This window comes from Antedon mediterranea, chromosome 5 (assembly GCF_964355755.1).
Source record: "Antedon mediterranea chromosome 5, ecAntMedi1.1, whole genome shotgun sequence".
Lineage (NCBI taxonomy): Eukaryota > Metazoa > Echinodermata > Crinoidea > Comatulida > Antedonidae > Antedon > Antedon mediterranea.
In genome coordinates this window covers 30,138,633-30,210,721 of record NC_092674.1, presented here as the reverse complement: position 1 = coordinate 30,210,721, position 72,089 = coordinate 30,138,633, and the positions used below count along the sequence as shown (strand labels likewise).

General features: G+C 33.5%; 2 protein-coding genes across 2 annotated transcripts; both read right to left on the bottom strand.

Annotated features, from left to right (window-relative positions):
• Positions 1-33,203: 33,203 nt before the first annotated feature.
• LOC140050408 (cysteine-rich hydrophobic domain-containing protein 2-like) lies at positions 33,204-43,081 on the bottom strand. The gene is made up of 5 exons (XM_072095581.1): positions 42,911-43,081; positions 38,329-38,383; positions 37,495-37,650; positions 36,592-36,708; positions 33,204-34,495 (listed from the first exon to the last, which is right to left on the bottom strand). The coding sequence occupies exons 1-5, from the start codon at positions 43,033-43,035 to the stop codon at positions 34,445-34,447; spliced, it is 504 nt and encodes a 167-aa protein (XP_071951682.1). The 5' UTR covers positions 43,036-43,081; the 3' UTR covers positions 33,204-34,444.
• Positions 43,082-43,663: 582 nt separating this feature from the next.
• Positions 43,664-71,882, bottom strand: LOC140050411 (proteasome maturation protein-like). Its single transcript, XM_072095585.1, has 6 exons — positions 71,807-71,882; positions 69,463-69,560; positions 51,834-51,894; positions 51,288-51,389; positions 50,913-51,006; positions 43,664-47,536 (listed from the first exon to the last, which is right to left on the bottom strand). Exons 1-6 carry the CDS (start codon positions 71,849-71,851, stop codon positions 47,469-47,471), a joined length of 468 nt encoding a protein of 155 aa, XP_071951686.1. The 5' UTR covers positions 71,852-71,882; the 3' UTR covers positions 43,664-47,468.
• Positions 71,883-72,089: the final 207 nt, after the last annotated feature.

Genomic DNA, 72,089 nt, shown 5'->3' with positions numbered 1-72,089 from the left:
AGAATTTATGAAAAAATAATTTAAAAAAAAACCATTTAAAAAAGAGTATGCTATTTTTTTGCACTTAACAGCTATTCACTTTGACCAAAAATTGGATTTTAAAAAAAATCCTGAAAAAAATGTAATTTGACACGAAAAACAGACAGGTTGTCTGTTTGTTTGGTTAAATGTAACAGTTTATTTTGTCTTGTCTTTAAGCTTGTTCAGTTAACTCAAGTTTGACTTATCTGTCGTTAACTCTGATAACAGGGGTAATAATGTGAAGTAGGCTACTTTATAAGCATTGTGCAATAAACGCTATATTATAATATTAGGCCAAATAAAAAAAAATACTTGTTAAGCGTCACACCCTCATAAATTTTCAGGGGCGGGGGGACGGTTTTTTTTTTTTTTTTTTTTACTTTTTATGGAGGTATATTTTTGCGCGATGGACGTTTTGGCCCACTTTTTTTTAGGACGAAACGTCAAACTTTTAAAATGCGAAACAGAACAAAATTGACTATGTATGAAAATTGAGTTTTGTATTGTTTATATTATCCAGACGTAATTAAAACATTAAATGTAATTGCCACCGAGCGAAATTGTAGGCCCTAGGCTAATCTGTCCAAGCTGCCACCCCCGCCTCACTCATCGGCCATGGTCCGCCGGCTCTCGCTCGACTCATCTATCCAGGAAATTCCCTATCGCGAGAAGCATGATGTTGGTCTCAATAATACTAAGTAGTGGGCTGATTTTGAAAACAGCTTACGATGATGTAATCCTCAGCGACGTACTAAATGCACATGATTTAATGTGTTGGGGAAAAAGCTTGCTGTTTACCACATTACATGATTCGCGGTGCTATTCGCGTTTCCTTGACGTAAATCGGCGGCGTGTAAATGAAACAATTGTTTTCACCAAATTGCCGTTTTCGACATAGAGCGATCGGTGGCTAGCTAGCGTGGCTAAGCTAAGAAGTACGTATTTTTCAAAAATTACACCAGCCTAGCAAACATTTGCTAGTTTTGAAATTTTCAACTAGCAATTATGAAGAATCTACTAGCAAAATGCTAGTTTGCTAGCGTGAATGTTGAGCCCTGCTCTGGAGCTGGGCCGGGCCGCTGAACTTTCCGTTGTATATGGGTAAAAAAAAAATAAAAATAAAAAGAGAGGCGGCTGGATAATCAGGAGCGGGCGCTGACGCTTAACAAGTATGTTTTTTTATTTGGCCTTATTATAACGTTGTTTCAATCTTTCTGATTGGTTTAAAAATCGTATAACACTTTCCATTAGGGATATACTGGATGTTTAACTTGTGTATTTCTGCAATTTAACTCTGATAGACCGCAATTTAACTCTGATAGATCTCAATTTAACTCCAATAGACCGCAATTTAACTCTGATAGACTGCAATTTAATTCTGATAGACCGCAATTTATCTCTGATAGATCGCAATTCTGATAGACCACAATTTACCTCCGATAGACTGCAATAGATAGAAAACAAGCTGAACTGGTCTATTCTTATTCCATATAGCACTAAATTCAAAATATAGCACCACAAAATATTAGACTCTTTGATGTCAATACAGGCTGCTGTTATCTTCAACCTTTAATATTATTGTTCTTGGCCAATCATCATATCATGTAGGCCAATGTTCTTGTTGCAACAAGCAGCCACAAGAACCATAAACAACAGTACGTATTAGATAACAGGAAGAGATTACAAAAACAACCTGCCATTTACCAATGTTATTGTAATCAATGCTCACCAGATGTGCTATATCGCAATACTTGTTTTCTTCTGTTATTGTGGGAACCTAACTACCTTCTCAACTTTTACACTTTTCAAGTCAAGCATGTAGTCAGGATTTTTACAGGGGGTTCATTTTCCACAAAGGGTCTTTTTTCCCCAAAAAAACTCTACTACTACTAGTTAAGCATAATTTATGTTCACTTTTGCTGTTGGTTTCTAGTTTAAAAATGGCACTGCTTCGAGGAAAAAGGGGTTAGTTTGAACTTTTGAACCCCGCTGGCTACACCAGGCTTAGATGTACTTATGTTATTATAATCAATAATTACTCGGAAACTACTACTGTCTATTCCATATTGTTTGTTTTTTTCATTTGGGGTAATGATTTGTATTTTACTGTTTGTGTTTTCTGCCAAATTGAACAAACCTCATTCTATGCTTATATAATATTTAATGAGGAATAAATCTTAAGTGAATTTTTAACAATAGACAGCTCTAGTTGTTTTACATAGGTGGACGACATTTGTCAACCTTTAGCAATCTGCTCTTAGGGCCTGTTTCTGCTGAGCAGAAATAATCGATTATTAACCGTTTATTTTTTTAATCGATTATTTTTGGGCAGCAGAAACGGCGCAAAATAAAATAACCGATTAAAAATAACCGATTAAAAACACTCAATCCATTGCGTGTTTTAATCGATTATTTCTTGTTTTAACCGATTATTGCGGAGCAGTTTTGAGCTGCAACACAAATAGCGATTATTGACCTCACTTTGACCTCTAGAGTATGACAAACTTATTCACGTCACAAAGCATGCTGTTTATTTGCGCGATATCGACGACGATCTGCAAAACCACGATCGCGATGTAGACCGAATAAAAATCAAATGTTAAACATTTGATTTTTATTATTTTGTGGGGGAGAATTATACCGAGAGACTCCGGGATTCTGTGTTACAAGTACACCCGTTACATACCACCAGTTCAGGCTAACGATGTTTTACATGTCATTTGTTAGTAGGCCTGTTGTCTGTTGACTTGTTTCGGTAGAAATATAATAGCCTCTAGGCCTAGCAGGCCGAAGGTAGAACCAACGAACGGCGAAACGAACCTTTTTCGCCGACGTGTCCTTATTAATATAACATCATCGGTAGTAGGCCTAGATGTTTATTTTAGAAATAATAAAGCTTTACGTAAGAGTAATTTTTAATCCTACATGTGAGAGTTTTAGGCAGCGATAGGATGTAAACAAACCAACTCTCATCGGCCTTTCATAACTTGAACTGCGCTGTGGGGGAATGATGACGTGATTTTAAAAACCGATTACCTGAATAACCGATTAAAGTCGTAGCAATTTTCAATTGCAACGCGATTATTTTTGTGGTTTGCGGTGACTGGAAAAAATCGATTATTTTGATTTTTTCAGCAGAAACAGACCCTTAGACGTCATCAGTTTTGTTTGTGTTCTATCATTTTGTTTTCTGTTAAACAGCATATAATGATTAATTGGTTCATTAATCAAGATATGAATATTGACTATCAAAAAAAGAGTGGAAGAAGAGGGAACAGGCTTCTCTTTGTTTTTTTCTTGGTAATAAAGAATGCAACAAATGGTGGAGATAACAATAAAAGAGCTAAATCTATTAATCATAAATAAATAAACAATATATACAACAACAAACCAAACTTAATATTAAACATAATAAATTCTAATGTAATTGGTCAGATGTTTTGCCTACTCTTAAAGCCCCCTTCCCTATGTTTTTGAGATCTAATTTAAGATTACAAACTATATTTAATGTAAAAATAATACTATATGGTCCTATTGCGATAACCTTTTTCGTCTTTAAACGGTTAAAAATGTGAAAAATAAGTCGATTCTAATAATTATAGCGGCCCGCTATAAATCCCAAAATGCATTGCGCGCGGATTGATATTTTTTTTCCCCCTGTAATTCGCCCACTTTTCGATCGATCGTGAGGCCAAAACAAATGGAAGACTCCTAACTATTCAGCGAAAATACCGGGTTTCCCCCAATTTGTATCAACGGAGTCTGGCAAAAATAGAAAGACAATTAATGCAGCAACTATACAACGTCAGGCTAGGTATATAGCTAGCGTACGATGTTCGTACGTTACCGATGTTTACCAGCTAGGCCTACAAAACTAAGCCTAGCTAGGCTAGGCCTAAGACCGTCCACGAGAGTTCGATCGCCGCAAGCTACTGTTGTGATTTTAGGTCGGTGCTGGAATGGCCTGATAATGAAAGCTACTAGGCTTACCTTAACAGTCCCGCTTGTCCTAAATCACACAAGTATCCGTAAGCAGTAAATCCAAATATCTTGGTCAATTCCGGTTGTGTCCGTTTCTCCTTGGTTCCTGCTTCGAATAGACCAGCTCGGGCGGCGTCGAGGTCCCACGTTAACATTTGCATACCCCCTGTATGCAAATCAGGCTATCGGGGCGACGCCCTCGTTCGGTCGGCGGGGTGGTCTGTTTACCCAACGGGCGCCGTTCACAACACTCCTCCCGTGTTTGAAAAGCGGGCACCCCGTCCTGGATCCACCTCGGGGGTAAACCGGGTGATTTTCGTACGTGAAAAAATACCCAATACCCGTAGCTATGTAGACCGCTTCCAACGATCCCTTCAGGTAGTCGCTAGCCGTGATGCGGTGGTGGCGGCCGTCCAAGCAACGACCCAACACCCTCTTTAGCAGCAGATCTTGTCTCGGCCAATCTGTAGGCGGGGCCGAATGGTCCAATCCCACTCTCCCGATTACTCGAACATCTCGAGTTCGGGCTAAGGCTAGGAGCCTATCGAATTGGACCGTTGTCGGCGAGTAGCCAGGAGCCACTCCCAAGCCCACCGCACAGCCGTTCCTCGCCAGTCCACCAATCTCCCGCTCGGTGGGGTAAGTGGCGATCTGGTCCACTGCCGGCTCCTCCTCCTCAGCCCGACGACCACACTCCTTCACCAACTCCTCACCAAAAGAGGCGATGAGAGCGATCACACAGCGCCAGTGTATGAGAGCCGACGGGTGACTGATAACCGGAGCTATCGTGAGAGGCGGGGGCCTCTTTCCCCCAATCACCCGTGTCAGCATAAGGATGGCACTACGAGTTTTCCTATCCGGAGGTAGGACATCAGTGCCATCCCCCATAAGGTGCTGGACGTTCAGGAGACATCTCAGGTCCTCTGGTGTTCTGCCTTTACCAAGGCCCTCCGCTGCCAAACTGGTGAGTGCCCGCCACTGCACTCGTGCCCTCCGCCAAGAACTCCGTTCCAGTGGCCGGAAACATGCCGGGGCATGCGTCTTCGTGACGTGGACCCGTATGTTGCTCACTGGACCACATCCCAGATGGCATTTTAGTTTCCGCTCGGCTGGGGTGCTCGCCACCGGGCAAGCCCCTCTCGTATCCCCAGCCGCTGCCTCTTCTTTCGGGGTCATCAGATGGCAGATTGGTTTCCCCTTGGCTGGGGTGCTCGCCGCCGGGCAAGCCCCTCCCGTATTCCCAGCCACCGTCAGTTCCTCCTGTACCCCCGGACTAGCCAAGAGCACATCCTCCTCCATCTCGGAAATCTCGGAAATCTCCGTATCACTTCCGTCAGCAAACGGTAACTGATCCATATCTGAGGAAGAAGAGAAGGTAAACGTGAGTACTTAATTGTTAACTGAGGACTTGCAGTCCGCACATCGATATAAGTCAATGTCCCAGGCCTCAGATAGTGCAATATTCACACATGCACCGTGGTACCACACCTCGCAATAGTCACATTGTATCATAAACGAGCCGGCCCAGGGCTGGCGACATAGACAATACAACGGTCCTGCATCCGGATCTGTAGGTGAAGAAAGAGGAGGTAAATTAAAATCAGCCAGCTTGTCATGATTTAAAACCACCGTCTTATTTCTCAGCTGCACCTGAAAAAAACAAGAACTAATAACCAGCCTATCCTGGTGGGGTCAACCCTGCATTTCAACCAGCTGATTTACATGCAAATGAGCAAACTGGACAGGATATTCAAGCGTGAGACCCCTTTCACAACACACCTCCCCATTCTAAAAGGGAAGCATTCCACCTTTCTCACACTAGCTTGAATACACCGGGGACACTCCCTGAAATGTGGGTTCTGTACGTCTTCTTCTACATCATCATGGTAAGTGTGAAGCTCAGGAGGCATACTGATGTACAGATATCAGCTCCTGCATCACTATACTTACCATCTGCAGCAACTTCCAAGATCAACCTGAGTTCAACAAATGTACATTACATTGCCACGAGCAAAAGTAATGCAACCATTTGGCAGGTTGATATTGATGTGAGTTAAGTTGAGGTTTCCAGTGGAAACGAGTCAACTCAACTGCTCCGTCGTCATGGGCACAATTCCAGTTTGATTCCGTCAAGATTCTTGTAGACTACACTCAGAAAGCGCAGTCAGAAGTGACAGCATCCATTAAGTTTCACCTCCTGGATCCCACGGAATCGTCCCAGCTAGCTTGGGGTCTACTTTCTCAGTCCTGCTGTGTAGAACCCCAGGTCTAGTCGGGGTGAGTACCCAAGAATGTAACCGTTGAGAGCTACGGGCTTGCTTTCTGATAGGAAAGGAAGATATCACCGTAAACTCTGTACCTGAAAGACAAAGCATACTTACCTTGTGTTCAGGGGGTACTTCAGTTACCATTCTAACCTGGGGTTGGTCTGTCAATCCGGTAGTAACCTCCACTGTGGTCGACCCCACATCTTTCGCAGCCGGTTTACAACTAGCCCGATCAGATCCAGTTGTGACCGAAATCACTGGAGTGTTACAGACTCCAATACTGGCCGATTGGATATCAGCAACAGAAAAAGCGGATACCACAGTTTGTCTTTCTTTCGGAACGGTAGGTAATCTCCGTCTTCGTCGAGGTAGTTCAGGCTTACCTACCAGATTGGTAGGTAGTTGCGGCCATCGTCTGTGTTGTTCTGGAGTTTGTGGACTCCATGTTGGTTCAGGCCACTCTACCGGAATGGTGGGTAGTTGCCGTCGTCTACGTGGTTCTTTGGTACCATCGGGTTTAGTTTTTCCTGGCTTCTCCCCTGGATTAAACACTGGGAAATCAGGCACTGGTACCTTAATCCTCTCTTCTAGGTCTTCAACAAGGGTGGCTAAACATGATTCAACCACTGTGAAGTCAAGAGCTGTGGTGTGTGCTGTATGTGTCCTTTCCTGACCCGAAATGCTAGCCAACCATGAGTCAACCACTGGGAAATCCAGATTAGCACGGGCAGATTTTGACACTGATTCTTGACTTTTCTTCTTTCTTGTCAATTCACTGGTTGGTGTGACAAGGTTAGGCATTTCACCAGTGGGTAAAATGGACCCTCGTTCTGTGGTCTCTGGTTGTTCCATGGTAATACATGGGTCTGCTACAGGAAGCATGTCCGATGTTGGTGAGGAGTAAGATGCCAAAAGTTGGAGTTCATCGGATGTGCCAGGAAGTCTGTTTTTACCTTGCCGCCCTGCAGCCTCCATCATGGTAAGAGATTTCCCGTTGGGCACGTCCTCTTCTCCAATTGATGACTCCGCTTTCGGCCTACTCCAGATTTCAGAAGCTTGATAATGGTTTTCGGCTTCATCTTCGTGTGAGGATATGTGATGATGGGTTGAGCTACAGAGAGTATAAGTCATAGACCTAGTACGGGGCATTAAATCATTTCTGACTTTTCTCCCATGCTCTCTGTACAACCCTTTGCGGCGACAGTCAAACCTCCTATATTTTTCAAGAGCTTCGGTGATAGTAGCACAATGTTTCCGTGAAACATACTCACCAGCATCCTTGTCGTGACACCCAGTGCAGAACCATTCCACCTGTAGCTTTTGCACTCTAGATCTAGGTAGATCACTACAGGCTTTCTCGGTTACAGTCATGACTCTACGTCCCCATTTTTCTATAGTTTCGTGTCGTTCCTGTTTTAGAGACCGCTCACCGTCTCCGAAACGTACACTGAGGACATCCATCATCTCTTTGAAGTCTAATGTTGGCTCCATCCTTAAAAGATTGGTTAAGAACTTCGCCGCAGGTCCCTCCATACACCAAAAAAGGGCATTTTTACTATCCCCGGTGGTAAGGTTCTGCGCCTTTGCGAAAGATCTAAACCGTTTCTTAAAAGGATACCAGTCATCATCCCAGCCATTAAAAGTTAGAGACTTGGGAATGTCTTTCTGTCTCAATAGTTTTTGTGATCGTTGGGAATGCCTATGCGAGTGTCGTCTTCTAGATTGAACACTCGTAGAATATTTACCATAAGCCCTATCCTGATCACTATCTTCGTCACTTGTACAACTCTCATCATTACTAGAGCTGGAGTCCATAAGACTAGAGCTACTAGAAGAGTCACTGAAACAATCCTCTGTCAGTAATCTACAAAGCTTAGACACAGATCTAGTTTTTGAGGTTTTACTACCTTTAGTGCAATGGTGACCCCGTACATTAAGACTAGAGTCTAAAGCTAACAGTTCAGATATTGGTTGACATTCTGCTTTGGTTGCATACCTATAGTGAGTATTCCTACAACCTGAATCTGTCTTTTCTCTGTGGTCAGAACTAGGTTGGTTGGTACTGGTGTGTCTCCATGAGAAACTACCACCAGGTAAATCACCGGAATAAGTTCCAAATGGAACTTGTGCTGCATGGAACAGTTGAGGAGTGCTAGTGTTCTGAACCCAACTACTCACTAATTGAGGATTCGGTGTGAAATCCCAGCGAGTCGTTTTGGATGACAAGCACTTGATTCCAGTTAAATATTCTAAGTCACAGGCTCTAATATTTCCAAATTTGGACCTCCAATCAGTAATTTTCCTAGCTCTTTTTCCTAGTAGATGGACGAGCTCCGGCTCTGTCCAGAAATTTATTGCAACATGAGGCATCCTTTAAAACATACGATATAAAAGTATTGCCAGAAGTCAAAGACTTTCATTAAAATGTATCTAAATGTATGTTCTGCCACTAGTACTTATCCGGTTTAAGATGAATACTGTGTATAAACTAGGAATGTAAAATGCCATAAAATACCAATGCCTGTACTATTAAAATGGGCATAAAACTATTAAAACATTTGTGATACATTCACCAATTGCACAGCATTCAAATGATGACGATACTTCAAATCCAGATCTTGGTAATGCTCAACGAACACTGATCACCAGACCACTCCCCTCCACAGAAAGGCAGTGATAATCAGCGTGTGAAGTTGAAGTCACAAATCACGTGAACAGTCTTCAAGCTTTCCAGAAGAAAACAGACTGGCACGGAGTAAAAGTTGTAAGTAACACTTTACGATCTTCAGTGTGGTAAAACTAGCTGCAGTGTGAGATAACAGATGTTATCAAGCAAAGAGTACGATACAAATTAAAATACCGCCAGACGTAATAAAAATTACAGGCCCAACAATAGAATAAAATATCGTCAATGCAATAACACGCACACAAATATTGCAAAATGGCAGCTGGCGATACAAATACAGTTAAAATATTGCACCAGCAAACCTGCAATAACAAGCAACTAGATTAATAAAAAGACGTCGATACAGTTTAACAACACTTACCACTAAACCTTCCCCCGATGCAAAGAAAGGAAAGCGGTAATGCCACTGTGAAGTTAACACAATATATTACACACAGCCAGTATAATTTCTCAAGATGAAAAACCTGACTGATGGACGAAAAAGATGTTATCAATAAAAAACAATCAAAGTTAAAATTAGTGGTGCCACTCAGTTCAACGGCCACGCCTAGTATCCCACCAGGTGATACGGCCTAGTAAACTGCCCACTAATCCTTCAACTATAGCAAAATATTAATACAACTCCCGGTACGCATTGACTACCCCGTCGATACGCTAATCAGCAAGTATCCAAATGCCACAATACTGCGTGATTAACTTTACCGGTATGTTGTAATCTTCAATAAATATACCAACTTCAATAAACTAACAAATGCACCGTAAGTACAATAAGTTAATAGTTTCAGCAGAGGACAAAATACCTCGCAATCAACCCGATCACGTTAAGAATGCCAGCTGGCAATCAAGGCACCCGCCTCCCCACCAAAAAAAAAAAAATTTCCGAGCTTTTGCTCGCAGCGCCAATGTTGTGATTTTAGGTCGGTGCTGGAATGGCCTGATAATGAAAGCTACTAGGCTTACCTTAACAGTCCCGCTTGTCCTAAATCACACAAGTATCCGTAAGCAGTAAATCCAAATATCTTGGTCAATTCCGGTTGTGTCCGTTTCTCCTTGGTTCCTGCTTCGAATAGACCAGCTCGGGCGGCGTCGAGGTCCCACGTTAACATTTGCATACCCCCTGTATGCAAATCAGGCTATCGGGGCGACGCCCTCGTTCGGTCGGCGGGGTGGTCTGTTTACCCAACGGGCGCCGTTCACAACACTACTTAGGTAGTGCATTGTTTCTCACTTTTTATCATAATTTACCATAAAACGTACATTTAAGACAAGGAATGACATGGTTTAATGTTTTTAAAGTGATATATATGTATTATTTTCCAAAAAACGTCCAAAATTGCAGGGAAGGGGTCTTTAAGCTCTGTCTACACTATCAAACTTTATGTGACAACAAATATGATGTGCCCATATATGGACACAATGATGTCACATCATACCTTTGTTTGATAGTGAAGACATTATTTTGTTTCTAAAACCAACAGTAAATAAAATTGCCTGCTTACAAAAACACGGTCCTATGTTCAAATCATTTAACAAGGCTAAGCTAGCAATTTGATAAGAGAAACATGAGTTTCATCTTTTTTTTAATCAGTAGATGCTGTATAATTATTTAAAGGTTTTAATTAATACCATCCTTATTGCTGTCTGTAGTTGTTTACTCCTCTTACTTTTGTTTACTCCTCTTACTTTTGTTTACTCCTCTTACTTTTGTTTACTCCTCTTACTTTTGTTTACTCCTCTTAATTTTGTTTACTCCTCTTAATTTTGTTTACTCCTCTTAATTTTGTTTACTCCTCTTACTTTTGTTTACTCCTCTTACTTTTGTTTACTCCTCTTACTTTTGTTTACTCCTCTTACTTTTGTTTACTCCTCTTACTTTTGTTTACTCCTCTTACTTTTGTTTACTCCTCTTACTTTTGTTTACTCCTCTTACTTTTGTTTACTCCTCTTACTTTTGTTTACTCCTCTTAATTTAAGGACATTTTGATTTCATGCTTGATGGATAAAATGGTGTCTGACTACAACATGCCCAAGCAAATGAGGCCTTCTCAAAGCTGATTAAACGCATGAGTTGTGAAGAGAGTAACAAGCGCCCTATAACATTTTCACTTTGGTATATCTCATATAGGTTTCTCCCATGTTGATATTTTTCCCTATTCCAATAAAAAACCAGGCTAAATTCACAAATCAGATTAATATGCTTGGCTAACTGACTTGCCTAGACTTTGAAAAAAACAACATAGTTTACTCTGCATCCAGCAGGGACTCAAATGTGTTGGTAATAAACGGTAAATTTTATTATGTACGCCTGTAACTGTCATCATAGCTATATTTCATAGCAACACACCTGCCTACCTCACTGTACAGGGCTTCAGGAGATCTGCATGCAGACTTGTTGGCTGCTGCCTAGCTCTTGTGCGTAGCTAGTCTATGGAGGCCCATGACAACCCTGTCATTTACCCTTCAGAGACTGATGATAAAAGTTGTCCCAGAAATGGGTATTGGAGTTTGTGTGAACTATATTGAAAGTACTATGTTTTTCTTTTCTAAATCTTGACCATTTTTTGTAATTTTTGTTAATTTTTTATCTTCTATCTTGGATTTATGATTTGGTATTGTTATGCTTTCTATGCCATTTTGTCTTTTTGGTGTTTGGTAATACAGTAGTTTAAATTTTGAAAATATAAAAGGCATCTTTTGATGACAGTTAATGATGAGAAGCAGATGCGGTAAATGACAATTCATGCCTAAAGAAAAAAATAATTTTAATTTATGGTAGGCCTACAGTATTATGTTGTGCTATTTGTAGTCAATTCCATCAATTCATTTCAATTCAATTCCATCCAATTCATTTCAGAAACAAATAGCAGAAATTGTTTTTAAAATATAGTTATTTTAAACAATTTGCAGCTTGTTTGTGTTGCTTTAAAATAGAAGATTTTTTTTTTTATTATTTAAACAATTTGCAAATATTTTGTGTTTATTTGAAATAGAAGATCTTTTTTTTTAATTTCATCATTATAATTTTGTTTGTTATGAAATTAAAAAAGATCTTCTATTGTAAACCAACACACCTATTAAATCGATGTTTTTACGATTTCCTGTATTTCTGGTAATTTCATAAAGTACAGGAAATTGACTTTAGTAATGACGTCCTCGACAGATCTATAATTTCCTTGTCAAATTCCATAATATCCTTTCCAGGTTCTTAGAAAATGTAAATACAGTTCATAAATGACAGCAGGAACACTCAGTTGGTAAAATTACAACCATTTTATGGTTTTGTCATAACAGTAGTATGTACGGTATATGTAATTAAAATTATTTTATGTCCTATTATAGGCCTACACCTATTTTAAAGATTTGATTTTATTTAGAAAATCATTTTAAGAAATACATATAGGGATAACATTAACTACTGACATTACTGAGAAATCAATTTATAGAAGATTTTCCAAGATAGCCCAAAAAGCTTAGTAAAACGTATTTATTTTCATTGGAGTCTTTTCAAAACAGTTTTAATTTAGACTCAAGACATTGCAACTGTCCATTTGTCCAGATAGTGTCCTATAGCTGGTAATAATATGTAGCTAATTATACCTTTTATTTTTTATTATAAATACTTTTTTTCCTTGTAGAACTAGCTTTAAGACCCCTGGGCTTATTCTGAGCCTCCAGCACATTAAAACAACTGTAATCTATAAATAATATATTGAATCTGAAATTGGAAAACTTAGGTATTTTTCAATTTAATGTTGCTTACATCTGTGACTCGATTCCAATTTTGGGAAAGTTTTATAAATTAACTTTTTTTACCAATAAAAAAAATCTTCTGATGGAATAATTCTTGATGCACTGCCATAATAAACTGTTGAAATTTTAGGCAACCAATTTCATACGTCAAATTACAGGAAAAGTCATTTCCGAATTTAGTTTGATTGATTACGAGTAAAATTGCTTCAAGAGAGCCACCTGGTGTCTGCCACAAAACCACTATTACCTGTCAACGAGGCAGGTCAAAGGTGAATTCTCCAGTCAATGTTGAAACAACATCATGCTACAACCACAACTTGCTACTAGAAATAATCATAATTCAAATGCAGAGTTAAAATCTAGATTTCTTACGTGCTACATTGTAGCAAAATTGTTGCAACAAACTAAAAGTTCTGTCTACACTATCAAACTTTATGTGACAAACAAATGTGATGTGCCCATATATGGACATGATGATGTCATATCACTAACATTTGGCCACATTACACTTTTTTGTCAAACTAATTTGATAGTGTAGACTGAAGCTATGATCACACTGATAGAGTTATGGTGTATTAGTGTACGGCGCTCATACCAATGTCATATTATTTTCGTTTCTTGTTATCATCATATGGAATATTTTAATTGGCTAAAAGGCTGAATAATAATATCAATGTGTTGCTCTCACAGCATTTATTTGGTCCAATAAAACATATCGGAAATTCGTTTTTTTGTACACTATTTTAAAAAAGAATAAATATATGAGAACAATAAACATACTATACAAATTACACAATAAATTACTTAAACCAAATAAGCGTCATATACGCTATACTGTGAACAGGGCCTAATTTAACATGCGCAATATTCATGTGTGAACAGAGCCTAGGTTCCAGAACCTGTCTATCATTTAAATCTTGTGCAATATTCATGTGTGAATTCAGAATTTCAGAATGTAACATTTAACGTGTATAACCTTTGATATTCAAATTGTTGTGCTATAAGGGGATCAAAACAGAATGGCTTCAACAAAAATGAAGAAGGAGATTACTTGGAAGTAGGTCACCTGAATTCTTAAAGAGGAAGTCGTCTTCATTGGCATGTTAATATATTAAAGGGCAAATAGCAGATTTATTAATATCACATTTTATTTATAACGAAGAAAATATTTTATTTATGACTGAAGGAAATAAGCTTATTTGTTCTTTATTCATATATTATATGCATAATGGATAATAATATTGAAACGAATGTGAGGTTGGGAGGCAGGCCTAGGGTGGATTACTCTGTGAATATGGTTGGAGCTGAATTTCAAAATATCAGATGTATATGCCCTAGGCCAAATCTTTTTTAAATCAATTTGTTTTAAACTTTTTTTGTATATATCTTTCAAAAATATGTATGCTTTTATTTTTTTGTCTATATGTTATAACTTTTCTTTACTTTTAAACCTTGTAACTGGACAATTTTTAAAAGCAGTACTACGTTACTGAAAATGCAATCCAGTCAAAAGAAGGAATAAATAATAAATAAATGTTTAAAAAAAAATCTAGGGTTGTTCTCACCCACCTTAACCCCTCTCTGTACAGCATCATTGTCAACCAGTGAAAAAGTATTTTTCAACACCAGGTAAAGCATGTTAACTGACTCAGGTGATCACAGGAGACATACAGGTATCGGCTTACAAATTACCAGAGCCAATGACAAGCTCTGACCCTAATCATAAAGGGGACAGGATAAACATTCTGTGACATTCTGAGCAAGCACATTCTGCCCATGGTTGGCCTAGATAATATTCACAAGTTAAATCACATTTTGGAATCAATTATTGGATACTCTACTACACTATCAACGTTTATGTGACAAAAAAAGTATGATGTGCCCAAATATGGTAGTGCTATGCACAAATATGGTAGTGCTATGCACAAATATGGTAGTGATATGCACAAATATGGTAGTGATATGTGCAAATATGGTAGTAATAAGACATCATCATGTCCATATATGGGCTCAACCCTTTTTTATGTCACATAAAGGTCGAGAGTGTAGATAGAGCTTAAGTTTGGTGTCAAATAACAAAAAAATCATATTTTATATATATTCTGTAAACAACAGACTGCATTCTGCAACAAATGTTAATAAATAAACTGGGTTTTTAACCATAGCCTTGTTTGAAATGTTTCCAGTTTCTGAATGTATAATTTATTCACAGGCTATTTATTTACTTGCACCAGAAACAGGCCATTTCATATGTCACATAAATACATAAACATGTGCTGAAATTGAACTATTTTAAAAGAACTATTTCTATGACTTCCTAAAATGTGTCATAAACGGTAACATTAAATGCTGACATTGAGACGGCCTAACCTAAACAGAGACAATGATGTCGGCCCCATCTAGCCTAATGATCTCAACTCCACTACTAAACAGCTGAGGGTAAAATAACACATTCCATATGATCTAACATAACATCTGTCCTTGCACCTAATTTTGACAGGCCCTGCATCTGTCAGTTCCTGGTAGCTTACTGCTTTTGATGGTAGGGTGCTTCAGTATTATCTAACAATTTGAGGATGTTTTTACTTAAATTTAAATTGAGGAGAAGGTCAACTCTTTGATATACTTAATATTACAATTATATCATACAACATATTCATTTCTGTAACAATACAATACCTTTAATTTCATGCTAAATGTTATTTTCTGTCACAAAATTAAAATTTAGATCCTATTTCATCACATATATTTTTATTATATCACCAGCATGTCAATCTATGTGTGCATAATTCACTGTATTTTCATTGCCTAGATGGCATTATAACACACAAATTTACACCATATAATCTAAATTTTGACTTTGAAATTGCCGGTCATTCATGAACCAACGAACCGTTAAACACCATTCATCAAGAATTCATATTATGTGTAGTTTCCTCACGGTTTCCTCAATGTCAAATTTTCAATTTTTTCGGAAATTGAGTTAATGTTAAGCATTGAGATTTAATCATGTTCTCATGGAATGAAGTATGTGACCTTTTAGTTTTTTAAGTCACACACAGACAGGTGTTTGGGTACAAAACACTGATGCAATTGGTCTTTTTGAATCTTAAGTAATTAGGAACTAACACGAATATCACCTGGGCCTAATCACTCTAAGCCATAACACATCTGTATACAAAATACTGTACAAAAAGACCGGAAACAGAGAAATTACTGCAAGTCCTCCATGGCTAAAATTCTTGATCTAATTTTTGTTTTGCCTTTCTGACATTGATAGAATAATCACAATTTGATTAAATCAGTTTAGGCATAATCATGCACGACTTTAGGTTCATGCTGCTTTGGCTAAAACTTTAATGGCATAAAAGACAAAACGGAACTGTGATGTTTAGACTCGGACTCAATCATAGGATTAGAACACATGCTACATAGAACCACCAAGTTATTCCTACAATAAGAAATATCAACTACACTGCAGTACTATATTGCATTTGTCAATCATGAATTAATTTTAAAATATATATTTGGTATATTTATTCATATTAAAAAAAACACATGAAAAAAAAAATTTGTAGCAATTTCTCAATTAGTGTATTTTTGTATAATAGAAAAATAAATTCATACAAATATACCACAAAGAAAAAAAACTACAAAACTACATCCATACCAACATATAAGGCAAAGCAAACTTGACTTATACAATTAAATTCAAATTTAAAACGTTAATAATTGAATATTTTTTGACAAATTTAGGAAGATTAAATTCCAAACAAATGTTAAGAAACCACTGATAAGAACCATTTCAGTATTTTTGTCTCGTTGCAATGTTGTTTTTTTAGTTGCATAAAAAACACATTTTGTCGGCATTTGTTAAATAAATTGGACTAACTTGTTTCTCACAGTTGGCGCTCTACTACAAGGCCATCTTGTTGTTGTAAATTTGAAAAGAAAAATACTATTTTAAAAGAAAAGGAAAAGTTCTTTACAATATAAATATTTTTCTTTAATCAAACATCAAGGACCTACTCAAATGATCTTAATATGATAACATTTTTTAAACTCATAATTTTCATTTTCTCTGTCTTTTTTAATAAGGATATTGGAATCTTTTAACAACTAACACTTACTTTAATACTGATTTTAAAATTAATGGATGTTAAGAAAGTGTTAACCATTACCATCTTATTTTAATTACAAAATTAATTAAATTTGAGTTTTATTTTAGGCATAATAATTCCTAATTATTCTTTAATTAAATAATTATTTTCATATAGCTGATTTATTATGCAAAACTATCTGTATTTTATATGATTTAAAGTTTCAAATTGAATTTTTTACTTTTATAATGCAGATGGAATTGATTTTATTTAATAAATGTTTATAATCATTCTTTAATTAAGATCATAATTTGCATAATTAAACATCACATGTGACTTATTATGCGAGACTATCTGTATAGCAACTTTTAATTATGCATCTTAAATATTCAAGATTTTAATATGCGTTTTTATTCTTAACGCAGGTGGAACTAATTTGCATACTTTATTAAGTTCAAGGGAAAATTAACAGCAAAACTAAATGTGTTTTATAAATCAATCAAAAGTGCGGTTAAAATTTGGAATAATTCAACACTTTGTCACGTTCAAATTTAGCACAAACTTTGATTTACGACATGAAAAGTTTTAACAAATTTTGCTTATCAAACAAATGAACCACACAACGCTGGGTTAGCGATCAAAAATTGATATTCATCCGAAGTGGAAACAGATTAATAGAGTACATGTACAAGAACATAATGACTGTACCTTGATGGAGTTAGGGTTAGCACACATCAACATAATGACTGTACCTTGATGGTGTTAGGGTTAGCACACATCAACATAATGACTGTACCTTGATGGTGTTAGGGTTAGCACACATCAACATAATGACTGTACCTTGATGGAGTTAGGGTTAGCACACATCAAACATAATGACTGTACCTTGATGGTGTTAGGGTTAGCACACATCAACATAATGACTGTACCTTGATGGTGTTAGGGTTAGCACACATCAACATAATGACTGTACCTTGATGGAGTTAGGGTTAGCACACATCAAACATAATGACTGTACCTTGATGGAGTTAGGGTTAGCACACATCAACATAATGACTGTACCTTGATGGAGTTAGGGTTAGCACACATCAACATAATGACTGTACCTTGATGGTGTTAGGGTTAGCACACATCAAACATAATGACTGTACCTTGATGGAGTTAGGGTTAGCACACATCAAACATAATGACTGTACCTTGATGGTGTTAGGGTTAGCACACATCAACATAATGACTGTACCTTGATGGAGTTAGGGTTAGCACACATCAAACATAATGACTGTACCTTGATGGAGTTAGGGTTAGCACACATCAACATAATGACTGTACCTTGATGGAGTTAGGGTTAGCACACATCAACATAATGACTGTACCTTGATGGAGTTAGGGTTAGCACACATCAACATTTCTCCTTCCACTTTTGCCAATTTCTCAATTTGCTGGTTTAGTGTTTTAATCGCTAAAACAAATATCTTTAAAAACAAAGTTTTAAATATTAATCCCGATTCAAAACAATGTACACTTGCAGTTATATTCTTAGTAAAATGAAATACTCAGATCACAATCTGCTAATCTTAACCTAACTACGACTTAACCAAAGGGTCTTTTTCCCAGGCAGATTAATAACAGCGCTTTAACCTGAGATCACCCTAAGCTGGTAAAACCATCAAAGTATTAAAAGCTACCTTTAAACAATCCTGATGAATTTAAGCTACAAATATCATCTGTTGACGGTTTAACCTACACAAGGCTGCTGCTGATGAAATAAAATGATCTTGTTTGTCAATTTTCATTCTGTAAAAACATAGATAGATGGATCCAGTGAGGGCAGCCAACCCGGGTTCTCCCCTCCCCCCACCCCTCCTAAATTTCGGGAATTACTTTGCATCAACATCAATAATTTCAAAATTGTTAAGCCCTTGGTTCATTCTGGATCTTCAATGATAAAGTTTACCATGCAGATGCTGCTGATATATGTTTTGCAATATTTTCCATATTTATAAACAGTGTATTTTTTACAAATTAATTTTTCTTTTTTTCAGTTTTTTTATATCTGTACTTCTAGATTTTAATGCACACCTTTGGGCATTAATCATAAGAGTATTATTACAAGCGTAGAGGAAATGCGTAAATGATTTTTATCAATGTTGTGTCTATGGAACATTAGAACTTAGATTATTAGTCTAGTCTTGGCAAATTAACCATAGGACCGATAATTAATGAACCATTGGATGAGATACAATTATCATAATGGATGTGACAGAGTCCTCTTTCTTATTCCAATTAACGTCAACTTCAGCCTCCTAAAGTATGTAACTATGCTCACTCCTTCATGTTGCTATACATACTCCATCAACGTGTGACAGACCGGAAGGCTCCGGAGCCCGATGTAATTTCACACCCGGCCTAACATGTCAATCACAAACGTAGAGGGGAACTATACTCAAGTTCATTTACCAGCCTCGTTCGTCGCTAATATTACTAACTCCATTGAACAGTGGTAGGCCAAGAGAGCTAAGTATGTGGAGCCAGCTAGACTAGCCTCAAATTAACTTAAGTATAAGAAAATATTAGATATAATTTTTTTCATAGGAAATTTAGAAAGTTATTCGGAAATGGTTAAGCTCATATTTTGTGTACATTGAATAAACACAGCATTTAGATAGCTTATTTCAAATATTAAACCATTTCAGTCAGTCAGTATTTCTGTCTCCAAGCTTTAAAATAAATTCCTTTTTAAATAAATTTCTATTTAAAAAGGACCTGAAATGGAATTTCGATTTTCAAGAAATTCACACATGTTATTTAAATGTATCAAATTAACACAAACCCATACAAATAAAAACAAAATGTATAGTATTTTGAGTAAAAACGAAATTTTAAGATACCATGGTAAATTAGCGAAAATTACTCACGCCATTGCAATATTCTATTTCAACGGCCGTCAGAAGCCTCTATATTCACGACGTCACATATACACACGATGATATCGAGAGCGTGTATGCCGCCCGATAGTCAGTGAATGATCGACGGCCTGGAAAGATACGCGAAGCGTTGACACTAATACTAATTTATTCAATATCTAATGTTGTTGAAATATAGGTCCCTAAAATGTACTTCGTTTGTTCTAAAACCCGAATTTAGAAGGCCTACCTCCCAAACCTTCTAGGCCTAGTGCGCGGAGTCGATCCACCACCCACATCATGCGGCGAGGCTCCGTTTCATGTGCATTTAAGGACCAAAGCGATATCAACAACTTGCTGCGCTCATTGTCAAGCCAAAGTAAAATATGAATAAAATTCGTTTTCGAACTGCCTGATTCGTGACAAATAAATTATCATCTCATATTACTAATTTAATTCTGCTAAACTAAAAACTGAAGAAACTAACACATTTTAGCAGTATAAATTACGAACGATACAAAATACACGAACGGATAATATGGATACGCATCATTGCGCACGGAGCTGTATCCCGGACAACGTTGCCAGGCCAACTTCGGTATTGCCAGAAAAAAACCGTTGATTTTAAGATTTTAAATCGTCATTTACTCGATGAATAACCATTTATACGGTAATAATTTTATCTAAAAAAAATTCTAAATACGTTTCTGCAAATGCACAAGCATTTTTTAGAAAATACTCCATAGATTTCTTGAGTTATAGCCAAAAAACTGCAAATTGTCCATTGGAGGGATAGGAATATATTCGCAAAGTGACGTCACCCGCGAATTTTTTTGATTTTCAAATGGGGCTTTCCCCAAAAGGGCCAATTTATATTTTGTAACAATATACATTCTAGCAACACCTAATAGCCCCCAAAACATCATTCTAAAATGAAAAAAATCGAAAATCCATTTCAGGTCCATTTTAAGAGAGCTTATATTCCATATTTAATAGTAGTATTTTTTCCAATAATTAAATAAAAGGAGGAAAAAACAAAAAATCAAAATCAACTGCAAACCAAAATGATAAACTTGGGAAATATATTAATACCATTGTGGACACAAAATTGAATCATAATCATATTTATGGAAAATATATTTCTTATTTCCTGTTGAAAAAAATATTAAGTGGGAAAATTGGATGGGAATCAAATAATTAAAATAAAACTGTTTTCTATTTAACTTAACAACTGCTTTCTTATTTATTGCCAAAAACATTTAAAAAACATAACAAACAAACAAGTACAAAGTAAGTGGCAGGAAACACAAAAGGGAACTAAATCCCTATGACAAGAGCCAGTGTTACCTTCTTACCAAGGTGATAAATGTTCTTTTTGGCATTATAGATTAATATTGTATTGTTTCCATTTATTTAAAACACATCAGTAATTCCACACACTATAGCACAACAGCAAAAACAGCTAGATGAGCAATAAATTTTGTCTTTTGTTTTTATTACATTTTTTATTGAAACTAAAATGTACAACAACCTCCCTCCCCAACCCACCCAACACCCATCGCGCCCCCACCCCCAACATTCAATTTCAGAATAAATTAATGTGAGCATGATACATTCTTAAGCAAAGGAAAACACTTTTAACATTTACAACCTGTCCTATGTAAGTAAATATATCACCTAAATATTTATTGACTTAAGTGAAATACTTGGTATTTCACTTATATGTGATTATGGACACTGGTTCTTACAAAAAAAGTTTGCGCAATTCAGGGCATCACGTATGCAAAACCCAGGAGAGCAACAAATCGCTCTCCTCAAATCACCGAGGAGAGCAATTCGCTCTCCTTGCAAACATTTTAAATCGCTCTCCTCAAATATTTATGTTGAAGTTGAAGGATGGTCGCCCTTATTAAAAATGGCTGGCCCTTATTAATTTTTTGTACACATTTTTTTGCCCGACGGGAATTTTTTTTTTTAACTTTTAAAAATCCACGTGTTTTTAGGCCTCTTGACAGAAAAATCAACACTGTCAAAAGCTAGGCTCTATTTTGAAAATTAAGGAGCGCGATAAATTGCTCTCCTCGAAGCCTGTTGAGGAGCGCGGAGGAGCGCGGTCGCGCAGGCGCTCCTTATAAATGATGCCCTGGCAATTTACTTTGTGGCAAAGTTTCAAACGATGCACTTTCTTTACTACACCACACTTCAAGTTTCATACGATATAATGCTATCTGGCACATACATATTTCACATCCTTAAATGAAGATTTAAAAGCTTGAAGTAAAAGGTCAAAGGGTGATGATGTGGAAACAAGAAGGTCACTTCCAGGTCATGTAGGCATTACAACATTCATTGACATCAGGTAAACTAAACGTGACATCACAAATCCTAACGTCTTTAATTTAATCGTCTTAAAAATGTGCATTTTATTTCTATTGTTACAAAACTTTTGTGACAATCTTTTAAATTGAGTTTTGTGACAATTGTTCGTCATAAAATCTTTTTGTTTATTACAATTTTATAGTTTAGCTGTATTTTCAAAAATGTTTGTGACCATTGTGTTTTATCAAAAATTTGTTTTATTGTCACAAAGTATTTCTGACATTTAAAAAAAGTGAAAATAATGAAAATACTAAATTTATAGGAAAACAAAAAAATGATTTTTTAACAGAGATATTTAAAATTTAACCAAAATATTTAATTCTAAATTGATTTTGCAGTTGCAAAATAGTTGCAGTTAACTACTAACACGCGTTAATTACAGTTCCATCGTTAGGGGATACAGACGAGACTAATTATAACAGCATCTGTTGGCTTGCTATATCATCTCCCTGTTTATTTTTATCGACAACTCGCTCGTTCTTCCGAGGAGAACAAATTTAGTTTGGTGGGCGCCCTGCAGTGCAGATTAGGCCGTGCGCCCTAAAGGATTTAGTAACTTCCTTGCCGAGGTCAATGTCAAATGACACCATTCACAGCAGGGGGTCAAGCTCTGGCTCAACGACTCCAAGCCTCAGATTATAAGATGAAATTCTGCACATGTATACAGGGCTAACGTTTCACTGTCAAGTAAGGCATGGGTATTGCAAGTAGTAGGAGCAGAAAATAAATCAAATGTTTTAATCTATGTTGAAACATGAGTAATCTTGTTTTTTACCAACTTGGCCAAAAATACAGACCAGAGTAAATATTATGAGCACCAAATATGGTATTCAAAACTTCAACATTAGGGGTCATATAAAAAGTGTTCTACTGTAGTAATTGCTATTTTACTGCAAGAAAATGGGTGAATTTTGTTTCAAAATAGAAAAGGAATTGGCAAGTGTACACCAGTATCTAGTTTAAGCGGCAGTTGCTTTAATATCATTTAAATTGGTCCTGACCTTTTAATTGGCTAAGTTCAAAGACATATTTTAATGGAAGTTTTAAATATTAAAAGGTGTACTCAGTTTTACAGATTATTATTAAGCTTTTATATGGTGGCCTACCAAAAACAGAGCGCCAGATATATAGTATCTATCGTGCCATTTTTTATTAAGCTCTGTCTACACTATCAACCTTTATGTTACATAAAAATGTGATGTGCCCATACATGATGATGTCAAATCACTACCATATTTGGGCATAGCACTACCATATTTGGGCATAGCACTACCATATTTGGGCACATCACACATTTTTTGTCAAACTAGTTTGACAGTGTAGACAGAGCTTTATACAGTTTTTTGTATCAGGAATTATAAAATAAATATACAAAGCTATGAATTTAGCCCCACAAATACAAATTCTGCAGATGTACTGAAACCTATCAGAATTATATCGGTGTTACTGACGACGCAAAGGTACAACAAAGTTTACCGTCACAAGAGCACTTACACAGATGTAACTTACTCTAGTGTAAACATAGCTCTAGTGATTATTCTATAGGCTTAGCTTCAATCTAGTATCATTATTATTTAAAATACTTTTAAAAGTAAACATGTTTATTTTAGATAGATTTAAAAACATGTCCATCAAGCGTAATACATGTGTGAATTCTTTCCAATGTTTAAATCCTGTTTATATTAATCAAAGTCGTTTTATGAGTTGACACCAAGTAGTAGTAGAGTGACTTTTCATGTTTCTTGTCACTAGCCCCGCTTGTCACAGTCTGCCAATCAATATGACCGCATCCCTTGGGGTCAAGCAGGCTTGTCAATCACAGGGTAAATTGACAGTTGTAATGGTGGGGCTAGCTAGCTACCTGGTTAGTAAGCTATTTAAAAGTCATAATAATCATTCCGTTATGAGGTCTGTATTTTATGTCTGTGTTTGTGTTATTGCTAGTTGATGGGTTTTCTTATTGATAGTGGCAGGAAGATGGTATGGGTGATGACGAAGAGTATGATAATGGTTTATTACGATGTGATGAGGATGATGAGGTTGAATTTGATTATACAGGTAATTAGGAAGATTTTGATTATGATGACGAGGATTTTGATTACTGTATGATGATGATTTTGATTATAATTACGAAGACTTTGATTATGATGATTTTGATGAGGATGATTTTGATATGATGATTTTGATTATGAGGACAATGAAAGGAATGATAAGGAGGAGGATTTAGTATTGAAATATTATATATGAGAAGATAATAACGATGACGATGAGATTACGGCAAGCTAGATGGAATGATCTTGGAGGAGGAAGAATAATAAATAAAAAACCTTTCATTTTGACCTAAATAATTCAAGTCAAGTCAAGTCAAGTCAAGTATCATTTATTATCATTTGTTTTAGGAAAAACATAGAAATTCTGTTTGCTCTGTTGGCGGAGCACAATATCCAACGGACACAACACGAACTCAAAAAAACAAGAACATTACAAAAAAAAGTCTACATCATATTTAAGGCTCTAATAGATCCTGGAAAGAAACTATTTGTAAATCGTGCCTTATTGGCACGATTCCTATTCATAAGGGGTGAAAATGAAATAATCCAATGACTAGACCAAAACAAACATTTCAACCGAATACAGAGAATGACTGACTTCATATTTAGAATAAAAAAAAGAACCCTATGTTTTCATTTTATCTGTGATCATTTCCTAGTTGTCAAATAGCATGATCCGCATCACAGCTGTCACTTTGGTTTCCTGTCGTTTCCAGAGAACAGCATCAGCACGCCATCTTTCAAGACCTATACACATCATCTTCATATCTATCAGGCCGGACACGTTTACATATCATATCACTCAGGTTCGCAGGTCCCTGTCAAAACACATGTATTTCAACAGAAAAACACAAGAGATAGCATTGATGTATCCGTTGAAAGTCATGTTAAAACCACACAGGAGGTGTCGCCCTCCGTGACAGCGGCTTCTTGTAACCTAGCAACAACTTCCACATACAAATATATGCATAGAAACTCAGAAAATAAAACAATTATAATCGTCAATTGATGTCGGCTGGAAGCTGCGAAGAGGAATGTTAATCGCTAATTCAATCAGGGTTTGAATTTAATAGTAACAGAGCTTTTATGACATTCTTTTTAACCTTAGTATTTTATACAAATATATATATCACTAGTCAGAACCAGTCCAATGGATGGGCATCATCTAGTTAGTGTATTTGAGGTTTGGGAATAATAAAATATACAGTACAGTGTATGTATCTAGAAATTTATGCATTTGTGTAAAATATTAAGTATAAAAAGAATGTCTATATCATGTTGTGGAGTTGTTTTTTTTTCCATAATAGCAAATATCAAAAATGACTTTTGATGATGAAATACACCATCTGAATTGTTTGTTCTATTTGTATTTCATATGAAAACGCCTCTAACATGTTGCTTAAGAAGAAGATGAAAGGGATGGTAGGACATCACAAAATGTGGCCAGTATCCATATTAAGAACAGATACTTATGATTTACATTTCACTACCTTTAGAGTTGGCTTGGTAATAATTGAATTACAGCAACTGGCACAAATACCAAACCTAAAACCCTTTTCCGGATGTACTTATGTTATTTGGATGCCAAAACTTAACAGCAGCTTAATTCAAAAACTCAGATGTAGTCAAACTATTCACATTTGAATAATATTCTGTTTGTGTTCCATACTCTTTTTTCTATCGTATTGTAGAAACTAGAAAAAGTCAAACCAATGGTAAAAAGAATTTGTTACACATTGTTAATTACAAGTAAAAAGTTAACTACAATTTATTTTTCATTATTTTAAAAGCTGTAGTCAGGCAGATGAGGAGCAACTACTTACAAACTACATTAAACTTTGACCTTTCCACACCAGACAGTCTGATCAGTTTGACGATTGCTGTTAGAACACGAAGAACTTTCAAACTTACACTTAACCTAATGTCAATGACCTCATAAGAGAAATGTCATTTTTAGTAATTTTTTAGTAAAAAAACAATAAGTATTCTATTGTTTATAAATTTTTAAGTTCTTTCTTATTAATTTCTAGTTATATTAGACAACTGAGCAAGTGTAATCTCTTGAAATTGGAATAATCATTAAAACCTTTCCGGAGTTAAATTAAAAATTTTCCCAACGGAGTTTGAGATTTGCTTGTTGATGGTATCATATGTGATAAATGACTTGATAGCGACGAGCAAGTCCTCATACAACGATGGACACAGCTGGTGTCATAGCTAGCCTGCGTAGCAACACATTAGATATCGTACCAGTTCTTAATAAATCCATCTAACATGTAAACAAACCGGCTTGGCTCAAGCTTCGACCAGTAAAGAAAAAATAAACGCAAGTTTCCGATAGTAATTTCAGCATCATAATTCAATTTGGTTTTCTGTATCACTTGTCTTGATGGTTGCTGGCTCGAGGGCAACTTACAGATTATTAAAAGCCTCCGATGACGTGAACGGAAGGAAGCGTTACATTCAACTTTTTTTTTATTCTTAGAAATTCCAAGGATGTTGGTCTACGGGTATGGTTCTCCCGTGTGTTTGTAATTATCTAGTTAAAGGGATCATCTATTGAACCCATATAAAACAGAAATAATGATGATTAAAAAGGAACCATAAAGGGACATTTACAAAATACCTGTGTTGTGCATAATTCAATGGCCAACCCTCATTAAAAAAACACTTTAAAAAAGATAAAATAGCTATAAAAAAATGCCAAACCTTCATAAAAAGGCATATGGATACTTTAAACAAATAAATTGATAAGAAATAGGCATTTGAAATACTCCATTTCTGTTGAAAAACCAGCTTTTATAGTATTGGCATCTTGAATTCTATAACATAGTATCACTATTAATTTATTTTACCATTTCAAATTCATAAAAGATAGACGACAAATGCTGGTATGGATGACCATGAGAGTAAAGCTCATTTACGAATCACCCAATAGTGCAGTACAGTACATTACAAACAACATGAAGACAGGAAAATTAAGGTGCAATACATTACAAACAACATGATATTTTTGGTTTGGCCCATGGTAGGTCACAAAAAAAGATTTTTTATATTGGTGATTTGTCATAACCAGTCTGCCATAACCATTTACAAAATACATACATTCTTTTTTTCATAACATAATCTAGATCCATCTTTTATCACTTATTAGCATTGAGGCAAAAGTTAATTTTCTAATTATAAAATTCCTTTAATATAATGATGATTTGTACAGTAACCATAAGCCTTTGGCATTTTAATGGGTCACTCATTAGTGGTGTTGGTATAGCTCTATACCTTTACAACAATGATGATGTATCTTTCAGTGAGCGATTGTATTAAAAATCCATTTATCAGTTTCATGGAATCAGGCCTGTCAATTATTATTTTTGTTTCCGATATTAAAAAATGTACAGTATTTTATGGAGGAATGTTTTAGCCCGCAAACTGCTATACAGTCAATATTAAACTAAAGGTAACAGAGCAACATTGTTTATTTCAGTGACAAACTGAGTGATGAGATGACGGAGGATGATAGCATATGCTGATGTAATGATTGATGGAATAGGAAAGAAATAAAATACTGTAGGTTGAATGACTGTGGATAGGTAAAGAAATAAACTAGAGATGCAATGTTCAATAGAACATGAACCCAGCCAGTCATTTTGTGCAATCATAAGTCTACACTATCAAACTAGTTTAACAGTGATATGTCCAAATAATGGTATTGATATTACATCATCATGCCCATATACGGGCACATCACTTTGTTGTCACATAAAGTTTGATAGTGTTAAGATATAATAACTGAGTAGGTAAGAATCTAAGTATTATTTGAGTAAGGTTTGAGTAAGGGAAGAAAAGTTTGTTATTAGAAAAGTTGTTAGTGAAGTGAGTGAATGGATGCCACCCTAAAAAATATCACTGTTATGTCTATTACAAGCAGTTCTATGTAAATATTTTATAACTTTTGTTGGGGTTTTTATCCAGTCATTAAAAAATGCCATCATCAGCAGTACAGAACAGTGATTTACATAAACCAATGCTAAGTAAAAAACACAAGTGCTTAGTACAATTTTACTAGAAAGTTATTAATTTCTTTTAAAAATTACATAATTGAATATCTGAAATGATACAACATCTTTTTTCATTTCATAATCATATTATTACAAGACAAGCAGTACATTGTGTGGCTTATAATAAAACTATCTCTGAACTCAATTGATTTGAACTCAACAAAATTACATAGTGAATTCCAAGCAGCAAATTGGGGACCCATGGGAGTCATGTTTTCAAAGTTTTCATTGACCAAAATGAGATTAGATTTAGTATGGTAATTTTATTGCCAGGTGTGAATATTACTACACTGAAAAATTAGTGATTCAAGATATAAGCAGTAAATTAAAAAGTTGTGGATTGATTTAATCTTGATCTCTCTCTTTTAGTCCAGTGGCGCAAATCACACTGCAAAGTGCAATGGTCATCACTTGATGTGGTTCACATCAAACTAATGTCCATATCAGTCTAATCGTTCTACAACATTTTGGTGACCTGTGGCCGTATTTACCAGTCAAATTAATGCAGATATTTACATTAATATATATTTTTCCTTTTATAATGGTCATATTCATGCATCAAACATTAAAGATGTTTTGTCCTTCAAAAACATGAAAAATGAAGATTAAATAATTTAATCAAACTTTTAATATGTTATTTTGTAGATTTAATAAAGTTAAAAAAATAATGTTTTCACTTATAAAATGATAAAATAAATGGTTAAATTCAACCAAAAATGGCAGCCAATTTGACATTTTTTTGGTTTAAATTACAGTTTTTTCAGGCAAAAACATTTTTTTTCGATCAAATTTTTGGGCAAAGTGGATAACTATTAGTTATTAGTAATTATGTTACATTATAATGGCATATTAAAAAAAAATGTTTAAGAATTATTTTTTTCAGGGGAACAATAAATTTTTAAACATTAATGTAAAATCACACGCAATGTTTGTACTCAAATACGTTTCAAAACAAAGAATGTAGTCTATTGTTAGCGCTAAAAATAAAAAAATCAAATCCACAAGGACTACTAATAAAAGTGAGATGGTAATTTTCGATACTACTTTAAAATCGTTAGCAAACAATTTAACGTTTATGGATAAATTTAAGTGACAGAAACTTGGAATTAGCTTCTGTATCTCTTGGTAATTAATTTTAATTACTGTATTCATGTCAACAATAAATTTGATTTATTACATCCGGTGAAAGATTGACTGATAAACTTATAAATTTATGAATCAATATGAAGAAACTACAGTAGGTACAGACCCTGTGACATCAGTTATATAATATTAATTTATAGTTTTATTGTTGCTTGTATAAGTTTATTGGATCCGGTAGTTAAACACACCATTCACGATATGGCTTACAAATCTTAGTACAGGTATAAAGAAATAAATAAACTATACTGTACAATTAAATTTAAGAGCTTTAGCTTTGGTGGTTGAATGTGCCTGCCTTCCAACCCCAAGGTCTTAAGTTCAATCCTAACCAAATGTGAATTGAGACTGAGTTTATAAGCACAATCAATTATAAGAATTAGTTGAGAATTATTACGAGAATAAGTTGCCATAGCAGATTATGCAGTCCACTTCAATCATAAATTGGATAAAATAAAATCACTGACAGAAAATAATAAGTTATATCCACCATGTAGCGTACGAAATATAATATATAATATTAGGAAAGATTGAAATGTCACTCTTCCCTGTACTGTGTAAAACTAATTAAATCATAGTAAATACATAAAATAGCACACATACAGTATACTGTACAAAAATTGTAAACAGACAATTTCCACATTTGGGACAGACAGACAAACTGGAAACATAAGGAATGAACTATGTTCAGATTCTGCAACTCATGGAACATAAATTATAAGTCAGTGAAAAAATTTTCCTCTGGTTTCGATCAAAGAACTACATATAGATATGCAAGTTTATTTTGTATGCCAAAACATACAATATGGCCTATAACAACACATGGAATACAAATTATTTTGTTTGTTTACTGGTTGTTGTAGAGAAAGTTGATTTGTTAACATGGTTTACACTAGTGGTTGCGGTGGCAGCTGTTCTAAGGGCTCCACGATGTCATCGCTTCCAAATTGACGGTACCCAACAGGCAGATTTTTGAAATTATCACATGTGTAGTGTTTTTTATTTCATTACTCTGGTCCTAATCACAGCTGTGTTCCCATAATGGAGGGAAATACACACAAGTAAATATTCTAACTCCTTGCTTAATTGTTTAATTTTTCTTACAGAGACCAGATGCTTTTTTGTGGTTAACACTTTTTGTGTTTTTATTAAAAGAGTACAAAATCTCTCTCTCCTAATTGTACATTAACTGTTTGTAGTTATCTTCCAACATGTTCTTCATACAATTCTTAATTTATTCCAAAGATTTGTCTAGTTGCATGAGATACATTATGCACAATACTTATTTAGTGTCTTCATAATTTATTGCAATGAAAATTCTTTTTGACATGGAGTTGTCACAGCCAACAGATGCTGTTCAACAACAAAACAATTTCAAGGTTTGGAACAATCTTTCCAGCCGATTTATATAAATTAAACTTAGAAATTTAAACGATAATTAGAGAGTACTGTATGTTGGCAAAAGTTCTCTAAACAAAATCTACAGTGGGTCATTTTATATGGTTGGAAATCTGAATGGTTAAAACTAGATATTTTACAGTGCATCATTGTAACATTACATCTAGAGGGCTCACTAAACATAAAGACACGTTACTATGCTTGTTTTTATAGCTTAAAGAGGGCAGTAGACAACATTAAACTATCCAAAGCAAGTTTTTGTGTGTAATTGTAACTAATTCTGGTCTTGAACTATTAAAGTTTTCCTTAACTTCATCACGAGGGCAGGGAAGGTATTAGAAAAGGGGGAGAAAAAAGGTGTGGGAAAGAGAGTGAGGAAAAGAGGGTGGGGAAGGTGTAGGAAAAGGGGAGGGGCTTATGAAGTACTCAAACTGCTACATGGTCATATCACAATTTTTCAAATACAAATTTACAGGTTTTATGATTGATTCTAGAAATTTGAAGTTTGCAAAAATATAGTTAAATACCAAAAAAAGAAATGACATTCAAGAGGAATTCACATCAAGATTTTGTACTTGTAATTTATTCTTGGTTACTGTATGTTAATTCAGCTTAATCATCAGTGTTCAGAAACACTGTATTTGTACATTCTAAAAACTTAATCAACTACTGTATCACCTACAGTATTTCAATTCATGTATATGAAAAATGCATTCTAAATACAAGACTTTCACAACAATCAGGTACTTTGGGCCAGCCCAAAGGTGATCTGATTCTACCACAGTTGTAGAAAGGTAACCAGTATCAAAAATCAAGAAGTCAGAGACATGGAGGCATAAGGCATATTTGACTGGCCTGCACATAATCAGCAGATCTAGCTCCTCAAACTTCTCGCTGTTTATAAGCGAACAACGGGAGAAGATCACTGACGTGTTTGCGAGTGACCAGTCATATACGCCGATAGGCTACTTCACAACGGTGAAAACGATACATGCAATACTGTGTGATATGACTTATTATATTATTTTAAACTGAATACAATTTTTAATTGTAATAACGTCATAGAATTTGTATATAATTAAATTCTATCAATTTAGCACTGAATCTGCACAAAGTGTGCATGCCAAGAATGTTTATTATTGCAAGGAGATATATAATGTTATTTATTATAAACATTTTAAATAATAATGATCCTACATTTAGAAAATATGCCCATTTAATGAAATAAATTTAAAGCAACATTTTTTTAAATAATTAATTTCTTTGATAATTTATTACTACTGTAATTTATACAAAAAAAACATTAAAATCATTTTTTTTAAAACACTAAAATTCAAACTCTGCAACTCTAATACTCAAATGCAAAACTAAAATACAAATTATAAAACACAATAAATCTGAAATAAAGGTTTTCTTTATTTTTGTTGGTGCATACAGAACTGTAGTAAGGAATGTCTGATTTGTGATGACCTACAGTACTATACTATGCTTACAGTACTTACTGTACAAGAACTTTTAAGGAGTTTAACGCCATGTTGTATGGGTACATACAGTATGTGGAATGTATGCATAGAGGAACGTTTTTCTTGACCAGATTCCTCAAAGGGGTTTTGGCAGATTCAGGCTACGACTACTGTAATGTCTATAGACACGGCGACCGAGAGGTCAAAAGTTGTTGAGCACATAAAGAGTGTGTGCGGTTTTGTTGTGCTGCGAGCACGAAGTATCGATAATAAATGCACCGTTGTTTGTGTTAAATAGAGTTAACCCGTCTCGAGTTATTACTACATTGTTATGACGACTAAGAGAGTAAGTGTATAGGAACTTACAGAGGTAACTAACTTTACAACTACCAACACAATATGTGTAGGTAGGTCATCACAAATCAAAAGTTCATTTCCGTATCTGTATACTGTAATATTGTATATTGCTTGCAGCAGTAATACCAGATATTTAAAGGTGTATATTTTGAAATATAACATTTTAAAGATTAAAATTTATATGTAATATAACTTGAAAAAGCAAGCACACAATGTACTGAACTGTAATTTTTTTTTTCACATCCTTTGTGGTGCATGTGTTTCACATGAGTTTCAGCTTAAACTAGACATTATTACTAGGGGCTTTGTGTAATGTCAAGAGCTACAGTATTGTATCAAAATTGATGATAACTGTTAAACACCAGCCGAAACTTTGCACACCTGGTTCAATGCATGTACAGTACAACATGCCCCAATAAACACAAACTGACTTATTGCTGTACTTTATATTATTCTTTCAGCAACAAACACATTTTCGCTAGTGTTGCGTACAGAATGCTACATACTGTAATGCTACCATACATTCATAAAATGGTGTAGCACAAATTGCAGTAAAAATATATGTTTTTACTCAGATTTTAGATCGATTATTTATTACAATATTGCTAATCAAATTCAAAGTCTCTTCCCCCCTCCCCCACACCCCCTGTCTACTCAGTACATGCTCTACAGCCTGTGAACAAGGTTTAAGTCCCCTATCCCTTTCCACCCACCAGCGATTCTTTTCAGTAAATCTCGAATACAAACCACACAAAGTGGCCTGGCTAATAAATTTACATACGATATCTCTTAATATATACAAAGTCTTGAACAAATTTGTCTCATCATTTCAATATATATCTTTGGCAAGTATTGTGAGGAGATTATGTTACTGGAATCACTCCAAGAATTGAGATATGTAATCTCAAATCAAGTATCAATGTGATATTGGCATTTTACATATGCTATATCAGTCATCAAATGAGCCTCATAAGACAAAATTACTGTCAACTTTTTATTGAATATTAAATTATCTGAATGTTAAGACCATCCAGAGTTTTTAGGATGTCCGTTTCGGTGTCAACATCTCCACTGCCCCTTAGAATGTCCCTTTCGCTGTCAACATCTCCACTGTCCCTTTCGGTGTCAACATCCCCATGGTCCCCTAGTAGGTTCCGTTCGGAAAAAACTTCCACATGCCTCTTATCAACTACACATAGTTGTTTCCGTTATTAAAAATATTTCACAACACCAATTTGGATAACTCCAATATGTACAGCAACGATTGCTGTACTGTATTGGTTTAAGAATAACACACTCAACTGGAAGAACTGCTTGTAATTTTACCCGCAATAAAAGCGTGTTTCTTGGTATCAATCAATCTGCATTTAAACCTCTTCCGACATCCTACTATATGTCGGGAAGAAGTGATACAGTATCAAAAGCCTTTGGCTACTGTATTTTTTGTATCTTTGTTAAATGGCAAATCTCAATGCGCCATTTTTTATTCTGATCTTGACAAGATCAGATGGCAAGCAACATATCAATGTATAAAAACTCTTCATTCAGTCTGAATCGGTTTAAAAACAATTTCATCTTTATCTGACATCGAATAGAATTATAGAATATTTCATAAACGTCCAATCGACAATTAATTCACGTAGTATTTTTCCAAGACAAAAACAAACGATGTCTGATCCAATTGTTAAGTTTCTTTGTATAATTTCTTTATAAAAGAAACATATTAAAATTTGAGTATTAAGAAAGGAATATGATAGACCTATCTTTGACAGATGAAAACGATACCAGCAGCAGGATCTAGGCATGATTTGTACGCCATGTTAGACCAGCTAGCAGTGTGGCTTGTTTGGTAGTTGATCACCCAACCCCCTTGCATGTATACTGCCCTCTTCAGTCTGGTTTTAGTATGCTTTCTTTAGGGATGTATTCTATTTTTAAAACCTGCAAAAAAAAAAGTTAAAAATAAAAAAAGTTAAAAAATGTTCTATCTACTGTGTTTAACTTGGAATAAACTACTGTACTGTTAAGCTCTGTCTACACTATCAATCTAGTTTGACAAAAAAGTGTGATGTGCCCAAATATGGTAGTGATATGTTTAAATATGGTAGTCCATATATGGGCACATCACATTTTGTTTGTCACATCAAGTTTGATAGTGTAGACAGAGCTTAAGGTTGGTTCACAGTAAGTGTATGTGTGTATGTTTGGTGTATTTTTTTCATAATATTATAATTTGTTAGTCTATGGATATAAATTCTAAAACAAATAAATGTAATCAATTATAATAAACCAAGTACAAAAGAAATTATCACAAATAATTATAATTAATTATAGTATTTTACATTGTGTGTCCATGATAACATAGGAAAATGAATAAAATCATCATCATGCATCCGCAAACTATAAATAGTACTGTATATGTGTCAGGATATAGATATTGAATGCCACAAGTACAAGTTCACAACTTAGTATCCTTTAACAACTGAATAATGTTGATCACGCTATGTACAGTAGTAGTAGTTACCTCAGAAATCAAATTAAAACTTCAAAGAAAACCGTTTTTAAGGTCAGAACTTAAAAATCACTTACAGATATTCTAGGAACATTATCCGGAAATTGAAAAAAAAAACGGATGAGATTTCAAGATCTTAACCAATTTTGCTTCAAGAGTTAGTAATCTCCATAATATTATGTTGAGATATTCTCATATTTATGATGAATTATTTTCAATTATACTGTAATAATAAGCATAGAGGCAACTAACATACATAAAGAAAAAGCCCACACATACAGTAGTATGAATTGATTTGTTTCAATTCATTGCTCAGCTACTTTACTAAAAAAAAATTATTAAGGTACCAACCACTAACATTACTTGTTAACCTTCATCAGTCTAATTAATACTAAAATGCTTATAGTACTTAAAATACTAATATTACATAAATTTAAAAAATAGAAGATCTATAAATTATACATCTGGCAATTTAGAATTAGATTTTCAAGGGAATTGGAAATCATTATCTACATTTAGAAAGACTCATATAGAGACGAAACTGAAGTGTTTTATGGTTTTAAATTATCAAATATTTCAGGAAACTAATTTTGACACACAATTACAATTTTGTAAAAATTGCCAAGGATAAATTACAGTATCATGAGGAAAAACATTAAAAATTTACATCCAATACAGTACAATGAGTATGACTACTTTTGTATTTTTGTTTAAATGGTCAATTTTAATGCACCTTTTTTTATACATTCAGATCATCATCCCAAGACCAGATTACAATCAAAGCACATTCTAATATACTGTACAGTAGGCCTACCCCTTTTTAATATATATTCTAGATAGTAAAATTTACATTTCTTAACAGATTTCAATGCAGACAATATCTTGTGTGAGCTGCTGGAAGGTATTATGCAATAAGACTCAGCTGTGGTGACTAGACGTAATGTGCGTCAATAATCGATGATAATCACAAACCCCCTGAGAAAAGTACACAAGATAACAGCACAGAGCTATGCTAAATATAATTCATCAACTTTACTATCAAATTTTTTTCCAAACAGCATCTAAAATTCCATTTTATCAAGTATTAAACTGTATTGTGACATAATTTCTTTTGAGAAAATTTATTTTGGTTAAGCGCTATACAAAAGACAATTATTATTATTATTAATATTATAGCAAAAGAAACATTTTAAAAAATGAATGTAGTTTACAGCACAGTAAATGACAAACCTGTAAAATGGGTTTTAAATTTAATAAATTTGTAGCACATGCAAATGAAACAAACTACAATGTAGCCCACAATTATAATTAAAATACTGTTTATATTATATATTATTATTATGTTTATGCAGTAATGATTAATGGTCTTAAATATTTAAATTTTATTCTACGCCCACTCAAGTCTTTTGAAAACAAACAATAAAACGTAAATTAAATTAATACTGGGTTCTAATTAATGAACTATCTCAATACTAATCAAAACAAGTGGAAAATGTTTTCACTGATAAAATAATAATATTCTTACATATTCCATCATATTACTGTTGTCGCATTTCTCCTTGCATAGGGACCAATGAAGGCCTAGTTTATGGTACAACCGACTGTTCTCCCAGTCAACTGATTTCTCTATTGAATGACGACTCTGAATAACAACAAAAATGTGATGAAAATCAATCAAAAACATTCATTATTAATTTCCCAGACGAAAACTCTTCATCAATTCGATATTAAGAGAATTTTATCATAAAATCAATTGCATAAATATAGTTTAGAGTCAGAATAATGAATGAAGTACATTTTTGTGTAAAAGATTATTAATTTGATTGATCCGTTTCAATTAAACAAAAGTTTATTTTACTCTTCTGGATGCTAGGTTATGAAAGGTCAAAGTACAGTGAATTACTATTTACAATGTTCTTGATCTTTATAATGATCTTTCTAAGCTCTGTCTACATTATCAAACGATGTGACGACAAAATTTGATGTGCCCATATATGGACACAATGATGTCATATCACTACCATATTTGGGCACATCACACTTTTTTGTCATACAGTAGTTTGACAGTGTAGACAGAGCTTTAGAAAGACGAATAAATGATTTAAACTTTGTCTAGATTAAACTTGTACTGTATTTTTATTTATTTCTTTTTTACTTCAACCATCTTTAAAGTAAAGATTATACAGTACTGTACATAACCCTTCCAGTTTAGCCCAGTGGGTTAACTGATATTCAGGGGCTCTCTTTAATAAAATTAAAACATCATCATTTAACCTGTTCTGTATACAGTCAATACATTAATACAAAGGCTGAAGAAGCATTGGAAATTATTTTCGCATGCCATTTTTTTTACATCAAATTAATCCAAAGAAGGAAAATTTAACTCTCTTTTTTACAAGCAAAATTATATAAAGTATAATAAACTTACCCTTTTACTAAGACAAACAACCGGCCATAGAGAACAGCCCAGTGTACAACAGCAACATATACATCCACACAATAACCATTTAATATTCATTGGCAGCGTTTTTTGAAGTACACTGTTAATTCTGTCTATACTTTCTTTGTATTCCTCTGGCGCAACCTAAAAAGTAAAATTTTCTTGTTTATTAGAATTATTAAATTATACTAGGCTACCTCTTCAGTCAAAGAATGGTCTCCCAGAGGGGCCAGCTATGATCAGCAGCTGTGATGTACTGTAGTACACCAGGGTAACCATCTACTCGTCTCGAAAAGATGACTACTGACACTGTGTTGTATTTTTATACATCATTCAGCTATTATGTCAAAATTAAAACTTGTATAAAATGTATAATTATACCTACAGTAAGTTAAATTTATATTTTCCATTAACTGGACACTTGTACACTTTACTGAGTAGTACTGTAGTAGTACAGTAGTAATCTGTACTCATTGTATTGTCTTTATTACTATCATTAAACAAAGCATTATTTTTTTTAAGTAGATCAAATCTTATAGCAATCACGTACACCTGAATATTTCATGTATAAAGTAGGCTCAAAGGCATGCAATGGTATTATCATTGTTTTTATTGTTGTAAAAAACAGCATTTTTGCATCTTTACTACGCATTATCTGTTTCACAATTCTTTACAGGTAAGTACATGTACGTGCTTCAGAATTTAAGTAGATCTTGTGCATTATAAAGCTGGCTGAACATGGATAAGTACGTATATTTTTAACATCAGATCACAAATTTCGCAAAATTACAATTATCTACGGGATGAAAATAGTATACTTGCCTTTGCAAATAGTTGCTGTGGAAACTCTTCATCAAATTTATTGCTAAGCCCAAATCTGTTGGCGCAAAAAACATGGAACAATTAATATAGATACTACTAGAGTACAGTACTGGCGATTTAATAAAACTACAGTACACCACTGTATGATTACCAAACAAGGTTTATGTAGGCTTATACAATATTTAGTAGTCTTAAGCTCTGTCTAAACTATCAAAGTTTGTGACAACAAAATTTGATGTGCTCATATACATTTATGGACCTGATGATGTCATATCACTATTGCTTTGTCATCATCATCAGGTTACAAAGTTAAAATCAGGTTGTCTACTGTGTACAGTACATGACAATGTTAGCCAAACATACAGTACAACTATTTATTTATTTTTATATACAGTAGTCTTTCTGAATGAAAATGTTATTGTTAAAGCATTGATTTCCAAAGTGGTTCAGTAGTATACAATTTAGTAATAGTATACAGTACAGTTTATTTGCTGGTAGACTAGACACTCTCAATCAAAACACTATACACACAGTGTATTATTCTGTATAACCTACAGTATTGTATATTCCTTGAGTAATTATTACTGTATATTGTACCACAGTTTAGTTTAGAAACATTGACTTTCAGAGGAAGATGTATTCAGTTGGTCTCACTTTTTACACCTTATTCTTAGCGGCTCTAACTCACAAATAATTGATTGTTTAGCGTACTGTATAAATCACTAAAATTGATTGTTGAGTACTGTAGATATCATCCATTAAAATATATCGATCTTGTAATTTATAGATCTTGTGTGGTATTCATGTTTGAGGATGTTCAAAACTATGTCTACAATAAGTATTTCTTTTCTCTTTTTTAAAAAACCGATTTTCATTCTCGTTTCTCTACAAAATGTTAACATTTACAACCTATAGGAAATGACAGTAATTGTCAAACAACATTTAAGGTCTGAAGGGAACAACAGTTATTAAGGGGAAAATGAAGTATTTTCTTTCTGTGACAAAAGAAATTTATTTTGAATTACTGTATGACAAATTCAAAATGAAAAATCACTCTGAAATATTACAGGATGTCTGTGCATAATAAATGATTAATAATTGCCTTATAACTACTGTACCTTTTATTTATGGTGTACTGTATTATGATTTAAAAGTGTTTTAGAATTTGTATTGGATCAAGTCTTATAAAAATAGAATCTCAGATTTAACAGAATTACTCAAAATATTAATGGTTACAACTAATATTTCCTATAAAGTACAGTACAAAGCTTGGTTACTTCAATACTGTATAGGAAAATAAAGGTTTTTATTGATTAAATAGAAATACAGTACTTGATACTTAATGGAAGTGGAAAAGGTTAGGTACACATTCATGATATTTGCTATTAATAAAGTATATTATAGCTATATAGTTGTTTATCTTAAATAGCATTTTGTATTATTTTTATCAAACACTAAACAACAAGGTGACATCAATGACCTTTTCTTGGAAATGTGTACAAGGTACAAACTATACCATCATGAGGAAGTGTTTTATTTTGCTATACTCTTTGGATTGAATACTTTGCACTCAGGACACCTTAAGGACTCAACAAAGTACACAGTATCTACTACTTTGCACTCAGGACACCTTAAGGACTCAACAAAGTACACAGTATCTACTACTTTGCACTCAGGACACCTTAAGGACTCAACAAAGTACACAGTATCTACTACTTTGCACTCAGGACACCTTAAGGACTCAACAAAGTACACAGTATCTACTACTTTGTACTCAGGACACCTTAAGGACTCAACAAAGTACACAGTATCTACTACTTTGTACTCAGGACACCTTAAGGACTCAACAAAGTACACAGTATCTACTACTTTGCACTCAGGACACCTTAAGGACTCAACAAAGTACACAGTATCTACTACTTTGCACTCAGGACACCTTAAGGACTCAACAAAGTACACAGTATCTACTACTTTGTACTCAGGACACCTTAAGGACTCAACAAAGTACACAGTATCTACTACTTTGCACTCAGGACACCTTAAGGACTTAACAAAGTACACAGTATCTACTACTTTGTACTCAGGACACCTTAAGGACTCAACAAAGTACACAGTATCTACTACTTTGCACTCAGGACACCTTAAGGACTCAACAAAGTACACAGTATCTACTACTTTGTACTCAGGACACCTTAAGGACTCAACAAAGTACACAGTATCTACTACTTTGCACTCAGGACACCTTAAGGACTCAACAAAGTACACAGTATCTACTACTTTGTACTCAGGACACCTTAAGGACTCAACAAAGTACACAGTATCTACTACTTTGCACTCAGGACACCTTAAGGACTCAACAAAGTACACAGTATCTACTACTTTGCACTCAGGACACCTTAAGGACTCAACAAAGTACACAGTATCTAGTACTTTGCACTCAGGACACCTTAAGGACTCAACAAAGTACACAGTATCTACTACTTTGCACTCAGGACACCTTAAGGACTCAACAAAGTACACAGTATCTAGTACTTTGCACTCAGGACACCTTAAGGACTCAACAAAGTACACAGTATCTAGTACTTTGCACTCAGGACACCTTAAGGACTCAACAAAGTACACAGTATCTACTACTTTGCACTCAGGACACCTTAAGGACTCAACAAAGTACACAGTATCTAGTACTTTGCACTCAGGACACCTTAAGGACTTAACAAAGTACACAGTATCTACTACTTTGCACTCAGGACACCTTAAGGACTCAACAAAGTACACAGTATCTACTACTTTGCACTCAGGACACCTTAAGGACTCAACAAAGTACACAGTATCTACTACTTTGCACTCAGGACACCTTAAGGACTCAACAAAGTACACAGTATCTACTACTTTGTACTCAGGACACCTTAAGGACTCAACAAAGTACACAGTATCTACTACTTTGCACTCAGGACACCTTAAGGACTCAACAAAGTACACAGTATCTAGTACTTTGCACTCAGGACACCTTAAGGACTCAACAAAGTACACAGTATCTACTACTTTGCACTCAGGACACCTTAAGGACTCAACAAAGTACACAGTATCTACTACTTTGCACTCAGGACACCTTAAGGACTCAACAAAGTACACAGTATCTACTACTTTGCACTCAGGACACCTTAAGGACTCAACAAAGTACACAGTATCTACTACTTTGCACTCAGGACACCTTAAGGACTCAACAAAGTACACAGTATCTACTACTTTGCACTCAGGACACCTTAAGGACTCAACAAAGTACACAGTATCTACTACTTTGCACTCAGGACACCTTAAGGACTCAACAAAGTACACAGTATCTACTATTTATTACATGTGTCCCAAATATAAAATGTCGTGGCTACAGATACGGTACCGTATTCTAACTTCTGTTTACTAAAGGTACGGTAAAATTGCATTATGTCATAATCAGACAATGGGGTGCTGGTACGTGTGTGACGTCATCGTATAAGGACTTTGAATTTTTTTTCATATCGCGTTTGTTGTATGTAGAGAATTCCTGTCGGCGGCGCCAGGCTGCATGGATGTGTGTGCGCTGATGAGGATTCTATTTTTATTCCAAATGGCCTATTTAGGCCTATATTTTTTATTAAACTTTGTTTACAATGGTGACCATAAACAACAAGCAAATGCGGACAATAAAGGGGCCCTCAAATACTATGATTTAGACAGTAGCCCCAGGGCTGAGTCGCAGAAATCAGCGCACACATGCAGCTAGCTGGCCCCAGCCTGGCATCGCTTTCCATACACAAACAAACTCATATGAGGTTATAGTACGTAGTAAGTAGGCCTAGGCCTCTTTTGAAACGGCTTTCTGTATTCTAGAATTAAAATCAACATGTTTTTTTCAATAATAATAACAGACGTAGGCTACATTTAGTTTTTATCACACACGACGGCGATAAATGAAGCATAAAGAAAATGCGGTTGATCACTGTTTTCGCGATATCAAAAAAATCCTTATACGATGACGTCACACACGTACCAGCACCCCATTGGCTGATTATGACGTAATGCAATTTTACCGTACCTTTAGTAAACAGAAGTTAGAATACGGTACCGTATCTTTAGCCACGGCGAATATAAAATTATGAATATTTTATACAATACAATGTAACTTTGAACACAGCCTATATTATTGCATGAAACAGTCAAATCGAAGACAAAATTATATTATAATTAATAATTATTATTTAAAAATAAATTTATTTACTATTTTGAATAATAAAAAATTAAAATTCTTATTCTTAAATAGGCCTAGGCCTATATGCTATAATTTATTATCAATATTTATTTTGTAGGTCTTAAAATCGTCAATACAGTGGGCCTAGAATACAGTAACTAGGCCTAAGCTACCTTCTTTAATTATGCCTAAAGGCCTTCTACTCTGTAGCCTGCTGATGATACACAGTACTAGGCCTAACAGTACCATTATTTATTTAGGCTAAGCCAAAGCCGGCTAGACGCCAACTAGGCCTAGGCCTAGCTTAGTAAGGATAATTAACACAATATCGCTAAATTAATTAGATTTTCAACTTACACAGTAACATAACCAGCTCCTCTAATAATGATTGGATCTGGTAAAGTGTTGATGCTTAATTCGACAGCCGGGTAAACATCACTTTCTTCGCTGTCTTCTTCGTATATTGTATCAAATTCGGCCATGATGATTGCATTTTTCTCGCGGAACGAGTTGTGTCGATCGTGGTCGTCGTATGTGGTGGTGGTGTGATAAACACATAGAGGGCGAACTCGAGAACTAAAATAAAGTTTCTTTTCTATTATAAAGCTCTGTCTTCACTATCCTATTAAACTTTATATGACTAAAGAGTAAAAATGTACAATATTTGGGCATTTCAATTTTTTTTTTTCAAACTAGTTTGATAGTTTAGACCAAGCTTAAAGTACAGAGTACTATAATGTTGTATAGCAAAATAAGTTTTGATTGGCAATAAAATGGACATTTTGAATTTGTGTTATAATTCTTTTAATTTTTACATTTTCCATATATACAAGAATCACTTGTCAAAAGTCATATTGTGAAGGAATGTAGCACTTTACTAAGTTAAACAAAACTTTTTCTCAATGATGATTTTCTGATCTTGAGTGCATATGCTGGCGTATCATATAATTGTTTAAAGCACCTTGATTGGTCCTAACATTGGGCTTCTCTCATCCAGTGTCCACCTTGACCAGAGGGAAGGCATGGGCCAATACGTATGAGGCAGATACTAGATGATGATGATATGTATTACAATGTTTAAAAGCAGTTTAAAAAAACAATACTTGCATGTTGTTTATTATTTCAATGATTTATTTCTTCAAAATAGTAACATAATACAAATTAAATAACCCTTTCAGGTTTTGAGGCAAACCTTGTTTACCAAAACTGCTAGTAGTACAGGAAAGATATGCTCAGAATCAGTAAAAGGTTGAAAAAATTGCAACAGAATTTTTTTCACCACAATGCATTTCTATGCATTTCCAATGGCGAAAAATGTCTAAAAATGAACAAAAAACATATATTTTATATCTAATTACCACTTGATAGCAGTTTTTATAATGCTTTTTATATTTCTTTAGTGTCAAACATTTAAACTGCAATATACATATTAATTTAAGTGCTATTTAGCAACAAAAACACACATTTAAGTATCAAGCTCACCACGGTTATAATAATAGACAACGTAGTCCTATGCATTATAATGCAGGACTACGGTGTCTAATAAAACAGTTCATTTACATTTGTACTGTCACAACAATAGAATTATACAATCTTAGAATCTATTAATCCATTCATTTTCATTGTCCAGTTATCATCCTCTGTCTATAGGTAGGAATTAAGCATGTGCTGATGCCGTGGTATTCGTCACAAACAGTGGTACTGGTGGTAAATTTGTCATCAATGGACACATCACGCTATTTGTAACTTTCCATCCCCCAGTCTGTGGGTTGAAGAGTACTTTCTATCCACTGCTGTACCATGGTAATATACACGCAGGGAATGACATTTTGCAGCATTTGTTGTAGGGGGAATAGACTTTATTTCAAGTGCTGTTTTGCTTTTTGCTACTTTCTCCCAGAACGTATTCCTCCTCCATACAGTATAGCTACCAATGCCAATTCCTCTGATGCGATGGTTTCTTTTTTTTTGGAGACGTTTGGTTTTACAGAGTTTGTAAGCATACTACTGCCCAGGTGTTAAGACTTTTTAAGACCTTTTCCTATACCAAATAGATGGGATGTAGTATCATATCCCTGGATTCCATGTATAAAAAGCAAACTAATTTTTACAGAGCTTCACACCAAGGACAGACTTTACATGCATTCACAGTGCTCCCCCATCGAGAACATACAGTATTAAATCAATAAATGAAGCAACCGTGACAGAATATAAATTTAAGAGGAAAGAACACATGGGTCAAACCAACCATATTCATCAATAAAGAAGCAGTGCACATTCCCTCACATATACTATTTCATCATCTATGTGAGACAGTCATACACAATGCATCATTTGGTCAACAAAAAAATCTTAAACTTTTCCTGCAGCCCTCTTTTACTCCATTGACTCCATACACACTGCTAGACTACTCACAAACCTTCATCTCACTGCCCACTGTTTGCTACATCAAACCTCTTGGCCCGAAACAGCAACATTTCAAGACACTTATTATGTACCATGTATGTTTATTACGTTATGTGAAGGCAAAGAAAACTATTGTGTTTAATGGCTATAATTATGGGCCGTAAGTAAATTTGGTTTAGGAAAAGGTGTTGGCCTTAAAAATCATCACATCACAGTAGGAGTTGTATGTCAAATTCTGTAAACCAAACAGTTTAAAAAACAAAGAAAACATTGCATCAGGAATTTGGCATTGGTACCTATATATTATGGAGGGAAGTCAATGGAGACTTTAGACAGCCTCTTTTCTTTGAGAAAGTTGCAAAAAGCAAATCTATTCCCTTGCTGCAAAATTTCATTTCGTGAGTCTTTATTACCAGGTATAGCAGTGGATAGGAGATACTCTTCAACCCACATCCCACATAGGGATGGAAAGTATTGATGACAAATTGACTACCAGCACCAGAGAAACTATTAAAGTTGATTAGATGTACCTATAAATAAGGTTGTAGTAAAATGAATTGCCGTTGCAGAAAATATGGTTTGGACTGCTGCTCCACTATTTTTTAAGAATGCCACGGCATCAGCACATGCTCAATTCCCCACCAATAGATGGAGGATGAGATACTGACAAGATGAAAGTGAAATTACCGCATTTATTTGAATAAATGCCCTTGGTGGTTGATTTTTAAGGAGGGTAGTGGGGGCGTGTAATCGTCGTGAGGAGTTTTTTCGGAGAGGCGTATATTTTTGTGGGTGTAATGTGGGAAACGTGTATAATCAAATAAATACACCCTTTAGATATGAACAAATACAACACCATTCAGTGAATTCTATTACAAATAGAGATGTGTTAAAATACAATATTGTGTATAATATGCATGTGGCGAGCGTACATTCGAGGAAATAAATTCAAAATGATGTCCGATGGGAGCGGGGGAGGGGGTGCGGTGGCGTAGGTTATTCAAAATGATGTCCTATGGAGGGGGAGGGGGGCATTTATTCGATTTTTCTAAATGTAGCGTTTATCCGAATAAATACGGTAATAGATTGTGGCGCAAGGATTTTCCCGATGAGGGGGGGGGGGGTGGGGGAGAGGGGTGGATAGCGCAGCCAGCATAAATTGGCTGGGCCATCAATGGGAGCGCACCCAGAGGTTCCGATAATATTATACCGGTAAAGGGTAGTTTTACTCACTTTTAAAAATTAAAATCCTTGAAACAGCACTCAATGGGGTATTGTTTTATATTAGGAAATATCATCATATTGTCTACATAAAAAATAGCCAATTGTGGAGAGGGGATGGGGGGGCGGACAGACTCCCTCACCCTTCCCATTTGATCTCCCATCCCTATACCCCTCCCCACTGGCACCACCAATGTTGTAATATATTGTTATAACAGTACAAATGTAAATGAACTGATTTATTAATAGACACCGTAATCCTATGTATTAAGCATAGGAAGGACTGCGTTTTATATATTATTATAACAATAGGGATATATCTAGATACTTAAACATTTGTTTTTCGGCCATTTTCTAATTAACAGCACTTAAAATAATGTGTTTATTGTAGGTCAGATCTTCGAAATTGTAAAGAAATATATAAACCATTGTAAAAACTGTTATAAAGTGGTAATTAGATCTATCATTTATGTTTTTTTGTCCTTTTTTAGGAATTTTCGCCATTGGCGGCCATTTTGTTTAAAAAAACCTATTTCCCCTACCTGGATTTTTCTAGACTTTTAGTATGTTCATATAGGGACCTTATAGAAATGCATTGTGGTGAAATAAATTCTGTTGCAATTTTTTCAACCATATTTCATAGTTTTCCTGTACTATAGGACTAGGGCCACTTTGCTAAGGCTAGCAGGCGTTATGTATTCATTCATAACTTCTTATTTTAATTTACAATAGTAAATTTGAAAAGGATCTCCAATTGATGAAAAGCATTCATCAGAGAATACAATACACTTAAGAAAATATAGAATCAAAAACTGGACTAAAAGGGGTTTCCCATCGCGCCTAGATTCGGTCCGGTGACCTGAGAAAAATATCGTAGAAAATTTCAGTGGTAAAGCATACCAAATTTGAATTCATACCTAATTCGGGCTCTGAATTTGTGTTGATGGATCAAGAAGCCATTTGTTTTCCGAGATTCTTCTTTTATTTTTTATATAATTTAATCACCGTTTTTAATTATGATTTATTATAAAACAAAATTTTCTTAAAAACAAAATCACAGAATTTATAATGTATTAATTTTATTTTAAAAGAAATAAATAAATTTTTATTTGAATTGAATTGAATCATATTATTGTTTTCTTTTGTCCAATCAGCAGTGAGCATGAATGACCTTGTTTAACAACAGATAACCAAATTCGTGCTCGATGAGCATGTAATACATTACTCAGGGCGCCAGACCGAATCCAGCCGCAATGTGAAAGTAGCGATAGAGGAGGGAAACAGGAGCTCATATGAGTCCAATTTGTTTCTCCATCATAGCTTGCGGGTGACCCATTACTTCAGCATCTTCAGGTGCTACAAAAATAAAATATATATATATTAGATTAATGATCGAATCATAAGAATAGAAAAATTCACTGTTTAATTTAATATCTTCTGCATTCCCTTTATGTGTTCCTTATTATTATACTTTTGGTATCTTTTATTCATCAACAACTATATACATAAAACAATTCATGGCAGTATAAACTGAATTGGTTATCCGCAACGAAGTTGCAGGATAACCTCTTGTGATTGTACGAAATCATCATCATCATTGGTTATCCGCAACGAAGTTGCAGGATAACCTCTTGTGATTGTACGAAATCATCATCATCTTTTTTGTCATCTTCTTTCTTTCTGTATGATTTTTGTGTAACGCTTTTCTCTAAAACTTGCAAACATAACATTTTGTTAACTATGTTAACATTTTGACATTCACGTAACGTCGTCAAGCGAAGCTTTTCATGATGTTTACAATTGCGCAACGCGACGTACGCGCGATTTAACGATTTTCTCGTATTTAACATATGTCGAAAACCAAATAATATTTTAAAGTGAAACTTTGCAAAAGTTTAATTTATATCATGCGCTAACTGTCTGTTGAAAAAAAATTGCGTGTTTTACACAAAGTTACGCGCGCACGCGCATTTAAAATTTCAAAATGCGCAAAATTAATTTCTAATCAACTTTCTACGCGTTTCATGTCGTTTTAAGCATGTAAAAAATTCCCACGCGTGCGCACGTAGCATTGAAAACGTATTTTTTCGCGTGATTTATGTTTTTCCAGCTTTTTCTAGTAATTTTACCAAATTTTAAACAATTTCGACTTAAAGATACGTCATACGAGCACGTCCAATTGGACAATTTGCGCGCGTTTTTTATGAAAAGGTTAAAAAATTCGTTTAAAATATGCCTTTTTTTAAACAGTCGTAATTTCTAAACTAGACGGTCAAATTTTTGTGGATGACATATTCTGGAAGTAGATGAGTTTTAGATATCGGATCAAGTATTAATATGGCTAACCGGACATTGTGACGTCATCGTATGGCCACGCAAACATAAAATTTAGGATTTTTGTATCTTTCGTCATAGCTCATCACATTGAATAGAGCGCATCTCCACTTATCCGTTTTCCATTTTAACCCCGATTTTGATATTGTCTAGGTCAATCAAGTGTCTTTCGCATGAGTTAAAAATATTTTAATTTTTTTGACGTCATCATGCCTAAAAATTTAAATGACGTGTGGCATTAATTTCATCTTTACAGTAAATTTTAATCTGTTATAGCTCGTAAGAAAAAAATGTGATAATCACGATTAAAACTTTTTCTGGAAGCTATTGGATTGTAGATACGAAATTATGTAAAAATGTTGCCAATCGGATGTTGTGACGTCATCATATGGCCAGTTAAATGAAAAAGATCGTATTTTCATCTTTTGCGTCATAATTCATTACATTTAAAAGAGCGCGCATCAATATTTCACGTATACAAATTTCTTCTACACGTTAATACGTTGTTGCTGAGATAATTTCCTTTCGGAATTGCTACCTTCGCGTTTCATTTTAAAACCGTCAACATGTTAAAAATTGCAATAAATAGCGGGTCCCGTAATTTCACCTATTCTACACTGTATGTGATATGGATACAGATTATACTGTGTATACTATGTATGAATTTAAATAATAAAATTCAGCAATAACAACATATCATATTCTTCAGTTCAGGTCATAATGCCAACGTGAACACTTCCTTTTGTCCTCAACCTATCCCCTTAATGTTAATGTTGCACCACTTGCGCGGCGGATAACCAAACTCGTCAAAGTGACGAGTTACATGTCTAGTCAACTTTTTATTTTTCTTCTTTCTTTCTGTATGATTTTTGTGTAACGCTTTTCTCTGAAACTCGCAAACATAACATTTCGTTAACTATGTTAACATTTTGACATTTACGTAACGTCGTCATGCGAAGCTTTTCATGACGTTTACAATTGCGCAACGTGACGTACGCGCGATTTAACGATTTTCTCGTATTTAACATATGTCGAAAACCAAATAACATTTTAAAGTGAAACTTTGCAAAAGTTTAATTTATATCATGCGCTAACTTTCTGTTGAAAAAAAATTGCGTGTTTTACACAAAGTTACGCGCGCACGCGCATTTAAAATTTCAAATTGCGCAAAATTAATTTATAATCAACTTTCTACGCGTTTCATGTCGTTTTAAGCATGTCAAAAATTCCCACTCGTGCGCACATTTTTACGTGTGCGGTGCGCACGTAGCATTGAAAACGTATTTTTTTCGCGTAATTTATGTTTTTCCAGCCTTTTCTAGTCATTTTACCAAATTTTAAACAATTTCGACTTAAAGATACGTCATACGAGCACGTCGAATTGGACAATTTGCGCGCGTTTTTTATGAAAAGGTTAAACAATTCGTTTAAAATATGCCTTTTTTTAAACAGTCGTAATTTCTAAACTAGACGGTCAACTTTTTTTGGATGACATATTCTGGAAGTAGATGAGTTGTAGATGTCGGATCAGGTATTAATATGGCTAACCGGACATTGTGACGTCATCGTATGGCCACGCGAATATAAAATATAGGATTTTTGTATCTTTCGTCATAGCTCATCACATTGAATAGAGCGCATCTCCACTTATCCGTTTTCCATTTTCACCCCGATTTTGATATAGTCTAGGTCAATCAACTGTCTTTCGCATGAGTTAAAAATATTTTTATTTTTTTGACGTGGTCATGCCTAAAAATTTAAATCACGTGTGGCATCAATTTCATCTTTACAGTAAATTTTAATCTGTTATAGCTCGTAAGAATAAAATGTGATAATCACGATTAAAACTTTTTCTGGAAGCTATTGGATTGTAGATACGAAATTATGTAAAAATGTTGCCAATCGGATGTTGTGACGTCATCATATGGCCAGTTAAATAAAAAAGGTCGTATTTTCATCTTTTGCGTCATAATTCATTACATTTAAAAGAGCGCGCATCAATATTTCACGTATTCAAATTTCTTCTACACGTTAATACGTTGTTGCTGAGATAATTTTCTTTCGGAATTGCTACCTTCGCGTTTCATTTTAAAACCGTCAACATGTTAAAAATTGCAATAAATAGCGGGTCCCGTAATTTCACCTATTCTACACTGTATGTGATATGGATACAGATTATACTGTGTATACTATATATGAATTTAAACAATAAAATTCAGCAATAACAACATATCATATTCTTCAGTTCAGGTCATAATGCCAACGTGAACACTTCCTTTTGTCCTCAACCTATCCCCTTAATGTTAATGTTGCACCACTTGCGGGGCGGATAACCAAACTCGTCAAAGTGACGAGTTACATGTCTAGTTATTATTACTGTTAGTAAAGATATACGTACCGTTATACACATCTTTGACATCAATATCCAAGTCTTCGCCAGTCAGTGTTTCTAGCCCAATGTTGGTACTGGCAATACATGGTCCCTTTGGTATCTAATTGTGTATAAAGACATTTTCCAAGTCTTATTTTATTTATTTTTTCATTATAACATTAGAATTATTAGTATTAAGGATACCCTTTGCTGAGAAAAAAAAATAAGGGAAAATATTTGTGTGTTTTTTTAGGGGGACACTCCTATTCAGAGGACACTCCTATTCAGAGGACATCCCTATTCAGGGGACACCCCTATTAAGGAAAGATTTGTTGGGTCTTGAATGTGTTACCTTTAGTGCTGTACTTAATACTTGTGTTATTGAATGTAGTTGAGTTTTACCTGTTTTAGCATATGCTTCTCCATTCTCAGTTTCAGAGGGGCATGTAATCCCTGTGTGTTACGCAGCATTCGCATCGTCAGTTCATCCTGGTTTCCATCATACTGAAAAAAAATATAGATTCAAAATGTTGCAACCAATAAATATTTCCTCAAACCACAGCATGTTATACCAAGGCCAAGGATGCTGGGCTCTGAAGATCAAAGAGTTTATGTGTGGCTGCTGCACAATCAGTTCCACGATCTTTAACAGACACCGCACGACATGGAGAATATGTACTGTACAAACTGTCGTACAGTACTGTATTAAAGGACTGTAATACGAGTTCCTATCTTGGCAAAGCCAGCCCAGTATAGTGTTACACTATACTGGGCTGGCTTTGTTGTTGTCTTGGTTATACATAGATTAGGCAACTAGGTGACAGCAAACAAGGCAGGGACACATCTCTGTTCATTTGATTCTGTTGGAGTTGACACTCTGTAATCTCTTTGGTGCCTCATCTTTGTGGGATACAATAATCATCTTTAAAGATTAACAATTTTACTTACATGCTTTTCTGAATATTCCAATGGATGAACAGGAGTTAGTTTACTCTTTGCATCTGATATTCTGAAAAAAATTGAAATGAAAACTTTTACAATAATAAATACAACAACCCCCTCTATACTTTTCACCCACAAAATGAGTGCAAACTATTGAAATAGCCCCCTCTGTAGGAACAAACTGTAGAACAATGACAATGTAATTTTTCTGAAATTATATTATTATTAATAGGAAGACCATTATTAGACCATATTATCTCCCTCTTCCATGGTGGTTTACTAGTCACTCACTCTATGCACCTGTAACATTTCTACTAATCTAATTATCCCTCATCCAAGATTGTTTTTTTTTCAGGGAAGCATAAAATACACTCTTCCTTGTTTTTTGTGTAAATAATGTCATTTTTAGTTTTTTTGTACAAAAATAGCTAATGCATACATTAGCAAACAGTAATGCTCCTCACAAATTAAATATATAATATATATTAAAAATTAAAATATTCAAATCTTGGACAAATTGATATTTAGCCTTAGATGGCATTTTGTACTGTAAGTTATATTATTTGCTTCTCATCTGATACTTCTATTACTTCTTTGTTCACACTCAATCAGAATTTCTTTTAATTCAATTAGCATATTTATTAATTAGTAATTAATTTTTTAAGAACAAAACTTCCATAAAGGAAATCGCATTGTTTGCCTAATTTGCACAAAAGTATTGTTTTTGTTTTAGTGCTGTTTGTCTATCTCTATGGTCTATCAAACATTCAATCAGTTAAGCTTTGTCTACACTATCAAACTAGTTTGACAAAAAGAGTGTGATGTTCCCATATATGGTAGTGATATGCCCAAATATAGTATATATATATCATCATGTCTATATATGGGCACATCACATGTTTTTGTCACATAAAGTTTGATGGTGTAGACAGAGCTTAAAGATCTTGGAAAGACTGAAATCACTTTGGATTAGATGTGTCTGATTTATAGTATTTTATATAACACCTATATAAATTCCTGTCATCTGATTGGACGAATGTGGGTCACATGGCGTGCAATAGTATGCACTATTCAACGATCGTTAAATAGTACTTTTTGAAACATTTTTGTGTACGAAAAAAAAACGTCTAGATGTTATATAAAACAAATAATGAATGTTTTGTATTCGTGTAATGGTACAAATAATGGCACTTGGTGAATGATGAAAGGTTATATCAACTCGGCTTTGCCTCGTTGATATAACCTTTCATCATTCACCTTGTGCCATTATTTGTACCATTGCACTCATAAACATTCATTATTTGTATAATATGATGCATCAATACAATCAAGTACTATTTAATATATCACATCTTATCATAAGTGACAAAACATTAGTACTCTGTGACAAATTAATGTCACATCTTTGAACATTTTCAAGAATCAATCACTGTATACGGTAATAAATGTTACTTGTAACACAGATTGATATGGATAGTATGGTTTACACAGCACAATTGGAAATACAACTTTGGTTAATTAATATTAAGTTGCTTCAAATTATAATACAGAAATACCAAAATGCAGGAGGATGACCATGTATTTCTATTTAAGGATAATTAGTGTTTCCTGCAGTGGTTGCATTAATCATAAAATAATTGTAATGATCTCATTCAAATAAATAATGAATTACAAATGTTTATCAGCAAATTTTTGCTCCAATTCTTTAATTACCAGATTCATTACTACTATAGTAGACTTGTGTTTATAATCAGGAATAGGGTTCATTTAACATCCTCATATAATTTCTATAATGCTTTACCAAGTTATGGAATAACTTAACAAATGATGTAAATACAAATCTAGAAATTACAACAATTCTGTATACATTGGAGATAATAAGTAAATCACAATTTTATTATCAGATACAGTAAACTTATTAATTACTATAAAAAGGAATTTATCGTTACCGTCTGACTGTATATAATTAATGCATTATTGGTCCTATTTTTATATACTATTGTTCTTATTTGAATAAATGAACTAAACTGAATTGAATTGAAAACATTATTTTCATTCAGTTTTTAAAGCCAAAAATAAATTAAAAGTATTAAAGCATAAAAAGCGATATCAGATATAGTCGACTTAGGCCTACTTATTGCTCTAAAGGTATGAAAAGAGATTGAAAAACAGTGGTAAATAGGAAGACAGTAAGGTCGGCCTCGTGAAGTGACCAGGACCTCACCAACAGTTATGTACTCTATGAGTTCGTTCACTTATCATTGAAGGTCTCAGCGATGGCGAACACAGCTGGACTGAGATGGCCAAACCGTTCAGACGTTTTTCAGTTATTTTTTTTCGCGAATGGCTTTAATTCAGTCGCCGTATTCAGTAGCATATTTACCACATCAAGTTTTATCAAAGGAAACAGTGGTCAGCACATTTTTTAGAAAGAGAATTGAACTTACACTTTCTGTTTAGTATAAAAGCTGTCACAGTAAAAGCTCATTTGGCTCAAATACAGTTTAAAATTTAAATATTTTAATTACGATTTACAAATACTGTATATAATCATTTTATTTTAAAACTAAAAACTTGATTATTTCTGTTCAGTGTTTATAACAAGGCCATTTGTACAATACAAAACCATAAATAAAATTACAGGCACAACAAAGTCAAAATTAACTTTTTTTAAACAATTCTTAAATCAAAGTTTGGGCAAATTTCTTGCCATTATTACCAATCAACACTGCCCTCTATCTTTAGATTTTCTGTATATTTTCTTAATTATTCTGTTTTTCCCTTTTATTTATACAATCAAATTGTTTTCTTATTCTTATTTTTTGATGATAATGAATAAATCTCATTTGGCATATTTAGTTTGACGCCCTCGTTTGGCAGTAGGGGACATTGCTGCTAAAAGTGCGTTTCACCAATTAAATTGGGTGAACCCCGGTCACTTCCATCAAATTAGGTACAAATTACAACGAATAATTCCCTTCCTTTTCAACGATAAAAAGGAAATTGATGGAAATAACACAATGAAACAAACACCACAGATTCTCAGAGTTTTATCTCCAAATTTTATAATATTTCCCCAGTATCATAGGCAAATTTACAATACAGCATCTCATGTATATCACATGTGTTGCCTGTATTATGGAATGTTAGGTTAAGGGTAAATGATACCGGTGTTGCATGTGAAACACATGTAATTCTGCTGTATCATGGCATTTGCCTATTATACTGGGCAAATGTAGATACAGAATCATCATTATGGACACCTTTGAAAGAGTTTTTCTAATAGTACCATAGAGTATCACGGCGCTGACGTCACGACAGTAGGTGCCGCTGCGTGGTTGATAGCGCAAGGAAAAATGCGTTTAGCCTGCCTGAGTGACTCCAAGATCACCTATGGTTTGGAATAGGCTTATTGAAGTAGTCATTTTAAAACTTAATAATTTTTAATAAAAAGAAACTAACTAACTGGTTTTTTTCTCTTGCTTCTTGTGATATTGTAGTCTTTAAAAACGTTTTCATAATTTTCCATTTTTATTGTTTATATTTGTAATTTGTAAGTGTTAACTGGACTTCAAGGAAGAACAATGTACAAATATTGAATGAATATCCAAAATAAAGAAAGATTTCTATCTATCTATCTATAAACTAAAATTTCAAAAGATCACTAAATATTTGTTTTTAATAATCTATTTATTCTTCAACTAGGCCTACAGTTTAAGTTTAAAAAAATCAAGCTAAGATACATAATTTGGTAGAAATACAGATCTTTACTGTTTATCAACATATAGCGCTGAACGCATTTTTTGGTTGTCTAGCAACCATGCAGCGCCCTCTATCGTTGTGACGTCACACCGTGATACTCTATAGTAAAAGTATTTGAACAAATTTTTTTTTTAAATAGTAGTAAAAGTATTCGATTTCTATTAAAATATATTGTGTGTAATTAATTAGTGGTTAAGATTTCACACATTTTAATGATTTAACAAATTACTTTTCATTAATTTATCAACACCCATTTAAAACAGGCTTTACAGTTTTAACCACACATCCGCATTATAATTACTTATTCTAGATAATTGAATTCTTTGTTCTCAAAGTGGACTAGACATTTCTTTTATTGCTTAAGATTCATAAAATTAATGTTATTTGGAAAATAAACAAATTATTGCGTTAATAATAATAATGGAGGAAGAAGAGCTTTTTTCTTGTGCATGATAAAGTGTGATTATTATTATTATATTATTTAGTTGGCCCAGTCGAAGGAACAGCATTTTCCAAAAGATTGGCACTTTCTTTCTGGCTGTTTTACTTTATATTTTTTGCTATTTTTTTTGGTCTCTCTATTGAGATCATCAAGCCAAGAAATACGCACATCAGTTATATTGCATTGTTTAGAGATAAAACATTTAGAATAAAACTTATTATGCAACATTTGTGTCAGTCTGTATGACGACTGTGCTATCATTCATTCTTTCAAATAAAAAGCCTACAACAAGCAATACAGTCAGTATCCAGTAGCCTTGTTTGTTTTTCTAAATTATTTTCAATAACTTTATTAAGATAGCTGTCGTCTTCATGGTCATTAAAACATCTCAATTTTGTTCGCAGACGTTTGATAGTAAGAAGCCGACAGAAACAGTAGCTGGGCAAAGCGGATAGTGGGATTTGATTAAGGACAAATAACGAGACAAAAATGACAAGGTCGGAAGTACCATGAAGGCGAAAATGACAAGGTCGGATGTACCGCGAAGGGGAAAATGACAAGGACCGTGAAGGGAGAAACCTTTAGAAATATTCCTTGCCAGAAGGGTTAAGAGATTATTAATATAGACAACCTTTTATAAACCAAAACTCACTGTTCTTCAATGCTTTTGGTAGTAAATTAATGAATCATTTTTAATATAAAAAAAAAATAGACTAAACCTTGCACTAATAAGCAAATTATTATTACTACAATAATTGTTCATTTCTCTAATCTGTTTTGAAAGGCATGAGTCTACTACTACACTATTTGCCCCTAAGTGGACACAACAAAGTGTCCTCCTAATAGGGCTGTCCCCCTAATACAGTAGGGCTGTCCTCCTAATACAATAGGGCTGTCCTCCTAATACAGTAGGGCTGTACCCCTAATAGGAGTCTCCCAAAGCAGGGTTCAATTGTAGTAGAATACATTTTTGCAAAAGTTACTTATTTATTATAAGATGGTGCCTTTTATTGCTTTTGAGAAAACTTGGCAGCCGAATCTTGAATTATTGTCAACTTAAATAAGAACGCGAAATAAGTCCTACTACACACACAAGGAAATGAGAACAATTAGCGCCGTATGGATAGAGAGGAAATCACAATCATAGGACGGGAAAACTTATCAAACAGAATAAAATCAAAAAGACGAAGTACTCAAAAACTAAGGCGTCAGTGCGCTTTAATGCGAACAGATCAATTATGTTTATACACGGCCATCTTTTTATCACGTTGCATTATGAAACACGCCCAATGGTAATATGATATCACTGCGATAAGCAATATCGTGAGAAAGTTGCAGACGATTTTAGTAAAGTACTTAACATTAGTCAAATTTCATTAACTGTTTCGTGCTGTTTTATACCTTATTGAATAATTGCAATTTCCTTTTCATGTTTACTTGTTGGCTTAAAAATAACCAATGGCATGCTGATTTGATTTATTAATACAAACATAATATGTTTTTACTAAACTATAAATTAAAGAAAATAAATTTACCAAAAAATAATATCGGAAATACCAAAGAACTTAATTATTTCATATTCAATCATTGGTCTAAAGTTATGCTCTCCAGGTGAAATACCATCCTGAGATGAGCAGTACACTAGTAATTAGTACAGTCCCGTTTATTTTTAATAAATTTTGATTTCTATGGAACAGAGATTCCGAAATAAAATATTGAATGAATGAACAACTGCAAACTGAACTTTTCTTTCAAAAGCAACAAACAAGAAAATAAAAAACAAATATATAAATCATTCCTGTTGGTATTAATAAAACATGCTATTGTTTTTGGTAATTATCAATCCTAGGCTAAACCAATAATAGTTTGTGTTGACGAGCAGAATGGTCAAAACATCTGTTGAAGCACTGAAAGACAAACTATCCAAGAAAGAAAAGTTTATTTGTGATTGGCTAGAAACTTAGGCTGCCATCGTTCCTATTGACAGTAAATCTACGATACTGTAATTTCTAAGAATTTTGATGGCAGTTGCTAAAATTAGTTTAAAAGAAATTTTAAAAACTTATTCATTCATTCATCTTTTTATTTTGGAATACCATGATTAAATAATATACATGTCCAAAGCAAAACAAAAAAAAGAAGCTTATCTAAGAAAACATTGTACAGAAAAAAAAAATAATGATCAATTTTAATTATTTATATATACTGTATTGAGAAATTACTTTTACTGTTTTTCAAAAACAAACAAAAAACACCACAGAAAATGATTTCTATACCTAATAAACGTGGTCACCTCTCATAAATGGGTACGTAAAGGGTGGTCGCCAACAGAGATCCAGGAACAAAAGAAAGGTAAAATGAAAAATCTGGTGGAAAATCCCTTCTCACCTATTTGCTTATTTTTACAAGGATAATGTTAAAGCTAAGGTTAAAATACAGACTACTTTGTATATACAAACTGTATAGAAATGTTTACTATAGCAGTTAGATGCTTTGTGCAATAGTTGACATGCATCCATAATAAACCAACTCAAACTTTTTAAGATGTCAATTTTAAAAATATTATTTAAATGTTTGCGTGGCGTATAAACATGAGTAAAGTTAGGTTTTCTGGCAACCATGTGTTTCTAAATGGAAATATGACTGAGAATGTAATGTTTCAGTTGTTATGTCTTCTGGTGAATTTAAAATATCAGTATTAATATTTATACCATCTACCATGAACCATGGGTTCTATAAAAGAAAATATTGCTTTTAATTTTAAATTATATTTTACTAATGAACAAGGTGCATCCCCATGGGCATTTGAACTTTTTTTAAAGTACCATAATCAGATTAGAGGCACATATAAATAGGACATAGGTACAGATAAAGTACATGTTTATATTTCTTTTTCAGGTGGAGGAAGATAAAAAGATAAAACATTTTTTATTCCATAATAAAACAAAATGTGTACTTTTAATAATAACCTACTTCAGAGCAAAGTTCACTGGGAGGTGGTGTTATTTCCTTCCTGTCAGAATAACAACTTTATACTGAAACTTAATTATTTTATTCAAAATCGTTATTATCATCGTCATGTTACAAGGATGTATCTGATACTGATCTTGCTAGAAATAAAATTAGGACTCAAGGGTCATTACTTTGGAATGAGCAACTTGATGAGCAAATAAAATGTAAAAGTATAAGTGTTAATATTTAGATTTTAAAGTTATTGGTCACCTGAATATGATAGATAAAGATAATACTTAATTGGGTTAATGAATTATTTAAGTACTGTATAATATCTAGCAAGGTGCTATTTGCCTATGCTATATTTAACTAACATTATGATTAAGCACTTCTCAAATTATGAAATTATTATTTAATTTGTTTCTTGGTAAAACATGCATTTTGCATTTTAATATTTTACCACAATTACCAAGTCAATTACTATACAATATAGAGAGGAAGGAAAGAAAACCAAAAAAGGGAAAATTATAATTGGGAAACAAGAAGTTGACAAACTTGGTGGTTAAAATGATTGCCTTTAGATCCCAGGGTTTGGGTTCAAATCCTGTGTGAGTCAGCATCTTTTTAAAAACAACCAACATTTCTCCAGAGTTGGATTAAACATTAGAAAACATTGGGAAAAAGTCTTAACATATTAGTTATTACTGCAGTAACTGCAGTAGAATGTTTCTGGCTTGGTCCCTTATATTAACAAAAAAACGCTGCTTTTTAATAAAAAATGTGTGTCATTTTAATGTCACATTAATACTATAGTGATTTACTTGAAAAAATGTTAAAGCAAAAATACTGAAATTGTCTGTCTTCAGACAATGTTTTTGGTTACTTAATAACAAAAAGGACAATTTTATGATATGGTATACTAAATTAAACTAAAGTTGTAGTTTGTGTTTATGGAGCAAATTATCCCAGACTACTTTTATACTGTACACATTAAATTCAACAGGTGTGGATTATTGTACATTTTCGTACCTGAAAAATCAGCCACCGAAATGATTAAAAACTCAATCAAGTATTGAATTAAATTTGGGAATGTTTAGGCCAGATTGTTTTATCCGGGAATGATGGCCTATATTGGTAATATGCCTTCAGCCTTGGACTCTATAAAAACAATTCCCTTTAGGATGAAACATCTTGTAAATCTTGTTAAAAACATGTTAAAGAATTTACTTTATGAATATAGTGACATTATTATTGCCATATTTAACAAATTTAAATTCTCCAAATATGAAAATTCATATGCACAATTCCTTAAGGTTATTCAGTCACAAAAAGGGCAAAAATTGGGCTAGGCTAGAAGGCCTATTACCATCAAAAAGCATTTCAGGAAAAAGGAGGGTTCAGGAGAACCTTCCAACGCCACTCGCTAAGGGCTTGAGATGCAAGGTGCTTAGCTCAAAGGCGGGTCCATTAGAACCCATGAACCCCTTTCGCCAAGGGCCTCACATCCAAGGTGCTTTCCCATGAACCTGTGCCTAATCAATGCCGACGTAATAGCCTGGTATACTCCTTTGCAGGAACCATCAATAATCCAATATTCTACCAATATTTAATGACCGGAAAACAGCTTTACCAACATGCATGTCGTTGTCCTTGTAAATAAAGTAATTTTATTTTAAGTATCTTTGAAAGATTAAAATTCATAAAATTGCAAATATTCTCTTTATTTATCATCCTTATAGTGAATTCAGAAAAATTAATTTATTTATGTCAGAAATAATTTAGAAAATTTGGTTAGTTTTTACAAATGAATAATAAATCAATGATTTAGTGAAATTGGTGTGACAGGCAAAAAGGTTTATAATTTTTAATTAGGGAGAAGTACAGTCAGTATTGTCCTCCAAAACATGAAAAATAAAGATAATAAAATGTATTCACTTTTGGTTGATTTTCTTATAAAAAGATAATTTAGCCTAAAACATTTAATTTACAAAAAAAAACATTGACTTTCAGAAAAAGAGCTGCTGACTATTTTTTCTTTTGTAAAATTGTGGTTGGAAATTTATTTTTCCAATTCAATTTTTGGAATAAACATTCAGATCATGCCATATTTTTTTAAAGGATATTATTTCAAGCACTAAATTAAAGAAATTCTTTTCTTCTAAACTTTGTAAAAGAAACAACACCCAGGCATATTTAGTTCCTTCTCACTCATCTACCCTCAAGAAATACAAATTATAAAATAAGAAACTTTGAATCGGAAATAGCAGGTAATTATTGCGAACTGTTACTGTCAAAAGGCAAGTGGGATTAATTAGGGCGTTCAGGAAGCAAGACTCCACGACATTTCCAATATTAAATTCGCAGATGGATGTATTCAAATGCATAGTACTGTACGTAAATCTATTCCTTATTTTATGAATATTTTAGGTGTACCATGGACCTAATTTATAGCTCCATGGGTGTACTAATGCAAGGAACTCATCATATTTGCTAATATTAATAAACAACATGGCTTATTTGAAGTCTGATTTTATTAATTTTCCTTTTTCATGTTTTTGGGGGACAATACATCTTTAAATAAAATGTTTCCCACACAGTAGTAACTTTATCTTGGGGTAATTTTATAAATTGTGTATTGCAATGACTGCCTTCTACAATCAAACAACTAAAATCATACATTACTGCAGTAAAAAATGTAGTTACTGCAGTAGAATAATTAGGATATTTAACCCCAACTAATTCCAACTAAAAACACCTGATCACCTCTTGGTCTGTTTCTGCTGCATACCGTAGTGCCAAAATAAGCGTTTAAATCAGTGGGTGGTTTAAAACCGTTATTTTTGCGCTGCCATTTAACGAGTTACTAAAAAATTGTCCTGTTTTGCTTCCCAGAAATTGGGGTTAATTTATTCACACCGTTTTTTACCAGTTAATTTTATGCAGCAGAAACAGGACCTCTAATATTAATAACCAATTGGTCAATCAATTGACCTCCGTGATTACAACAAGGTGTTGAGACAGGTTGTATAAACTAGGCTGATTGATTTCAAGTTCAAGGCATTTATTAAAAAAAAAAATTAAAAGGAAGAATATAATGAATTAAAAGCACTTGCAGGAAAATAAGACTCATTGTTAACACCTTGTTATCACTCGCGATCTCAATACTTCCTCTATAGTTTTTTTTTATATCATTTTTTGAATTGATTGCGAGAATTATGGAAGTTTGATGGGATTTTACAAGTTATTTAAAAGGATAATAAGACAATAGGGAAGACCGCTGGGAATAGCGGAATCATTCTGATAAGATTTATTGACGTAGACTGTAGTCAGGATAAACCCATTCTAGGAATCAATGGATTATGCCACAATGTTGTTTTGTCATATTATTCAATATTATTAGTACCATTTTCACTAGTTTAGGAATCTTTTAATAACAGCCAATTTTGGACTAGGGTTTTGTTATCAATATGCAAGATGTTCTTCTTTCCTCTTTCCCTTTTTTAATAGATTTAATTTATTTATATATATTAAAATTTCTATAGCTGTCTTATTAATAGGCAAGATGCTCTTGTTTTTCCCTTAATAGATTTATTATTTAATTTCGATATTAAAATTTCTATATATTTTGCAACAACTAAAAACAATATAATAGCTGTTTGTCAGCATCTTTATGTAAGTTTCACAACTATATTAATGCTTAATTAAATAATTGTGAAGGATCTAATAAATATTAACTAACAATACTTTTTTCTTTTGTTAAATAATCGTCTAAAATGTCTCAACATCCTGTTTGCAACTAACAGGACCTTCTTGCACCCATTAACCAATTAATTAGCTCCAATTACTTTACCAGGAAAGAGTCAGGCATTAATAGTAAACAAACTGAAAAGGCACTACTAATATATCAAGTAGAAGTTTTAATTCTGTGATAGAAGTCCTAACAGGTCTGGGGACCTGTATAGTGAGCCTGCCAATCTAGTATTGTGCTGACACAGGGAACAGGTGGCTTGGTCCCTTGAGATCTGGCGACCTTCCTAAATGTGCCTCCCTGGTACAATGTATAGTACTTCCTAAAAAGAATGGCAAAAACTTCTGTCAGCTTCTTCCAAAACATGCACCAAGTTGTACAGTAGCATTATACAGGGCACCAGAGTGAAGTGAGCCCTCTATAGTCTCATAACTTTTTTCAACTTTCTTGAAAGTGATTGATTGCCATCAAAGAGTTAAAAAAATGTAGTTGGGAGCACTATATTGGCTTTTGAAAAAATGACATCAAGTAATGTACAGGTTTACAAATTCAATACTATACTTTTTAATATTTATCATTTAACTCGGACACGATTATATAGGTAAAGTGTGTAAGCCTATAACACCAATACTAACTAAAGTAATAAATGTATTTTGCAGATAACCGAATTCATATTTATAGAGTTTTTATAGTTTTATAGAGTTTTCAAAGCTATTGTGACTCATCTTCCTAGAAACTTGTATCATAAAGCAGGTAGATCCACATGAAATGTGTCTGAATAAAAACCATGGCAAATGTTGGAATAGGATCAACTGGTTTAATGACAAGCTATGGAGGCCGAGGGATTGATGGAGCCAGGATAATACCACATTTTGTATCAATCACTGACTAGCACATTTCAAATCCAAATTTAAAACAGATTCTAGTAGACCTAAATAAGTACAGAATTGATATTGTCCCCTTGCAAAATAATTTTGTTGTTAAATATGCTATTTTAATGTCACCTAAAAGTTAGTATATTCAATTTGATCAAAAATTTGAGGATAAAAAATGTACCTGTAAAAACTTAAAACAAGTCAAATTGTCTGTTAAACAATGTTTTTTGGGGTAAAATGTTGATTTTATCTTTTATAAATGAAATCTTTATTTTTGTTTTCAGGAGGTACTGCAGTAACTGAAGTAGAATACAGTAATATGACATGGTGCATTATATTTACTGTATAATATACATTATATTTACTGTTTAATATACATTATATTTACTGTATGATATACATTATATTTACTGTATAATATACATTATATTTACTGTATAATATACATTATATTTACTGTATGATATACATTATATTTACTGTATAATATACATTATATTTACTGTATAATATACATTATATTTACTGTATAATATACATTATATTTACTGTATAATATACATTATATTTACTGTAAAATATACATTATATTTACTGTATAATATACATTATATTTACTGTATAATATACATTATATTTACTGTATAATATACATTATATTTACTGTATAATATACATTATATTTACTGTATAATATACATTATATTTACTGTATAATATACATTATATTTATTGTATAATATACATTATATTTACTGTAAAATATACATTATATTTACTGTATAATATACATTATATTTACTGTATATGTGATATAAACTGAAGTTGTAAATTATGCTATATGCTGTAAAACAATAAATTCTCAAAATGAGAAACCTGGTTATTTCTTATAGTAATATAATTTTTTAAAACTTCTGGTAAAATAATTATTGCTGTATTATCAGATTAAATTTTCGGTGAAATCATGAACCCTTCTTTTTATATATAATAAGGCAAGTCCAAACAAGTCAGCATCTAGGGATATTAGGAGCAATTTAATTGACAGAATATTAAGTACTTTAACAGTTTTAAACACCAGATAAAATCTAGAAATGAATCGTGCAATGGAATTTATATTTTAGAATTAGAGTTTTAAATATAATGCCACTGTTTAAAATGTTTTCAATGATCAAGAACAAATTACGGTACAGTATAACAATAAGAATACCAATTTTACACATTCATTAAAAACTTTTTAAAAATATATTATTACTGTAAATTTTTGCGCTACATTTTGTAAATTTTTATAATACCCAAATAAAAAAATTTATTGTAAAAACTGTGAGTAATACATCTAAAACAGGACTGTCCTTGCGTGAGGCCCTGATCACAATCAGGATACATTAGTTGCGCTAATGTAAATATTTAAATAAAATAAAATAGATCGACTAAAAATGGAAAGATTACATAAGACCTGGGCGATAGAAAATACCTATTGGATTATATCTCTTTCCTGCTCACTTATAATAAGATAGTTATTGTCTTCCTCAAATACTAATTGATTATTCATACAACTTTTTCCTGATAAAATGACTCAAATTTTGATTAAAACAAACAATTATTTTCTGTCACTATCTCTGACTTGTGTCTCATGAATGTTTTCTTACTTATAATTTTTAACTTATTCCAATTCTGCTTTGTCACACCGATTTTGAAAAAACGCTGAGTATAATTTTTGGAGGATGTTGTTCGCAGCTTTCTGAATTTGGATCCAATTAGAGCGAATCTGATATTACGTTATCTCTACTCGTAGACAAACTATCAACCGTTTAAAACAACACAGTAATCTGTGTACTACTTGAAAAAAATACTGCAACTGTGTATTTTCAAATTCGCTCCGATTTATATCAATTGAAAAGTCTAATTTTCAGAAATAATTTTTTGAAAGAAAACAAAAAGAAACACAATTCTTTAATTCAGCAATAATTTGGTTTTGGTTAAAATAATAATGCAGAAAAAGTTCTAAAACATGGTCTAATCCCAAGGTCCGGGGTTCAATCCTGACCTAGTGCCAAGCTTGTAACTCTTTCTACTCCTTGAACCTCTGAGACTTTGTTGTTTCAAAACTATAGATTGTAGATGGCTATGACATTATTTTTTAGATTAAAATATGCTGATGTAGAAAATTAAACATCACTTTCTTTTTCATCATTTTTAACTTTTTATTATAATCATTTTATTTACAAGTTGTGCAAAAGTAATCTTATCTTTGGATTATTTAATAATTGAAATTATTGTTTTTGCTTGTTCTTCTTCATTGTTTGATATCCGGTGATCTGCTATTTGTTATATTTTAATCCGTTTTCAGTTTCCGCTCCAAAACATTTCATCTACCCCAGGTATCAGAGTTTTAATAAACAGGATGGAGATAAATGAAATTAGAAGGAAACCAAAATTCCAAAACAGGATCTCGGAAAACAACAACAAATGGTCAAGAGCTCAAGTAAATCAAGTAAGGATACTTTTTTAATTTTGAGATGCAAAAAAAGTAGGTTTGTTTGTTTGTCATTGTTCTAGTTCTTTGCCAGATATTTGAGGGACACATTTCAATTACGTTCTTACCGATATTAGTCTATAGTAGATTCAAAATATTAACTAAAACAACAAAAACACAATTTCTTCACATGATACAAATTAAATTATTAGTAATAGTTTTATAAAGTAATTGAACTTTTAGTTTAATTCTTTTTGTCTAAAAAAAAAGGAAAAAAGATTGCTGATATAAGAAAATAATATATCATCATCATCATCAACCTTGACCCCTGCCATAAAGTAAGACAATAGTAAATAATAGTCATTTCTTTTGTTTTCTATGCCACAACGCATTTATTGTAAACTGTGAAAAAAGTAAACAGATAAAACAAAATTAAACACTAAAGGTTAAAACAATAAATTAAAATTGTTATTAATTTAGCTTGCACATGCTTTTACGCTTGCCTAGGAGGACGCTAGTCTACAATGTACTGCTTTGGTTTGTTTGACAATATTTCTGACCTTTTGCTGCTAAAGAAATTAGCTGCTACAGAATAATAAGTACATTTATTTATTTATCAACAGTTTCAATAATCAATAACTTAAATTGAATAATCAAGAAAAATATACTGTCGATAGGGCCTTGTCTCGTGAGGACCCTGGACAAACAACAACAAGGTAATGCGTAATGCAAACTCAAAATAATATGACCACATGGCTTAGCTTAATAATATTATTATATGCATTCACTTGACTAAAGCCTGCATTTTTATTAGCCTCGGTCTTCCATACAGCATGGCTGCAGAGGGAAGCTGTTCTGGGCTTCAAGATCCACCGTTAATATGAAATTGTAAAAGTTATTATTATGTATTCATCTGACTAAAGCCTGCATTTGTATTTGCCTACTAGGTCTGCCCTACAACATGGCTGCAGAGGGAGGCTGTTCTGGGCTTCAAGATAGTTAACATGAAATTGTAACATTTCACTAGGCTTAACCTGGCAGACGCATGGATATAGACTCTAGGGAGTGTCGTAGTAAACAGTTGGATTTGCTGTCCATTTCAATTTCCTCTTGACCTGCTCATGCTAGGGTTGCTACATTGTTGCTGTAGGACCTGTGGCCTCGGGATGTCCCCAAGGAACAGCAGTAAAGCCCAACCCAATATATTAACAATGCCTTATTTAATAATATGTTCAATATATTCATTCAATATTTTAGGTTGCTTTTTTCGCCTATTGTCAAGTTTATAACATCATGAAACTGTGCAGTACTCGTATTTTTCAGTAGCAAGGGAATGAAGAAAAAAAGCCTGAAAAAGATATTTGCAAGCCTGTAGGTACTGTAGGGGGATTCCTGAAGAACAATGTGATAGTGCAGCTACCTAATTAGCCCAATTCATGACAATTGTTTGGCCAAATACATCAAATCTTTATTTCTTCTATATAAAAAAAAGGTATACAGAGCATAATGCACAAAGTAAAGCCTCTAACTAAAGCTCTGTCTACACTATCAAAATAGTGGCAGTGTTATGCTTAAATATGACATCATCATGTCCATGTATGGGGCACATCACATTTTTTTGTCGCATAAAGTTTGACAGTGCAGACAAGGTTTAAGTCTTCACATTATTACCCCAGTATTTTTTTTAATTAACCATATGATTTTGATTAGCCTAACACAGCAAACCTTGCTGTTCACTCAAATCAATACAAAATAATGCAACCTTCAAAATAAAACTTAAAGAATATTTTAATAATGAACAGCTTGGAATTTCAGTTTAATTAAGTTATTTTTATTATTGTTTTTTTGATGTTATATATCTTGTCTTGTATGTATTTTCTTGTTTTTTCATTTTTACTGAGTCATACTTAATGATAATTGTACTAGGCCCAACCACTCACTTTTCAGTCATTACGGATTGGACCCCATTGGAAATAAGTTTACTTTTTTGTCGACTTAATGGGTTATCCAGGTATTCTCTTTTATACATTGTATATTTTAACTTATATGAATATCGAATAAAACCAATCAATCAATCAATCTTGCATTGTTAAATGAGCATGGCGGCTATAAACTTTTTCTAATTTTTAACTAGCACACGATGATAGAATTCTAATAATAAATCAAGTTTTGATAATAAATTTAATGTTTGTTCAAATTTAAAAAATACTCATATGATAACATCAATCTTCTCCATCAATATGACACAACTTGTCAACAGATATTAATTTACAGCCATAATATTTCCATTCTCTATACAGTATCCTTAAAAAAGACCATAAATATAAAATAACGAGATTACTCTCAAAAGTAAATCGGCATTAAAATACTTCTACAATACAAACATTGACGTAAATAAAGTTAAATGCAATTTTAATTACAATAACGTATATTTTAGTGACTTCCTTTACTATATTATAATAATAGGATTCCACTAGTTGGTAATCACATATCTAAACATAACTGGTTCATCTTGTTATAAATAGTTCAATAAAAATGAGACACAAAGACACTTGTTTTTATAACAACACGTGCTACTCACAGGTTGCACAAAAGCTATACATCTCCTCAATGAGCATTTACCAAATATATGTTTACATTAACAATGTGCATCACGTTTGATAAAAACGTCATGAACGTGAGGTAAGAATGAGATGCGTACACCCGGACACGACCCCCTCGACCCCCGTCCGATACTAACATGACATTTTGACTTCTCCAGCTGTTTTAAAAGCACATAAATTCTTTTATACCCTGTGAAATCGGTGGTTTTAACCACCTGTTGTTGCTATGGTGATGTATCTACCTATCTATCACTTTCTCAATGTTTTGTCTTCGGTATTTCAGTATACAATAAATTAAAACATTCAAAGACAACTTTTTGTCAGACAAAGAGTTTCATTTTTTATACTCTCACTCATTCTTCACAAGTAGAAGTTTAAAAAACAATTTATAAAACAGGTGAGGATAGAAAGGAAAAAACAGCGTAATGTTATTAGCATAATCTGGTGGATGATTAAGAAGAAGGGGCGGGGAGAGGATGGTACTGGGGATTATTTGTTGTCACCTTTCAATTGTTTAATACCAGATAGGATTACTGCATTTGTACTGTCACTGTGACAAACCACAATTCAACTTACAGTACTTACCTACTACATTATTTCAAATTGAACCTTCACTTTCTTAAATTGAATATTTTTTTTAGGAAAGATTGATAAAAAGTAGAAATATTCAGTATTTTTAATAATCATACTTTTATAATTTTTTGAAATTTGATTTATACTAAATTTTAAATATCTATATATTTATTTTCATGCCTTAAAACTTAATCAACTCTGACCTACCCATAAGTCATGACATCTGGAACACCATAATTTGACTTTTCATGTTGTATTTCAACACCTCCCTCATGTGTTGGACGAAGTGATGGGTAACCGAAATTCTGAAATATAGATATATATTATAATGCAATTATAAAAAATGGTATCTACTGTATAGCATTGTTTTTCATTAAGTTCCAGCAACCAGTACATTTTAGTCTACGGTACTTGTACTACAGAAAGACTAGAGAAACAACCAAGCATACTGGCCTGAGTGAAACTGCAGGGTTTAATTACTGATATTAATAGTTTTTAGTAAATAAAAATACTTTTAAAAATAATTTTTGTGGATGTTCTACTTTTTACATCTGAATCAAGCGGTTTGTTGTGATGAGAGGTTCATCAGAGATATCTCTTGGCTTTAAGCCAATCATATATAATAAATAAACTGTTATAATAACTAATGACATCGTTCATTTATCGTCACAAATTGTCCACATAATGTGACATGAACACCATGGGCAATGGTAGCAGGGGGAATAGACAGGTCCCCAGTAGCATTCATTAAACAAAGGGTTAGGACCTGGGAAGACATGGGAAAATACAAAACAGGTGCTTACAAGATGCAAGATTTACAATGTATCTACATATACGCATTGTAAACTTTCTGCCTAAGTTTTATTTAATTAGATTATTGATAGTGAGCACTAAATCTAGTAATAATCAAGTACAGATGCATTGGTATGATTATGCAGGATTTCAGAGGGACTGCAAGAAGTTCACTGGGGAGTATTTCAGTGCTGGTTCAACAGAATCACGTAGAATTTACGATTCTGTTTTGGTAACAATTCTTTGATAAAAATGATCTTAGTTTGGCAAGAAAACATGAGTATAAAATAATTGCACACCACTAAGAAAAGTTGTCTCATAAAAAGCGGATCAAAGTAACCAAATATTGAATTGTCTAAAGTAATAAACCAAGAAAATCTGAAAATACAACTTATTATATGAGTAAAAATTTAAAGACACTTTTATGTTGAAACGAACAATATATTTATATATAACAATATTGACGTTATCCAAATTCCTTCACTTGCACTGATGAAGGGCTAGTGTTGCCCGAAAGCTCTGCTAACTTTTCTGGCTGTTTTACTTCTCGTTTTGATTTAGCTTTTCGCTTTTATTTTGTATCTCCATTGAGATCCAGCCACTGATACCCACAGCATTGTCATTTTTTCAGTAATTTGCCTTTGGATTTAACAATATTTTTATATACAGTAATACTACAGCGAACTCTTGTTCATAGGACAAATCTATTAGGACATTTAGTTGGGTCTCAATGGCGTCCCTTTTTTACTGTAGTGTATATAGCAAATTAATTATTAAAGGAAAAGGTTTAAAAAAAATTATCCTTTTTTTTTAATGAAGGCCATTAGATTTTTACTAGGAAATGTTTGAATTTATTATTCAAATTAAGATATAAAGTAAGGTAGATGGATCAGTTATGAATCACATTATTATAATCAAAAGATCATTGTGTATATTTGGGTCAGGGTTTGAATATTTGTGCTCAATGAATGTGGATTGTCAAAAATAGAATGTTAATTAGCGGTCATTGTCACAATGACCCATTCAATATCAAGGAAGCATTCACTTTAGTTTTAAACAAAGTTTTTAATTAACATTGTCATTGACAAATCAGATAATATTTTAAAATACAACTACTGTACTGGACCTGGAAAAAAAGTTTCAAAAAACCATGGAGTTAAAGAATATGAATGTATGTTATGGTCAAAACATTGTAAAATTCACAATTCACCCAGGCCTAAATTGCTATTGAAAATTTATTCACATGGTTGGATCGATCCATATGGTTAATTAATTAATAATTGGTTATGAAACGAAAGGCAATTTTATTTTGGCTAGGCCTACCTACTGTCGCAACTTAGCGCCGTCGCACCGAATGAGGAAGCGTTTGAATTGAATGAAACATGTTGATTGATGTTGATATGGCATGGGTGGGCTAGGCCTAGGCCCTAGCCTAATAAGAAAGACCTTCTAATCAACAAAGACTAGACCGATCAAAGTTTATTTGTAGTTATTTGTTGAGATTAATCATTTGTTTCATACAACTGTAAAACAGTTTACATTTCACACTTCTTTGTAATGTAAGTCAATCCAAGATGGCAGCCTCCATGATTTGCAAATTTCATTCAGATTTATGTTAATTTAGAGATTTAAAACGTTAAAAATACATTTTTATACAACCAACTGTTCGTTTATTTACAAATGAATTAAATATGATTGTAATCATAATTATTCATACTGTTTTTAGAATAAAATAAGGAATATAGCTCCCGATACTTACCATAGTTACGTTTCTTTCTCTAATTTGCAAAAGAAGTATGCGCATGTGCAAAAAATTTAGGCTCGTCCAACTTCTTGTAATTAAATAACAGACTGCCACTCGGCTGCAGTAATGAACAGATTTTTAACGTTTTGTTGCAAAATCCGAGTTATCAAGAAACTTTTTCTAAGCAGAGCAAAATGTATCGAATTTTTTTTTTTTTTTTCGCAAAATCGAAGTTTTCTTTTTTCCGCAAATGTCTTTTCTACAAAGTTGGTAAAACTTTGGAAAACGTTTCTTGACA

Coding starts and splice junctions, on each gene's coding strand:
- LOC140050408 (XM_072095581.1), bottom strand. CDS start 43,035: ATGGCCGAATTTGATACAATATACGAAGAAGACAGCGAAGAAAGTGAT. Junction 36,709..37,494: donor TTGTTTGTCTTAGTAAAAGG/GTAAGTTTATTA, acceptor GTTGTTATTCAG/AGTCGTCATTCAATAGAGAA. Junction 34,496..36,591: donor ACAGTAATATGATGGAATAT/GTAAGAATATTA, acceptor TTTTTTTTGCAG/GTTTTAAAAATAGAATACAT.
- LOC140050411 (XM_072095585.1), bottom strand. CDS start 71,851: ATGCGCATACTTCTTTTGCAAATTAGAGAAAGAAACGTAACTATG. Junction 69,561..71,806: donor GAGAAAGAAACGTAACTATG/GTAAGTATCGGG, acceptor TCTATATTTCAG/AATTTCGGTTACCCATCACT. Junction 51,390..51,833: donor TGGAATATTCAGAAAAGCAT/GTAAGTAAAATT, acceptor ATTTTTTTTCAG/TATGATGGAAACCAGGATGA.